Source organism: Myxocyprinus asiaticus, chromosome 43, assembly GCF_019703515.2.
Source record: "Myxocyprinus asiaticus isolate MX2 ecotype Aquarium Trade chromosome 43, UBuf_Myxa_2, whole genome shotgun sequence".
Lineage (NCBI taxonomy): Eukaryota > Metazoa > Chordata > Actinopteri > Cypriniformes > Catostomidae > Myxocyprinus > Myxocyprinus asiaticus.
Window position 1 is genome coordinate 25,978,636 of NC_059386.1, and position 72,089 is coordinate 26,050,724.

Here is a 72,089-nt window from a genome sequence, read left to right on the forward strand (position 1 = left end):
TCGGGACGACGATGCGTAACATGGGGGTGGACTGTAGCAGGGTGAGGTAGACCCACTTACTTATTGGCCAGTGTCATGTTAAAACTGTGAACCAATCAGTGCCCGGTTAGTGAATACAAAAAGGGAGGGGTTCAGTTGCTTGGGATGCATCATTGTTGGTACTGCCCCTTGCGGATAGCCTTCGTTGTGAATAAAGGTATGTGTAGTAGCTGGGTCAAATTCGTGCTTTGTGTATACGTGATAGTAATATCAGTGTATTTGTTGCCGCCAGGATAGCTTTAGTGCATGGTTTTGGTTTCACTAGAACCCGCAAAGAAAAGTGAGGCCTGGTCCCCTTCCCCTTTGTTTTCTTCCCTGTAATTGCCCCTACCTGACCGCCCGCCACGCAAGCAACATTTCAATTACAAATATTATTAAATACCTTTTTCCAGGTATTACAGATCTCCTTGGTAGATTCATATGAAAAAGCAAGATTTGTCAATGTCATTTCGGGAGATGTTAAAATAAGGCTTGCTTAAGCATTCAGTATCGTTTCAAGTTTTGGCTTTCGTGCATGGACATATTTTAAAAATGTCAATTGGTATTATTAGTTCTACTCAGCAGTCACTGAGTATGTCCTCTGCACTTCAATAACTGTCTGGTTTGGTTCAGCTACGAAATCGGATATCAGAAGGCTACAAAGGACAGTTTGGACTGCTGAGAGGATTATTGATTGCCCCCTGCCCTCCCTTCAAGAATTGTACACTTCCAGAGTGAGGAAAAAGGCTGGAAAAATCACTCTGGACCCCATTCACCCTGCACACTACCTTTTTGAACTGTTGCTTTCTGGACGGCTACAGAGCACTGAGCACCAGAACCGTCAGGCACAGGAATAGTTTTTTCCCTTAGGCTATCCAACTCATGAACAGTTAAAACTGCCCCATTGAGCAATAATTATGTGCAATTCAGTTTAGTCATTTTATATTTATCCAACACATCCAACCTCTTCTGCCATTACACCATTACACCACATACACTGTATATAACAGATTTGTATGTAAATTTGCACTACGTATGTGTATATATATGTATGTGTGTGTGTGTGTATGTGAATATATATTGTCTTATTGTGTATTCCATATATACTTTTTCTATTCTATTCTATTTTTTTATTTTATTTATTATTATCCCTGTCTTGTTGCTGTATTGTATTGTTGTGCACTGGAAGCTCCTGTCACCAAGACAAATTCCTTGTATGTGTAAGCATACCTGGCAATAAAGCTGATTCTGATTGTGCAATGTATGATGTCCATAGGCATAGGGTGTCTTATTCATTGTGAAACTGTGTTTCAGCATAAGCTGGTTTAAAGTAAGACCAGCCAAAGAGCTTAGGCTAGTTTTGCAGATTTGTTTCAGCAGGGATATATGTCATTTTATAATGTATGACCATTTCACGACATTGGCTGAACACCTACAAATGTTGAGCTGATGCACAAAGCTTTGTTTGAAGTAGAGAGGCAGGACTTCCTTGCTGCTCATTCTGGACAAGAAATCTACAGCCATCCTAACAGACAGGAAACAAGCAGATGTGTTTGTGGTTTTACTTGCATCACTTCATATATGTCATGGTATTTCTAAAGAACAGCCTGTTTGGGTTTCGCATGAAAGATTAAACTCTACTTAAAAGGCTCTTTCATGTATGCATCTGTTGGCAGGCTGATTGGACTTCTGAATTTTCTGTTCAACAATGTTAACCTAATAAATGTTTACATATTTTTATTTGATGATATACTTAATAACATCTAATAACAAGAGTTGAAAGTGTTAACACTACAATTTGTTTGTTACAAATGGCTCCTTTAAAAATAATAATAATATTATAATAATACATTAAAATACCAAAAAATATAAGTACAAATATTTAACCCATAAACGCATACTCTCATATCTTTAGTGACCCGGGACCTCATTTCACCCCCTGTACCTCAAAAACACACTCCAAGTACTGATAGTATTTCTCAATCTTTCTCTCATAAATAGTGTAACAATATATATATATATATATATATATATATGTGTGTGTGTGTGTGTATGTATATACATATATATATATATATATATATATTTATAAAAAAAAAATTTTTTGTACTCCCATAAATGATATTTTTATGATTATTTCATATCTATTTAGGTTTACTATCACATTATATCTATTTCTTTGTTTATTGCAAGAGAAATGAGTACTATATTCAAACAAATAAATACTATATCACGTTGAATTTCTGTGCAATAATGGTGAATTATCAGTATCCCATATGCATGTACTGTTCACATACATATTATACATGTTATTTGTTACTCAAGTTGGCGCAGTTGTTTCAGTGACTGACTTGATTTACATTTATTTGATGAGGAAACAACATGGAAGTAAACTATAGCAAGTACAACATATGAACAGTATTATATGATTATTGCCATTTTGGTGTACTTCTGAAATTATGTAAGTTGTGCATCTATTTAAACTCAATTAGTGCCTGAGATAATACATGCGTGTAGCTTATGTGTAATGTGTAGCTAAATATGTCAAGTCATTTTTATTTGTATAGCACTTTTCACAACACACATCGTTTCAAAGCAGCTTTACAGAAAACCATGCATTAACAGAAAATTAAACTGTATTATCTATAAAGTCATCAATGTATAGTCTGATTAAATAGGTGTTTTGACAACCAGCTTCAGTTTCCCATGACATTTCACTGTGAAAGTAATGAATCCTGTTCTGGATTTGTCCTGATTTGTTGCATTATCTCTATGATATATGAAAAATAAAACATCAAAATAAATCAAAATACTGCATATTTTATTCTATTATTTTCTAATAGTCTTGTTAATATTTTAAAAATGACACCAGGGGCAGATCTAGGGGAGGGGCCACAGGGGCAATGACCCCAGCTGAAATCTGATTGCATAATTTTTAGCATAATACGAGGTAAAGAATCACAATTTATGATACCAGTATTGTCAGATTTTACCGCTGATTTGAAATATATTCTTTGATCATAATCTTGACCTACCATTATTTGAGAATTTGGTCTTTCCCCATTCAAGTAGATAGGAGCTGCACTGTCATGACTGGAAATAGCCTCCCGAGAGCATTCCAAAGATGTCCGACAGTGGACTGACTTGCTAGAAAGACTTCGGTTATATTCTGCAAATTGTAGGTTGTGATCTGTTCTATGATATTTAGCCTTTTGAATGTAAATTCCTTGTCATGCAAAATAGACTTACTGATGGCTAAGTTTGTAATGCCTCACTCCATTTTATAATGTATGGCCGTTATCACAGGAAAAACTAAATTCCTTTTACTGTACAGAACCGCAGCTCTGTTATGCTGTCAGTCTGCATGAGGCAGTTCACTCCCCACAGACACAGAATGAAACAGACTTTACTGATGGAGTAGCCAATGTCTGTCAGCTGAAATTCCTGTTATTTTTACAATATAGATATCTGCGTTGGATATCTGATAGTTTAAAGGGATAGTTCACCCAAGAATGAATATTCTCTCATCATTTACTCACCTTCATGCCCATACCCAGATGTGTATGACTTTCTTTCTTCTGCTGAATACAAATAAAGATTTTTATAAGAATATCTCAGCTCTGTTGGTCCATACAATGCAAGTGAATGGTGATCAGAACTTTGTAGCTCCAAAAATCATATAAAGGCAGCATAAAAATAAACCATATGACTCCAGTGGTTAAATTAATATCTTTAGGAGCTATATAATAGGTGTGGGTGAGAAATAGATAAAAATAAGTCCTTTTTTTAATATAAATATCCACTTTCACTTTTACTTCTGAAATGCACATGTGGTGCCTGTTTAGTTTAACTTCCGCATCTGAAATTGAAAGTGGAGATTTAGAGTAAAAAAGGACTTAAATATTGTTCTCTCTGCATACTGTGGCCCCCTCCTTTAAAAATGTCTAGATCCCCCCTGAATGATACACTATCTGGACATTTTGTAGATCCATTCAGGGGCGGACTGGGACTAAAAAGTTGCCCTGGACTTTCTGGCAACAGAGCGGCCCACCAAACTCGGCCTGCAACACACCACACCATAACACACCAGCTCATTGATTAGATTTTCCAGATCAATTTAAAAATTTTGTGTTGAAAAAAAGACATCTCTATTGACTACTAGTCATGGCAATGGGCCCCACCAGTGCAACAATTGTCATAATTTTTTAAACATATAAACCACTGTAAATATGATGAGTGGATTTTTTAGAGAAAGCACTAAAAATAAGTACTTCATAGATCAGGCAAATAACATCTCTTTTTTTCCATCATACAGATGTTAGGTTAAAATGTACATGAATGTACAAGGGAAAGTGTGTATTTTAGTAGGGTGACCATATTCTGGTTTTCGAAAAAGAGGACACCTTTGTTTCTGGTGGGGGTAGGTTCAAAACAGTGTTACTATGAATGCAAACTTTAATACAGTGAAAAAGACACTATTAGTCTAACATAAATATATATAAATAAATAAAAAATTCCAACATTCTTTTGAATGTCCATGTACTAAAATAAAATATTTGATGCCATGAGTGTACCTTCATTTACTATTACTTTTATTTTGAATGGCCATGGAAAACGAAGTGATAATTTTACCTGGTCGCAAAAAGTAGTCCATTAATTTACCTGATGAACTTTCACCTTTTGCTGACCCTTTATGCTTCACAGAGATAATATGTGCTTCTAAATCACTTGCACCTTTATTAGCAACTGACACATAAGTGCCAGCTTTACATGTCATACATTCTGCTTCCCACGGATCTCGACCTGGATGAAAGCACGGGAATTTTTTTGTGCAAATCTTCTGTAAATTTGCACTTTCGTTTGGGCATTGTTTCCATTCAGCTGTCATTTGCTGCTACTGCAAGCAACTGTTTGATGCCGAACACAACAGCACTTCACGTGTTTTCGGAGAGATTGACAAGCAGGAATTTGGCCAATAGTTGCTGCAAGCCTCTTATAATTGACCAATTGGTGTGCGAGAAGGCAGGACTTACAAAGAGGGGTTAAAGCAATGCAAATATGCATGCACACACAATAAAGTATTAGACCAGATGCACATCATAATGCAACTAAAGCCGAATCCCGGACATTGGTGCACATTTTGAAATCCCGGCCGGACGCTTTTTTAAGGTCCTAAAAAGAGGACATGTCCAGGAAAAAGAGGACGTATGGTCACCCTAATTTTAGGTGCTGTGACAAGTCAGCATTTCTTCAAAGTTTTTAAAGATCTTAATCACCTTTCAACTTATTTCTAGAAGTGCAAATAAACTATCGTCTTAGTTAATATGAGGCTGTGGAAACAATATGTATTATAATAATAATATATTATATATGTATATAGAGCTATACAAGATCATAAAATGTGGTTTAACAGAACACTAATGACAATGCTTAAAATGTAATGTTAATTACTCGCATAACTATGTGTAAATGTTTATTTTAAAATATCAGGGAAAACAAATTTGGCCAGAATATATACATATATAAATATACAAATATAAATATATGTTAAAATAATAAATAAAAAAACATACAGTTGTGCTCAAAAGTTTGCATACCCTGGCAGAAATTGTGAAATTTAAAATCTAATATACACATAATTACACACAACACAATACACAAATAATAACATAAAATGTACATTATACAATACACACAATATAGAATACACATTATATAATAGAAAAAATAGCATACATAGTATATATAAAATTTACAGTAGGTTGTATTGTACTGTATTGACATTCAGGCTGTCGGTTGATAGTCAGTTGCCAGTGTGTTGTTAAGAGAGAATATAATAATTTATGACAGTCCAGTGTGAGATAATAAGATTAATAAAGTGCAGTGCTGATGTATATTGATCGTGAGAGATCAAGAGTTCAAAAGTCTGATTGCTTGGGGGAAGAAGCTGTCATGAAGTCGGCTGGTGCGGGTCCTGATGCTGCGATACCGCCTGCCTGATGGTAGCAGTGAGAACAGCCCATGGCTCGGGTGGCTGGAGTCTCTGATGATCCTCCGAGCTTTTTTCACACACCGCCTGGTATATATGTCCTGGAGTGAGGGAAGCTCACCTCCGATGATATGTCTTGCAGTTCGCACCACCCTTTGCAGGGCTTTGCGGTTGTGGGCGGTGCTATTGCCATACCAGGCGGAGATGCAGCCAGTCAGGATGCTCTCTAAAGTGCTGGTGAGGAACCGTGTGAGTATGTGGCAGTTCATTCCAAACTTCCTCAGCCGTCTCAGGAAGAAGAGGCGCTGATGAGCCTTCTTCACAACGGTCTCAGTGTGGATGGACCATGTGAGTGTGGACACCGAGGAACTTGAAGCTACTGACTCTCTCCACTGGTGCTCCATTGATGGTGATGGGACTGTGTTCTCTTTCTCTTCTCCTGAAGTCCACCACAAGCTCCTTTGTCTTACTGATGTTGAGGGAGATGTTGTGCTCCTGACACCAGCGTGTCAGATTGTGCACCTCCTCTCTGTAGGCTGTTTCATCATTGTCAGTGATCAGAAATACCACCGCCAGTTAAACATAATACATTATCATGTACACTTTTACATTCCAAATGTTGTAGTAAGTTTCAAGTAGATAGTCTGATTTACGACAGGTGAGATTATTACAGTAAATCCAATAATATGAGTACAGTATTGTTATTTTAGGATAAACATCATAAAAATTCCTGAAAATATTATTTTCACATTCCAAAGGTTATAGTAAGTTCCCAGTGGATAGACTGACAAACTGTAAAAATTTCACCTGTAGTAAGTCAGTCTGCCCAGTGGGAACTTACTACAACCTTTGGAATGTGAAAATAATGTTTTCGTTAATTTTAGTGATTTCTTTCCCCATAATATAAGTGAATACTGTATATTAATATGCACAGCTATCACTCTGGCGATCTACTAAAACCTGTGAAATATGTTTGTTGTTTTTTTTAAATAACATTGTTTTTTTTAGATAGAACATGCAAGTCAATGGTCAAATTAAAGACTGCTCTGACGCCAGTGACGTTTTAGTTGTGGGTGGAGATTTCAGACGGTCCCTAATGCACCATAGGCGAATATCTAACAAATATCGAACCTAAATCTAACTTTATCCCGCAGTTAAACGTAAGCCTATGTCTTTACACTGTAGGCATATGCTTCAATAATCTTATGAATGTATGGATATTTTAGTCATCTCATTTAAAACCATGCTTTTTCAAACCGAAGTAATGACAGCAGGTTTATGTGTAGGGCTGTCTGATAAATCTGACTGTTTGATGAGAGAGATAGCTCGGCTGCAATAAACGTGGTGAGTTTTGGAGATAAATGGTAAATAATTTAATATTAACTGAGACGAAGTCATCTGAACAATTAAACAGCAGGGAACTTTTATACTGTCTCACAGCACTGAGAAGACGACGGTGCAGGTAGACCAATCAGATGAAAGGGGTGTTTCATGTCCACCCATATGTGCAAATCAAATATTCAAGCCATATATTAGTTAAATCAAATAATCAAAACGCACAGTGTCCCGTGGCTATTTTTCGAATTTCCTATTTTTAACTTGAGCATTACATCGGAATTACGAAAAACAAGTCATTATTTGTTTTTTAATATTGGTTTTATAAACGAATAATGAAATAAGTCGTTTTTTGTTTTTCCGATTTTTAATTCCTAATTAAATATGAAATGAACGAATGATACACGGATTGTATTGGCTTGTCTTGCAGAGTTTATTAAAGTTTCGATTTGTTATGAGGTCCACATGGTCATGTTGGAGCCCAGGGCGGCTGCTTATATCGCCAGTAAAACGGGCCGGTAGTTGTGCAGCAGTGGGCTGGCCCAAATTACGCCCATTTCACACATGATCCGTATGCAGTACGTATTTTTTTCAGTGCTCATGTTAAAAGGTTAGCAGTCAGACTGCACATGGATACAGCATGGCAATGTGTTGCAGAAGCAGCAGTGCAGCGATTGTTTCCACACCGAGTCTATTTTTGCTGTGCTACATGCACTGAATTAAAGTGATAGCACATTGCTCGTGGTCAAAATGAACATGGATTGACATGAAAATAGAGTAATTTCACCATAAATGCATATAATTAAAGTCTACTGTGTTTCACAGTCACCATATGACTTTCAGCCCTGGGTAAAGCAAAGAAAACCAAAACACTATTACCAGGAGTTGCAAAAATAACAAATGCGATCAGAAGTATATCTAAAGATTTTTTTCATGTGAAATACACTACACAGCATGTTATATTGAGTGTGGGGGAGGGGGAGACACTCGAATCTCAGCAGAAAGCAGCAATCACGTGACCGGCTGGTGGTCGGAGAACTACAGCTTACCTTGCATTTGGAAAAACAAGACATAATGGATGACACTCGTCTCATCGTAGAGGTGGAAAAACATAAAGTTCTCTATGACCCAGAGGATTTCTTGTATAAAGATTTAAATGCAAAAGAAAAGGCATGGGAGGCAGTTTCCTCGGCTGTTTGTGTGGATTGTTCGTTTTAATTTAAAATGTTTGTGATACTACCTTTTCACGTAAGAGAAGTACCATGTTTATATGTTTGAAATCAAAATAATGGCGAACTACTTACCCATCGTTGCATTTGTGGTATACAGAAGCCGCGGATCAGTTGCACAGTGCAAACGCGTCTTATGTGAAAGCACAATCAAGCGCGTGCTGCTTCCGCACCGCATACGTACTGCAAAGGGATCATGGGTGCTCCCTGGATCCATTTGTTATAGATATGGGTCTCTAAAGGCCGGAATTTGTAACAGTGTTTGATGAAATTCTTAAATGTCTATTTAAAATTTATATAATGGAAGCAAGAAGAAATCACAGGAAGGGCTGTGTACTGTAAAAATTAGTTGAGGAGGATTTAACAAATTAAGATTAGTAGGCTACCATAGTACAGTAGGCTAAATAACAAGATGAAGCACTAAGCATCTTAAAGACACTTATTTATTTTACTAAGAGGTGTGCATTAAGACTCATGATTTTAATGGATGTTTGTTTATGATAAGCACGGTATTTTCGGAAATATCTTCTGTCTCATTCTGTCACATGACGCATAAGTTCAGGGCACGCTGTTCCATACTGAAGTTCAGCTGGTACGTTCTAATAATATCGTAAGCAGCGATTGGATGAACAGCGGACCAATAGCGAGCTGCCTCTACCTGCATGAGCACAGTACACGTGGATCTGTTTTGTAAACTGGGTGAGACAGCACTGGGGTATGCATTAAAAACTCGTATTAATTTATCAACTGAGGTCACCGTATTAAACGCCTTCTGAGCAGACAGACTGAGCAATATAATCTGAAATTCTGAAGAGAAAATCTTGCTTGCTGGCAACTTAGAAAAAGATTATTCCTGAACCATAACTGCTCAACCTGTCCCACAGAAAAGAGAACTCCAGTTACACACCTATATAGATAATACTGTATATAAATACTACATAATGCTACATAATTATTATCTCATACTACAGCAGTTAAAAAAAATCTGCAAATACTCACTCACTTGGCTCCAGCCAGGTCATTGGTTGAATGAGCTTCTACAGGTGTCCAAAGTTTGCTGACAAAAGCTGTGACAGTATGACTGTGTTTCATCTCTACCATTAAAAACATTTGGTCGGGGTGAGTAGAAGTCTTTCTAGTGATAGCAGAAAGGGATCTGTTTTCTCTGTGGATAAAGATGAAGCAATCTTTAAATATTCGTAACACTGCTCTAGTTTCGCCGGCTGTTATAGGAGGTAAATAGAGCTCCAGTCTGACCCACACGTGAATATTCCTGTTGCAACATGATCATGACTCCGTGTGGTGTACGTAAGTGTCACTTGATCTTTTCTTGCGTGCCACTCACTTTCTTTAAACCTTTATTCTAGAAAAATACAATTTTATATAGCGTGTGTAGTTTTATTTATATTTTACGTGGCATTTACATAGGATGTGAATTTGTTGTACTGGTCTAGATAGTGTGGACTGTAATTTAAATGACAATAATTAATTTCCCTTTTAATGAGATGCACATTTTTTTCTAAGTTGTATTAGCAAAATATGCTGTATAAAGTATGCTCTGAAATAAAAATACATATTTTGTGGAACAAATGTAAAGTGGCCACACAATTTTATTACATGTAAGAATATATTTTGCGATTTGTCATCCAGTTTAGTAACTTGATCATTGTATCTTGCACATCTTTTATGTAATCTGTCATGTAGGCAATTTTATATAAGTGTATGTGCATGCATGTGTGCATTGTTGTTACTGACCAGATGTGACATGCCATTCAACTTCGTGTTCAATTAATTACTTAATTACTTTGACTGAAACTAGAAACGGACAAAGTGTATATTTACACAATCTGAATTTCAGATAGCATTTAGAGTCAGAAGAGTCAGAAACCAGGTTAATGAGGTGTCTTTTAAACTTATACACAGATTCTGTGCCGCAAGTTATTATTTACAGAAATTCAAAAAATATGTAGATGTTAACTGTGTTTTCTGCAATGACTACAGTAAAACTGCTTTGCATTTATGTTGGTATTGCATATATTCAGTTACAATGTGGCGTAATGTAAAGAAATGTATTAATGAAAATATCCAGTGTTCAAGACCCTTTTCACTGTTGTGGGAAAATATATTCTTTGGCTTCACTGATTATCCAAAAAAAGAAGAGAAATATTTTTAAGTAATCTGATTATATTTCTGATTAACGTACATATTCATAAATGCAAATTACTTATAAAAGCCTCAGCTTTATGGTTTTACTAAGTGAAGCTGTACATTAATGATATTAGAGACTCTTTTAATTAAAAAAAAAAATCTATAAAGACCCTAAATATTTGTGAACTTTACAAAAGTATTATTTGAAATATACAGTATATGTACTTTTATATCTTTATTTTGCTTTATATATTTTAGCTATATAATTGTTTTCTTTTTTCTTTTTGTTTTAAAAGTAATGTTATAAATTCCATGCTGTATTATGTTTAATATTTGTAGTGACTATATATATATATATATATATATATATATATATATATATATATATATATATATATATATAAAATGAAATTTATTGAATAATAAAAAAAGATAGCGTTTGAAGAGCTTTTATTTTGAAAACACCACTTCCTGTTTAAACAGGGCTAGTGCTGCTGTCTTCTCTCTCTCTCTCTCTTTATTTACTTTTCTGCAGGTCCACTGAATCAGTAAGTATAATTTGTTTGACGAGTGATTTAAAATGCATTATGTATTTTTTAAAAATTGCTTGTAGTTATTAATTTCAATATGACGTTACAGCCTCGAATATCTTCGGCAACGTGCTAGCACTGCAAACTAGAATGTTCCAGGAGCGAGTCGTGGGTGCCATGGCAACACAAACACAGTGTGACGCTGAACAGAGTTTCATTCCTTTCTCTTCAGATCTCAGATCTCTTTTTCTTTTTTTTTTTCTTTTTTTTTTATCTCCACACAGGACCAATTTAGGGAGTGAGTCATGGTTCAGCTGCACGTCAAACGTGGAGATGAGAGTCAATTTCTCTTCAATACCACAGTGGATGTGACTATTGAGACACTGTCCCAGCAGGTCACTGCGGTCTATAACGGAAGATTAAAGGTGGACAGGATCTGCTCGGGTATAATTATGATCTCATATATGTTGTGCTGTAAAACAGTGGAAAATAATACATTACATTTTTGGCTTCTTTTTGAGTTTATGATCTTGTCAGACGAGTTCTTAGCAAAGAGATTTACCCAAAATGCATGTATAATGTAATTGTTAATTATAAAAGCAAGTCAAAGGGACAGTTTACACCCAAAAATAAGATGTTAGCTGTCATTGCATCTATTTTCTATACACAGTGAATGGTGATTGAGGCTTACATTGTCTAACATCAGAGTAAATGATGACAGAATTTTTTGGGGTGAACTTTCACCTTTGTTGCCAGTACCAGCTTAGAAAAGATAACTTATGTCAGAGGTCAAGCACCACGACTAGTCCTAAAGTGCCAAACAAATGCAGTGTCTTTTTCAATGCTATTTAGAGCTCAAGCGCAAGTTGCTAATCACTTACTGTTGCCATATTTGTGTCCCTGTAGAAATTCCCGAGTTGGCAGATCACGGAATCGCTCTTCCACCGAACATGCAAGGCCTGACTTGTGATCAGATAATTGAGCTGAAACTAAAGGATGAATGGGAGGACCGCTGCATTCCCAGTGGTGGTGCTGAGTTTAAGAAAGACGAGATTGGACGCCGAAATGGACATGGTAGCTTAATAACATTAAATAGCAAGTTTACATTTGATTCGTTCCATTAACTGAAAACGAAACGTTGCATTTTTATATGTAGCTCCAAACGAAAAGATGAAAGAAGTTTTAAGGAAAACAATGGAGGAGGCCAAAGCTTTGATCTCAACAGTATGTATTTAAAAAAGCTACATTTGCAAAGGATACATCTAAACCTCAGTTTATTGTTTCCGTTCTATATCATATGGTGCTAATTTACTTATTTTCTTCTCTCAAAAGAAACAAGTGCAAGCAAATGTCTGCATTACCATGGATACGGTCAAAGAGGCTTTGGACCAACTGCGAGGAGCTGTGATGATAGTGTACCCAATGGGACTGCCTCCACATGATCCAATAAGGATGGATTTTGAAAATCAAGAGGATCTTACTGGAACACAGGTTTCTGTGAACTTTTCTGCCTTCTGTGCATGCCCATAAACTCCATGCAAGTTACAAAGTTTAAAGGAATATTCTGGGTTCAAAACAAGTTAAGCTCAATCGACAGCATTTGTGACATAATATTGATTACCACAAAAATGAGTTTCGACTCATCCTATCTTTTCTTTAAAAAAAGCAAAAATCTGTGTTTCAGTGAGGCACTTACAATCGAAGTGAATGGGGCCAATTCGTAAACATTAAAATACTCACTGTTTTAAAAGTGTAGCCACAAGATGTAAACAATGTGTGTTATCATGATTTTATTGTGATAAAATTGCTTACTAACCTTTTCTATGTAAAGTTATAGCCAATTTTACAACTTCGTAATGTCAACAAACCCAAAAACGACTGTAAAAATGATTATTTAAACAACGTTACAGCTCAAATAATACTTGGGTTTTAACAGAAGAATTAATGTAAGTGCTTTTATAAAATTATAAGCTTCACATTTCTGCCTTTAAGCCCTCCAATAATTGTCCCCATTCACTTCCATTATAAGTGCCTCACTGTAACTTCGTTTTTTGCTTTTTTTAAAGAAAAGGAAGGATGACTCAAAATAAATTTTTGTGGTAATCAGTATTAAGCCACAAATGCTGTCGATTAAGCTTAACCTGTATCGAAGGCAGAATATTCCTTTAATATAATAATTCTATTAAACAAAACAATGTTGTTGTTTTTTTAATTATTCATATGGTGAGTGTGACAGCAGCATGTAATACAGATATAAAATCTGATGGTATCTAACATTGTCTTATCTCCACTACTCTGTCTTCTAGGCCTCATTACAGGTGATCCCTGAGGAAGAGGCTCAACTGTGGTGGGCGTCTAAAGAACTTCAGAGGGGCAAAAAGCTGCAAGATTATATTGGGAAAAATGAGAAAACAAAAATTGTTGTGAAAATTCAAAAAGTACGTTTTCAGCGGACATATCAATTTCAATAGTAATTAAAAACAACTTTCCTCTTATCACTGATTTTTCATAAAGATTTGTTCAGGTTTGATTTATAATGACAACAAACATACTCAATATTTAAAGACAGTTGTGCTCAGATGTGTAGGAACAGTTTGAAAAGCACGTTTGTGTGTATGCAGGTTGGAAAATTGAGCATTGTTATTTGCATGTTTATTTTAGAGAGGCCAGGGGGCACCAGCGCGAGAGCCACTGGTCAGCCAAGAGGAACAAAAACAGATGATGATGCACTATTACAGGAGACAGGAAGAACTCAAAGTGAGTGAAGCCTAAAGTTCAATCTTTTAAAAAGTCTTGTTCTTGCACAAAGGTTTTGTTTGATTACCCTGCTTCATCATTTTTTATATCGTCATTGTTGAAACTTTCACAGCATTCATCATCATGTGATCTGTTTTGCTATTGTTCATAGAAACTGGAAGAAGCAGATGACACGTACCTACAGTCTGATTGGTCAGACAGACAGGCTCTAAAGAGACAGTTTCAGGGACTCACAAATATCAAATGGGGCCCAAGATAGATGGACAGAGAAAATTAAAGCTGAATCTACAGTTATACTGCATTTGGCATATACTAAACTGTATAAAGTGTCTTGTAATGTCTTCTATGCCCATATTTTTTCCACTATGTCAAATTTGATGTGATTTTTAGATTCAGCAGCTTCCTCAAAACCAGCTTCTGCTGTGATTTAGTGCCTTGCTCTAATGAATAAAATTTTTCATCAATTATAAAAGGAATTTTTGTGACTATGTATATGTGTGTTTTGCAAATGTGTGTCAACTCTGATGCATTGGAAGAAGGATGCAACACCTTTCCGCTCTTTGTCTATGCCTCTGGCAGTAACTCCATTGAAACTTGATACTGTTTAAAGACAGGATGTTGCTGTACAGCTATGAGAATCACAGTGGCACCAAATAATTAATTTAAAGAGCATTAAGAAAGAGGAGTCACAGAACATTTTGCTCCCCTCAAGGCTGAGAGAGGTTACAGTATCGAGAGGTGTGGTTTTTAACGGGAAGAGTAAAACTGAGAGGTATTGTGTAATAAAAGAACATTCCATATGTTTATTTTTCAAATGGTTTAACATGTTAACTTATGATTGTACGTTTCAACTTATAGGTACACTGAGGACCCCTGGTTAACAATAAATGTAATCTTTAAAAAATTATTTTACTAGCCTTCTTTCTTTGCATTGACTTTCAATATCACATACAGTACATTTGTATTCAAATCAATCATTTATAAAATATATTTTTTACATTGTTTACTTTCTGTACAGTGTAACAGCTATTTTTAGCTGAACTGAATATATCCTTGTCTTTAAAATCAGGCACTAAACACATTTGGTATTACTGCCCCTGTGCTATGATGACATACTTGACATCTTTAGAAGGCAGATTGTTTTGGTAACAGAAAAACATTCAAAAAGATCCCCATTCACCGTACATTCTGCTTAATAGTTGGCATGTCTGAATGTAGGATGCATGTGTTGCCATTGAGGTATGCATTCATCCTGATCTCCTGAATCACAAGCTCTCGTCGCTCAATTCTCTCCATCAGCTCTGCTGCCTCTGTGGTATATGTAACATCCTCCCAGCAATACATCTTCTGGCCAACCTCTGACAGGTTAGAGCTATCCAGCAATGAATCTGATCCTTTGTCATCCTCCTCATCATCATTATCTTGATTCATTGGTTCCTTCTCTTCTAGCATAGTTAATTTACTCTTCTTACTGAGCATTCTTGGTGCACTAAAATGTCTCCTGCAGGTTATCTGTGTTGAAACAGCTACTAGAACAATGAGAAGTCCCACACAAACACTTGAAGTGAAAAGTAGGCCTGCCATCTCTGGATGCTCTGCAAAAGAAAAGCACTTGTCACTTATATAATATTCAATTTCTTGTAAGTTGTTCTTAAGACTGAATATGGCTTCAAAATCAATTTCCAAGCATTTCTTTTCACCTTCATTTTTAGTCATAATAAATGCACTTAAGCACTTTATTAGGAACACCTGTACACCTACTTATTCATGCAATTATCTAATCAGCCAATTGTGTGGCAGCAGTGCAATGCATAAAATCATGCAGATATGGGTCAGGAGCTTCAGTTAATGTTCACATCAACCATCAGAATGAGGAAAAAAATGTGATCTCAGTGATTTCAACCATGGCATGATTTTTGGTGCCAGACGGGCTGGTTTAAGTATTTCTGTAACTGCTGATCTACTGGGATTTTCACGCACAACAGTCTCTGGAGTTTACTCAAAATGGTGCCAAAATCAAAATATATCCAGTGAGCAGCAGTTCTGCGGACGGAAATGCCTTGTTGATGAAAGAGGTCAACGGAGAATGGCCAGGGCTGCTTTACCCAAAAGCATCGTAAGCCAAAGTAGATCGAAGAAACCATTGGTGCCAATGGTCTCTACGATCAACTTAAGCTTGCGATGCTTTTGAGAAATGCAGCCCAGACTGGTTCAAGCTGACATAAAGGCTACGGTAACTCAGATAACCACTCTGTACATTTGTAGTGAGCAGAACAACATCTCAGAATACATAACATGCAGAACCTTGAGGCAGATGGGCTACAACAGTAGAAGACTACATCTGGAACTTTATTTGAACCATAGTGTTCCTTATAATGTGCTCAGTGAGTGTAAGTATAGGCCATAATTTACCTGTGATGTAGCCATATGCCATTAATGAATTGCTGATAATAATCCTGTTGTCTGGAAACTTTGAACTTCTGACAATGGGATGTTCTCCTGTAACAATGCAGAGAGATTTAACCTCTTGGTAACTCCATTCTGTAGATGTTCAATATAAAATGAACTATATATGGCATATTGTCACCTGCTTTGGTTGTCTGGTTAGGAACTGAGGTAGTTTGGAAACTGTTGGGATCAGCTACCTTGAGTAAAGTTTGTGGAACTGTTAGAAAAAAAGCCAAATCAGTTATTTGTATACAGTTAACAACTTCCAACATGCCACCTCAAAGGCAAAGCTGGCTCCAAAACACAGTATCTCCTCGGATCTTTCAATACAAGGCTGATGAGTAATCTTTATATTTCCTGTGAACTGCCTGATTCTGCCTTCCAATCAGCAGCAAAGCCTGGCATTCAAAGCAATCACAGGAAGTCTTACAGGAAGCCCCTGCGGTTGAAAAATGCCAAGCTCATTCTCTATTTTTATTCCCGAAAATTGTCTTGATTTTAAATAGACAGGAAGAAAGTGGATGCGTAAATCAACAATCTGAGATGAGACAAAGGGCACATGTTAATCTTTTCCCACACTCTAAATCAATTTAAAACTGACTGCAGATCTGCTATACTGCAAGTTGGCATGCCATGTTGTCAGAGGATTACATTACGAACACATTCAGATATGTTTCACTCTAGGAATGTTTTGATGGTTGTGAGAGAGTTCATACCACAAGCATAGAGAACAGAGAGATACTTTTTTGTTCCAGGAGGGCAGGGGTCTTTAAAATGTTCCTCATCTATGGCTAACAAACACCTCTGCTTGCCATAACAGATGTTTCTGACCACATCCACGGCTCCATGAAAAAGACATTCTGCCATGATAAAAAAAAAAATATATTTAAAACTGTTCATAATCTAGTAACAAATTCAAATCAGACTGAGCCTAAATGTGCCTAAGTTTCCAATGCAATTCAGCCAATATTATTAAAAATTAATCTCACATAAACCCAACAACCTACCAAAAGGTGGATGTTCTCCCTTCTCTGATAAGCATGGGTCTTCCTCCTCCATTTGTCTACCATAAACAGCTGAGTAGATATTCAGCACTTTTGCATACTTACAGTGCAGCAAAAGTCGATCTCCCTCACATGTGACTCTCTTTTTGTGCTCCGCTGGAAAACAAAAACGTTGTGACGATGAGCAAATATTTGGAGAAGAAAAAATCAAGGCATAAAGGAGGAAATACTTACTAGGTTTACACCTGTATGATACATGGAGGTATTTGGGGGTTCCAGGGCAAGGATCAAGGCCAAAGACTTGATGACTAACCAGAAGCTGACAATCTCTATATCCTTGGCATTCAGAGAGCACTTTCTATTAGAAAGGGAAAATCAAAAGCCATGGACTGTGCATTGTTCAAAAAGCAGGGAAAATGTAACAGCTGTGCCCTGATTCTGGAGAACACATTATCTTTTCTGAGCCAAAAGGGAAAATGATCAGCTGCCACAGGAGTCTAATCTTACAACAATGCTCTCTCAAGTGTATTTTCTCTGTGGGACTCATTCACTACTTAAAGGCTACTACAATAGTTTTATAAAGTTAGTACATTTCATGCATAATAAAAGGTTATACAGAATGCAAAGCGCAGGCCTACTCGCCTGCAGCGCTGTGGTGGCAGAACAGCTGTGATTACGCCATTGGCATCTCATTCCTGGCACAATCCCGGGAAGGGCTTCACTCTGCCCATAAAATGCAGACTGAATAGTTATGGTTGAGTGTCTTGGGCACCTGAGGATCAGGAGATCTCCATCACAGGCTTGTGCTGAATGACTGTTGATGATCCTAAGCAAATAATCTGATTTGATTGTAGAGAGAATGCATACCTTTCGGTCAATTAGTTTATTTTTGCTTTCTTTGTTTTTAAAACATCAGTCAACAGCCAGATGTTCAACAAAATTAAATGATTATTTATTATATTATTTTGTAACTTGTTTTCATATTGTTTCTTTTTTATATTATATTATTTATTTTGTTTATTTATTAAATGCCTATTAATCAATTTAATTAATCACAATGAATCTCATATCAACACTTTCTGAGAAAGGCAACCCAATAAAGATAATTCAATATAAATACAATATTTTAAAAGATAATAACAGCAACAATAATAAAAGGGGGTAGAGAGAATGCATACCTTCATGCTTATGAGTTTATTTTTTAATTGCTTTACTTTTAAAACATAATCAACTGCCAGATGTTCAACAAAATGAAATTGTCATTTATTATATTATTTTGTAATTTGTTTAATATTATTTCTTTTTTATATTATATTATTTATATTATAAATCATATTTTGTCTAATTATTTTGTATAATAATAATTAGGACTGTCAGTCTATTAAAATTGTAATCAAATTAATTACATAAAATGCCTATTAATCATTACAAATAATCACAATTAATCGCATATCAATACTTGCTGAGAAAGGCAACCCAAAAATATAAATTTAAATATAAATAATACATAAGCTTAGAAATAAAAAGAAAAAACAAAACAAAAAAAAAACAAAAACAAAAAACAATGATAATAAAAGGGGATAGAAATAATGCATACCTTTATGTTTATATATATATATATATATATATATATATATATATATATATATATATATATATATATATATATTTTTTTTTTTTTTTTTTTTTTTTTAATGATTTTAAAGCATCAACTGCCAGATGTTCAACAAAATGAAATTACTATTTTTTATATTATTTTTAAAATTTGTATAATATATTTTTTGGTTTTTATATTATTACATTTTGTATCATATATTATTAGCATAATTCCTCTTTGTTCAAATATTTTGTGTAATAATAATAATAATAATAATAACACAAATAATAATAATAATAATAACATTGTTATAAACAATAGGCCTAATAATTATAATAACATTTATTATAATAATAATTATTATTAGATATAAAAAGAAAATATATATAGGGTAAGATGGGGGAAGACCCCCCCGGGGTAAGATGACTCCCCCACTTTAACTTTTTCTCTTGACCATAGATGCCACTAAATCTCGTCTCAGCACCTTTAATGAATGTCTGTGCTCCTCTCAATCTTGGTATTTCATTGGAATATCAACATTTGTGAAATTTATTCCATACAAACAGTTTTGATGTGAAATTATCTAATTTTTTGTAATTGGATAATAGTGATCTGTGACATTCTACTATGTTGGATATTAAAAGTTTTTATGTCTATTTGTGGACACAGTGAAGTATTTAGATTTTTGGAGTAAAAAATATTGTTTTTATTTTTAAGTGACAAGGTAAAGTTAGACCTTTGGGGTAAGATGCCCCACACCCCCCAGAAGGTTGATTCTGGTGTCATTATTATTCCATTTAATAATATTATCATTTTTATTTTTTTATTTTATCCCCTTTTCTCCCAATTTGGAATGCCCAATTCCCACTACTTAGTAGGTCCTAGTGGTGGCGTGGTTACTCCAGTCCGAGTGGCGGAGGACAAGTCTCAGTTGCCTCTGCTTCTGAGACAGTCAATCTGCGCATCTTATCACGTGGCTTGTTGTGCATGACACCGAGGTGACTCACAGCATGTGGAGGCTCATGCTATTCTCCGCGATCCACGCACAACTTACCACGCTCCCCAATGAGAGTGAGAACCACTAATCGCGACCACGAGGAGGTTACCCCATGTGACTCTACCCTCCCTAGCAACCGGCCCAATTTGCTTGCTTAGGAGACCTGGCTGGAATCACTCAGCATGCCCTGGATTCGAACTCGCGACTCCAGGGGTGGTATTTAATAATTATTAACTTATGGGGTTATTGTTAAATACTTCCATGCATTAGATATACATTTCAAACAACTTCTCTATTCTTTATAACCTAATAGGCTAATTGAGTGGAATTCAATCAATATTCATAGTATTGCTATTATGACATAACTTCATTTAAAAATATGGGTGTCTTTATATGTATATACAGTATTCATAGGCCTGCACTGTATATGATTTATAGAACAAGTTTACCTTTCAGATTAATCTCTTTAACTGGGATTCTGTTATTTGATTTGCCTGTCATTGTTTAGTTATTCAATTATCAAACTAAATTGTGAAAATAAAAAATTACATAAAATATTAGATTTTATATTTTACTTTAAATTTAAGAAATACATTACTAAGTAGCCTATGATATCAGATGTATTTTATACAATCTGTAAAAATCAGATGACCCCTGGGACAAGTTTACCCTGGGGGTTCTTCTTGCCCCAGGTGGGGGATCATCTTGCCCCAATAGTGGGGTAAGATGGCCCCTTTTCATAATTTTCAATTTTGTGCTATGACAACAAAATTAGCAAATGTTTCTGTTTATTTCCCTTGATAGTATGTTTGATGTTGCATCATCATCCTGTACATGCTAAAATGTTATATACAGTATACATATATATATATATATATATATATATATATATATATATATATATATATATATATATATATATATATGTTACAATTTAAAAGTAAATAAACATTGTTCTTAAGGGGGGCGTCTTACCCCGTCTTTCCCTATATAGCCTATGTAGTCTTAATAAACACCACTATCATCCTCATCCTCCTCCTCCTCCTCCTCCTCCTCATCAGTATATTAGTGACTTACTTGAGAAGTCCGAAAGTCCGTGCATTTCTTTGGTCCACAGTAAGAGAACACTATAAAGTATTTGAACACAGAGCCCAGGTGTGCGGCAGCTGATCAGCTGCTGCGCTGAGATCATGTTCAAATCCTTGAATTACTCCTGCATCAAAAGCCGCGTGCACTCAAGCGCGTGCTGGAGAAACGCTGTCAAGAAATTCCCGTTTCTCTTTCACCTGCCAGGGACTTTCACCTGGCTAAAGTATTCTCCGACCGCGTCTTTAATATCCCAGTCTTTTCAGAGCAAAAACTAGTAAAAAAATAACTTCTCGAAATGGCTTCTCCTTTGATTAAAAACAGGTCAGAAGACATAAGGCAAAAATGAAACATTTCAAAGCGACACGGTCAGGGGAATTACAAGTGCGCAACAAGTCGGAGGAGCCCGAGACGAGCGACAATCCCATCATTACTCCCGTGTTGATGATTGTAGGGTCCATAGTGAGAGGACAGATCGTGAGAGGTTTCTTGACAGTAAGAAAGTGATTATAGCGGATGACGTTTAGGAATAACTAATCTGAACGGGGCGTGGCGGTGAATGCCTCAAACAGGCAGTGCAGTGAGAGTTGAGAGGCACTGACAAGTATTTTAACCAGTCTGATTAAACCGCATCATACATATTTAATACAATTTCATATAGTAAAAGAACAGGCTGTCTATGAAAATATTTGGACCTTGGAGCCTTCATAAAGTATATTAAAAAATTAAAAATAAAAAAAAGACCAAAAACAAGGCCGTTTTCATCTTTTATTGCATAATTATGATGAATATTTACTTTTTATTTAATTTCTGGTCCGTTCATGATATGTGTTTTTAAGTTTGCCCCTCTGATGTTATTATAATGATGTGAGAATAACGAAGTGAAACAGATTGCAGAGGGGGCGCTGTGTGGTGGCCAAGTTATCCGCACTCAATTCAAATGAGTAGAAGAGAAACTGACCGCGTACATTTAAAAATATTGTGCCAGTCTCGTGCAAATGTACTGAAGTGAATTTTAGTTTATACGGCAGAAAATGACGAACAGAACCAATGCATGCTCAAACATAAAGAATTCATTAAGTTTTAATAACTTTTGTCTGTTAAATTGGGGTTTTAACTCAGAGACAAAAAGCATATAGATGACAACCCTAATGCCCACTGTAAATATAAACATGTTATGCAAAAAGTATGTGTAAAAAAACAAAACAAAAAAAAACCCACACGTGACTCCATGAAAGACATGTGACAATAATGTTCCTTTGCATGTTTTATCTTAACTTTTACCTCTCGATTTTCAGGAATCAGTGACAATGTTGTCCTAGGCAAAGAGCCTTTTGTTTCTGGTACTTGAAAGGAGCTTGGATAGTGAGACATTTCCTTTGTATAAATTATATAGTCATGAATGTGAATTTCCTCTCAACATGAAATCAAGTCTTTTTCTCACGCTTGTCTCTCACATGCAGCCTTGTTGTGAGCCTTACCCGCCGTGGCTGTTGTTCAGAACTAGGCATCATGTATACATCAACCCCCCAAAAAAACTTGATTACAAGAGATCCCTTTTCTGCTTTAATGTTGCAAGTATTGAAAGGTAAGCAGCCAATCATGCACATGCTTGTGTGATATGTCTTTTTTGGAACTTCGATGTTGTTTACCGATGCACAGTATGTTTACCACCTCATTTATCTCATTATTTCTCTCTGTAGCTATGTAGTGGGCAGTCCAGGACAGCAGATGCCAGAGTTAGAGAGAGAAGACCGACCAGTGACCCTGGAATACCAGGACATTGTTGAGCAGCAGATGACAGAGGTATAGCAGCTCATCTAACTTATAAGTTTTAATTACTTATCTATGAATGTAAAGAAGGACAATGGAAAACGTATGGTCTCTTTCTAATTATAATACTGTGCTCTTTTATTTGCAGAGCAAATGCAGAGATTGGTGGCAGTATTGACTATGTGGAAACTGATAAATAAGGGAAACCGGGGCTAGTTGTCACACTTTTTACTCAAGTGAATATTTCTCAGGGTAGGTTATCTGGAGCCACATACCGTGGCAAAAAAGCTGTTGTATGTTTTCACAGAAGTTAGTCAGCAGATGTAGAGTTCTTGTGACAACTTTCAAGTTTATGTTTATTTATTTATAAAGCACTTTAAAACTAAAGCGTAGACCAATGTGCTGTACATTAAGATCGAACAAACCATAAAACATAAAAAAAATAAAATAAAAAATAAAAATTTAAAAACATAAAACAAATAAAACAAGATTTGCATTTGTTCTACACAAAATGACCATTATGTTGTTTCAAAGGCCAAAGAAAACCAGTGAGTCTTGGGTGGTTGCATGATCTGAGAGACCTTTGGGTTTGATGGAAGCTGATGAGCTCAGAAATATAACCAGTTACCATACCATGCAGAGTTTTAAAAACATGTAACAACACTTTATATTGGATTCTGAATTTAACCTGGTAACCAGTGGAGAGGCCATTATAGGTGATATATGGTCCCTCTTCCTAGTAGTAGTGCCTTGGATGAATGGGAGAAACTGGAACGCCCAACAGCAGCCAATGGTCAACGGATGTAGAAAGGATGTCCCACCTTACAGGTAAAAGAGACAATCACCTTTTAGATACAGACATTGCCTGTCAATCAACTCGACAACACGCATGCGCATTAGCTATAAAAGCAGGGAAAATTTTGTTTTTTAGCATAATCTGAGGTAAAGAAGCACAGATTATGATACCGGTATTGTCAGATTTTACTGCTGATTTGAAATATGTTCTTTGATCGTAATCTTGACCAACCATTTAGGAGATTTTGGTCTTTCCCCATTCAAATAGATAGGAGCTGCACTGTCATGACTGGAAATAGCCTCCCGAGAGCGTTCCAAACATGGCCGACAGTGGACTGACTTGCTAGAAAGACTTTGCTTATACCCAAATATAAAGCATCGCAATAGTCAAGGCAAGAAGAAATAAATGCCTGTATTACTTTCTCTAGGTCAGTAAAAGAGAGGATGGATTTTTAGCTTTGCAATGGCTCGAAGATGGAAGAAGCTACTCTTCACAACAGCATTAGTCTGCTTATCAAATATATGTTCAGTCAAAAATCACACCCAGATTTTTAACATGGGTCTATTAACAGACAGAGAGCCCAGTCCGTTGGTAATATCCTGTGCACATCCATTTTGACCAAAATAATAATCTCCTTTTTATTCTCTTTTAATAGGAGAAAGTTTTTTGCCATCCAACTTTTAACATCACGCAGACAGTGAAAAATAGACTTAAAAGAGGAGCCATCACTGGACTTCAAATGTAGGTATATTTGAATATCATCAGCATAACAATGATAAGAAATACCATGTTTTTGAAATATTTAGCCGAGGAGAATCATATATATATATAAAGAAAATAAAACTGGTCCTGAAATTGAATCTTGTGGAACCCCACATGTAATTGATGCTGAAGAAGATGAGAAATTTTCAATTCTAACAGAGAGTGTTCTATCATGCAAGTAAGAAATAAACCACTTAAGGGCCATGCCAGGAACACCAACACACTGATTAAGCCAGTCAATGAGAACAGCATGATCAGTTGTGTCAAACGCTGCACTGAGATCCAATAAAATCAGGGCAACACAACTACCAGAATCTACTTTTACCAATAGGTGTTTGTTACCCTAAGAAGAGCTGACTCTGTGTTGTGACCTGGTCTAAAACCAGACTGAATTAAATAAGCTGAATAAAAACTACATTTTCAACAAAAACAAATGGACATAAACAGTAGTTTGGAAATGGGTCAAAAAAATTTCAGGTCCATAGGAAAACTAAAACTTGACTTTTTAAGAAGGAGCTGGAGAATCATTGCATGCTTAAAACTAGAACATTACCAGTAATCAGACTGCAATTTACAATGGACAAAATACTTGGAACTCGAAACATCTACCATCTCTTTAAGAAGGTGAGGAGGAACCACATCAAAGGGGAAAGAAGTAGTCTTCAAGTGTATAATAATATCTATAAGATGCCAAAGAGACACTGGCTCAGACTGACTGAAAATATTAGGATATGAAATAAAAGCAGAGAGGTCACACACTGTTGGTATGATGCAAGATCTTACGCCATTAATTTTATCAATAAAAAAGTTCAAAAACATTTCACAAGTATCTGGAGATGGATCAGTACCAGCTGGGTTAAGTATAGTATTTATGGGGTTGTATAAAACTCTACGTCTATGGGAGTTTTGGGAAATGTTATCAAAGAAATAATTTACTCTCGCCGTTTCAAACTGTTTTCTGATACTTGGACAAACACTCTGAAGATCTCATAAGATATCTGTAACTTATCTTTCTGCCATTTGCGTTCTGCCCTCCTACACTCCTGTCTGAGACCCTGAGTCATATTGTTGAACCATGTCTGTGTTCTAACTTTGTTTCCTAGACTTATAAGGAGCAACAGAATCCAGGATGTCATATTAGACAGAATTAAACAGAGTATTGAAGTGGAGGCTATAAAAGCACCTGAGAAATCCCCAGCTATAGATAATGTAATTGCACGGGTACAAAAAACAGGTGACAGACAATTTGGGAATTTGCAAAAAAAGTAACAGTAAAAACAATAGGCTTATGGTCTGAAAAAGAATTATCTGTAATACACATACTGGAGACCGGGAGACCCATAGATAAAACTATATCAAGTGTATGCCCATGCTCATGTGTGGAGTCTGAAACACATTGAAAAATTAAATGAATCAGTAATATTAAAAAACTGTCTGACCAACTCTCTGACTTTTCCTTGCCTAAATTTATGCCAGCCAGTGCTGATTAAAGGAACAGTTCACCCAAAAATGAAAATTCTCTCATCTTTTACTCACCCTCATGTCATCTAAGATGCGTATGATTTTCTTTCTTCTGCTGAACACAAATGAAGATTTTAGAAGAATATCTCATCTCTGTAGGTCCATCAATGGAAGTTTATGGCAATCAGGCCTTTGAAGTTCCAAAAACCACAAAAGTCAGCATAAAAGTAATCCATTCGATTCCAGTGGTTTAATCAATGTCTGCTGAAGAGATCTTATCGATTTTGGGTGAGAATAGACCAAAATGTAACTCCCTTTTCACATTTTGCCATGTCACGATCATGATTTAAAGCTTGATTGCACTTCCTAATGCTTGATGCATGTACAGAGCAGTCAAGATGTACAGTGAAAAAGAAGTAACAGTTTGGTCTGTTCTCACCCAAAATAAACTGGATTGCTTCAGAAGACATTGATTAAACCACTGGAGTCATATGGATTACTTTTATGATGACTTTATCTCCTTTTTGGAGCTTCAAAGGTCTAGTCACCATTCACTTGCATTATATGGAGCTACAGAGCAGAGATATTCTTCTAAAAATCTTCGTTTGTGTTCAGCAGAAGTAAGAAAATCATACGCATCTCAGATGGCACTAGGGTGAGTAAATGATGAGAGAATTTCCATTTTTGGGTGAACTATCCCTTTAATTATGTAATCTCGTTTACCCAAGAGCTAACAAAAATGTGATGATAGTGAAAATTTACAGCCTTTGTGACAACTTCCCCTTCTGACAACTATGCCTGGTGTCCCCACTCTCTCTCTCTCTCTCTCTCTCTCTCTCTCTCTCTCTCTCTCTCTCTCTCTCTCTCTCTATATATATATATATATATATATATATATATATATATAATTTTGAAATGTAAGAAATACAGGTGTGTTTCTGTAACCATTATGACAGGGATACAAATAAAATATGTAAATGCAACTTTAAAAACCTAACATTACAAAGGTGGACAAAACATTATTGAAAAAAGGCGTTTCATGACAAAAGTAAACAGCAGAGGGCGCCCTTGTGACGGTGCGAGTGTTCTTTGTTTGGTCAGCCAGTCCAGCAAACAATAGATATTAGGCGCTGCAAAAGAATTTCATGAAGGTGTTGCCAGTTTATGCTTTTTTTTTTTTTTTTTTTAATAGAGGTTTGATATGTAAGGTGTAATTTTAATTAAATATTTAATGTCATCATTTTTATGATGCTTTTTTTTTTTTTTTTTTTTTTTTTTTTTAAGAGGTTTGATATGTAATGTGTAATTATAATTAAATATTTAATGTCATCATTTTTATGTCAAATGTTATTACTAAACAGCAACATCAGGTAAGACTGATCAGAATAGTAGGCTTTCTTGTGGGAGATGGTGAAATATGACTTCAGCTTTATGTCATTAAATTTTTTAGTAGTTTAAAAAAAATGTGCTCTTAACTCTGTGTTCTGGTGCTAGTACATTTTAATAATGAATAAAAATATATTTTTTAATTTTTAATTTTACAAAATTTTACAGACACCTACTTTGCTTTCTTACTGATGTCCTATTCTCTAATGTGCCTTTCAGATAAAATCTCTAGCTGTGATAATAGGACAAAGACTCTATGAAATAACATCCAGTGCAGTTCAGCATGATGTGAGCGGATATCAAAGCTGTTGTAAAGACTGTCTCTTTCCATACTGAAACCTCTGACAGAGAAGAAAAATCTGCAACTATTTTGTATTGATACCACATAGAGGTGTTTGTCTGTCACAACTGATGTTTTTGGCAATTTTACTCTTTAATATTAGGTGGATCTGTCTGAAAAGTTGTGTATTTATATGCATTGACTGTTTAGATGCATGCAGGTGACACACATCTGTAACGTCCCACTTTATTTTCATGCCTACATGGTATCCAGACATCCTTATTTTATTCTGAGATAAATTTGATTGGTTTTTGGCACAACAGTTAGTTTTTGTACAGGATATCTGATGCCGTAACAGTGTTGTGCATGTTAAACAATACAAGAGATCAGATATATTAGCAGTGCAGTAAATGCATAATAACATGCATAATAAATAAAAGGGTCAAGCAGCACACATGTTGTTGTGTATGTTTTTCTTTCACTTGTTTGTTTTTGATGTTTCATCTTTTGAATCAAAACATCCCCGCCCCAGCCCTCTCAGAACTGGTTCAATAACAAGTGGATGCTGCATGTGGAGGAGAGGAGGGCTTACAGGGTTACGCTTTCTTTGTTTACAGTTCTGTCTAATGTGCCTAGCAACACTCTCCGCCAGGAGGCGGGAAAAAGACTCCTTCAAAGGCCCCTGAAGCTGACAGCGTGCACCCCCAATCCTGAATGCTGGGGTGGCATAACAACAGCTCGCCGCGGACCAACCAGAAAGCTGTATCTGGGCCATGCTGCCATGGAAACAAAAAGCACATGCTACCGCCAGCTCCTGTTGCCATCGCATTCGTCGTTTCCTTATTTGCCGGCCTGCCAGTCTGATGACGTTGGCGCTCTTGACGCGTCTGAAGGGCGGGCTCTCCATCTTTCAGTCCCCGCATCCGTTGAGGCTTTTTCATTCTTCTATCTTTGAACTCCTTCACGCTTCTCCTAAGAGTTACAAATAATAAAAAGCGGTAAAAGCACGCTTGTAGCACATGGTATTCTTGCATCGTGTTTGTCTAGTAGAGAGACATATCTGCGTGTGCCAAGACTTGTCACAATTAGGGGCCGTTCACACCGAACCTGTTCCGTGCTATTTTTCAGTTGTTTTCCTGTGTAAAGACGTATTAATACGCAAGACGGACGTATCTGACCGTCGCGCTGTTTTAAGTGACGCCGTGTCAGGTTGAAACTTTGCCACCAGTCCCGTAAAATACGGGATCGTCCCGTATTTAAAGATAAAATTATCTTTAAAATAAGTCGGGGGTCAGGAAAATTCTAATTTCAGTATATAAGAAAGGGTATACAATTTTTATTGATAACGCATATTAACTCAACGCATTTACTGCTAAAACTGTGGAGGATGTGGTTGGCTGTTAAATTTTTACTTTTGCTACTTTATAATGAACTTATAATGAGTATATTAACTGACCGTTTACTATGTTGAGTACATTGTTATGGTTTGTAATATTTTTACGATTTTAATAATATTCTAAAATATATCTTCAAATTTGAGGTTAACCTGGTCAAGAAAATTACATGTGGTTGGCCAGGCAAGGCCTACCATTGAAATTATGAGTCAAAATGCTAAATGTGAACTAAGTTACCATATGGTCAACTCTTGGTTAACATAGTTGATGTGACCCTACTGTGTTCACTGATGTCCACTGATGATAATGAATTATTTTCCATAGTTCAGTTCAGTTTTTTTTTTTTTTTTTTAATAATTTAAGCCTGTATGTAACAGAGCACACTGAGGGTGTATGTCCCCTCGTGCATGTGTGTGTGCATGCATGTAAATCATGATGATTAGGGATTAAGGCACATTTAATTGTTTTTGCAAAATTAACTATATTGTTCCTTTGCAAGTTAAAACAGATCTTCTTATGTAAATGGTGTCATTTTATTTTGTAAAAAAAAAAAAATAAAATAAAAAGCTGGATATTGATTTTTCCAACTATGTTACTTTCACTGTCAACTGTTACAGCTGATTTTTTTTTTTTTTTTTACAATTCAAATAACAAGAATGCTGCTTTTGATATCCTTCAAGGTATATTTTACATCCACAAAGGTTAAGGTTTTGCATAACATCTCTTAAAACTACCAAAATTGTATTTAAGGCAAATTTGCGATAACATTTTTTTTTACTGTCACTAGTGACGGTGCTGAAAATATCACATAATATCTGCAAAAACATACAATTCTTAAAATTATTTTAAAATAATTACTGCACTGGCAGAATAGACAAAAGAACCCTTAATTATGTGTGTTACTTTAAGTGTCATTTAAATCAGTGTCTGTAGTTGCAGTTTTTCCTTAACATTGTTGACAAACTCACTAGGGGGAAATCCTTTCCCTTATAATATCAAAACGGTGTTTAATGCTTAATCTTAGCAACTAGTAGGTTACATTGAAAATATATGACCTTAAACCAATAGTTGATTTATTAAGAAAGCACTTTGTTTTTGTACTTTTTTGTTGACTTGAAATGCACCCCCAATTATAGAATAAGCCATTATATAATTATTTGAATGTCCGATTGTATAAATTTTGGCTTCATCCTTGCATAGTTCCATTTTTTTCTCCTGTTCCATACAAGCCGCTGTCATTTTGATAAATGCGCGCTGGCTGCAATCACAGAGTGCATCTCGCTTGAACTGAACTGCTGATGTGCTGAACTTCAGTCCCACCTCCATCTTCATGTCCAGACAATCACACACACACTTTGTCCTGAAGGACTGGTCGGGTGGCAGTCAATATTGTAGATAGTGTAATAAAGCAAAAGTAACCTCTTTCCAAATAATCCCTAGAGACAATCACAGAAAACTGAAACAAAGACCATGGAGTCAAAACAGGACTTTCCAGTTATACGGTTCTCGCTAATATGCAAATTCATGTAGGACTGCACAGGTGCTGGTGATTCATATTACCTTACAACTAGAGGTGGAAAATGGTAGGCCTGTGATATTTCCATAACCTCCTGACACAATAGAGTGAATAAGCTAATTAAAAGTTACAGTTGCTAAATTACATTAGTAAATGCTAGGCAACAAGAGCTAACAATGAATAATATTTTTCTGATAATGACCTGAGGGAATATTCCAAGTTCTAGTTAAATTCAACTGACAGCATATGTGGCATAATTTTAAAAACCACCTAAAAAGGGGGTTACGTGACGCCATGCAAGGAGCAGACGTGTGAGTGACGAGCTCTGCGCACTTTGCTGAATTTTCGATTATTCTCATGTTATAATCTGGTGAATTTTGATACACCCAGTTACACATTTGCCCTTTGTTGCAAAACATGGCAAAGAAGTCAAAATCCTCATGCTCTGGAGACATTAAAAGACACTTACATGTTCAGGATGAAGGCCCCAACAGGCCTACAGACCAGGGACTCAATTTGGATGGCGCGGCAGGAGAAGGAATCCAGCGTCAACTGTACAATATGTCAGTGATGTTGATGAAGATTCTTGCTGACTTGGAGGATCTCGCTGTAATACATCGATTGATTATGGTGATGGAAATAAAATTCTCTGAGTTAGTTACAAGAGTGACTGATGTTAAAAAATGAATCGATTTTTTGGAATCTTCGGAGAGGGAATTAACCGCTAATCCGCCCGCGACCAAAGTTTGTTTGGAACATCTTCTTGAAAAGCTTGAAGATCTTGAGAATAGAAGCTGCAGGAATAACGTTCGAATTGTTGGAATTCCTGAGCATGAGGAGGGCAGAGATATGATGAAATTCCTAGACGAGCTTTTCCCGAGTCTGCTTGACATAACAGGCCACAAGCTGGAAATCGATCGAGCTCACAGAGTCCCGTCTCACAGATCTGCTGAGGGAGAAAGGCCCCGACCGATTCTGGCCAGATTTCTGAGATCATCCGATAAAGATCTTGTGTTGCGCCAGGCGAGGAGCAAAGGGAAGCTTTCTTGGAAGAACCATAATATTTTCTTGTTCCCGGACTTTGCGAGTTCGACAAGAGAGAAACGCGATCGGTTCAAGGAATGTAAGAAACTCTTACATCAGAAAAAGATCTCGTTTGCTCTGATGTTTCCGGCCAAACTGAGAATAGAAACGAAGGTCGGTCGCAAAGTATTCACATGTCCAAATCAGGCAATGTCTTTTATGGAATCAATGTCTGAGTAAACCATTGGATGTTTCTCATGTGAGTGGTTCTGACTCGCTGTACTTACTCTTGAGGAAGCTGGGTGACATTTTGGGTTTTTTGCGTTGGCTCCGCCGAGCGGCTGGAGCTTGTTTTGTGAATAACACTTTTCCTTAAAGAAACTTTTGCATTGATGAAAGATTACTTTTGCATTGAAGTTCCCGGACAGATTGATAGTGGACACTACGGATGACCGCAAAATATCTACATGCTCACACAAAGGATGTCTTTTATATAGTTGACAGATTGTGTAAGTCATGGTATATACTTTTATGCGGCCTCTGAGTGAATTAACTCGACCATCCGGGGAACTGGGATGTCAGTTTTGTTTCTTTTTGTGTTGGTTCCGTCTAGCGGCAGGAGCTTGTTCTGTTGAATAACACACCTTTGGAACAGCTGTGGATTAATCTGTTCATTCTTCGTGCTTATTCCTCCAGCTGGCTGTAGTTTGTTTTGTTGAGTATTTTTATGGGACATTGGAATGATTACGTCATCCGCTGAACTCATAACAGCCGGCTCACTGAACATTCGTTTGTCTGTCCGAGGAATCTGAACGGTTTTATATCAGCTGGAATTTGTTTTGTGGAAGATAACATCCTTAAGACAGTTCTGTGGATGAATCTACACGTTCTTTGAGTTCATTCTTCCTATTTGCTGGGTTTATTTTACAAAGTATTTTCTGTTATGTAATTTTGCCTCACAAATTTGTGAGGCAAAATTGAGCAATCCGATGGCAAAGTTGTCGTGGGGGCTCATGGGAGTTCATGGACCTTTTGGGTTTAGAGGGATTGTCGCCGGTTGGCGCTTTCGTGCGCAGGGTTAATGCGCACGTTTTTCTTTTTTCTGTTTGTTTTGTTCGGGGGTTGATTGTTTCACTAATGGGGAATGTGGTCTGTATAATTTTGTTTTTCACACACAATTTTTATTTTTTATTATATCTGAATCATTAAAGAATGGAAAGCTTCCTCCAACCATGACACAAGCCCGGATCAGTCTGATTCTTAAAAAGGACAAAGATCCAAGTGAATGTAAAAGTTACCATTCAATTTCCCTGATCCAACTAGATGTAAAAATATTGTCAAAAATTTTGGCTAACCGATTAAGTAAAGTTATGACATCTCTTATACATATAGATCAGGTGGGGTTTATTCGGGGCCGCAGCTCTTCTGACAACATTAGGCGTTTCATTAATATCATGTGGTCAGTGGCGAATGATCAGTCTCCGGTCGCTGCCATCTCACTTGACGCCGAAAAGGTGTTTGATATGGTAGAATGGGATTATCTTTTTAAGATTTTGGAAATGTATGGGTTTGGGAGTACATTTATTGGTTGGATTAAGTTACTTTATAAACACCCTGTAGCAGCGGTACAAACAAAGGATTAATTTCAGATTATTTTACTCTGGATAGGGGAACTCGGCAGGGCTGCCCTCTTTCCCCATTATTGTTCTGTCTTGCCCTGGAACCATTAGCAGCCGTGATAAGAAAGGAGGATGATTTTCCAGGGGTGATTGCAGAAGGTGTGGCGCATAAACTTCTGCTTATGCAGATGATATTTATTATTTGTCTCTGAACCTACTAGATCTATGCCTTGCCTCCACAAAATTATTAATTCCTTTTCCAAGTTCTCAGGATACAAAGTTAATTGGTCTAAATCCAAAGCTTTGGCTCTGACAGCGTACGGTTCAGTAACGGCTTTCCAGTCGGGCGCCTTCCAATAGCCCAAACAGGGCATTAAGTATTTGGGGATTTTATTCCCAACAAATTTGTCTGATTTAGTTAGTGTCAATTTTGACCCTTTAATAAAAAGGTTTTTGAGTGATGTGGGCAGGTGGGCTTCATTACATTTATCGATGATTGGGAAGGTTAATGTTATTAAAATGAATTGTATTCCAAAATTTAACTACCTACTACAATCCCTACCTGTAGATGTCCCCCTCTCTTATTTCAAGCAATTCGATAGCATAGTGAAGTCCTTCATTTGGAATGGTAAACGTCCCAGATTGCATTTTAATAAGTTACATAGGCCGATTGACAAAGGTGGGCTAGGCCTACACAAGATTTTGTTTTATTACTATGCGTTCAGTCTCAGACATTTGGCTCATTGGTCACTTCCACCTGAGAGAGCCCCTCCCTGGTTTGTTATTGAACAGGCAGTTCTTGCCCCTATTTTGCCATTACAAAGCATATCTATCAAACTAACTGGAAAAGTTAAGTTACAGCCCGTTATTTCGCATTTACACTCGGTATAGACTAAAGTGTCCAGATTGTTTAAATTGGACACTTATTTAAATGTTGCCTCGAGCATATGGCAGAACCCAAGACTATGTATTGGCAAGTCCCCTTTCTGCTGACCAGAGTGGATTGTGAGGGGGGTTGCTACACTTGGTGACCTATATGAAAGTGGAGTGTTGAGACCGTTTGAAAACTTGGTCCAACATTTTGGGATCCCCAGACCTCAGTTTTATAGGTATTTACAATTGTGCCACCTGCTTTGTACTATTTTTGGGAGTAGCACACACCCCCCTGAGGAGGCAGATGCTTTGGGAGAGGTGATTGTGGCTTTTGGAAAAGGTCATGAGGCATCAGTGTACTACTCCCTGTTAATTCAGAGTATGGGGGATGGAGCTTTAACTTCTATTAAGAAATTATGGGAGAAAGATTTGAATTTGGTATTGGAGGATGGAGTGTGGACTAAGATTCTGAAAAATGTCAAGTCTGCATCTAGAGATGCAAGGGTTCGCCTTATGCAATTTAAGATTTTACAAAGATTTTATTGGACCCCCTCTAGATTATATAGGCTTGGTCTTAAAGACACACCCACATGCTGGGGATGCCAATCAGAAGTTGGAGACACAACCCATGTTTTTTGGGGATGTGTTAAGATCCAAGATTTTTGGTTAAAGATTCAGAATTATTTGCATGACATTCTGGGCACTCAAATTTTACTTTGCCCCAGACTTTGCATTTTGGGCAGTGGGGAAGTTATACATTCGGGCGACAATGAAGTTATGCATTCTGACTGGTGTGATGATCGGTAGACAAATTATTTTAAGGGGATGGAAGTCAGATGGAGCGCCACCATTTCCGGAGTGGTGTGCGGAGATGGGGAGGGTGGCGGCTAATGAGAAGATGATAGATAGAAGGCTGGGGTGGGAGGACTTATTTTTCAGGAAGTGGGGTAGGTATTTAGCAGTTTTGGAGGACTCTAGGGGAAGGGATGAGGAGGGAGATGTTTAGTTTAATTATGTATATCTATTATATATTTTATTTTTTATTTAGTTTATTGTTTGTGTGTGTGTATTATTTTATGTGACCACAGGGGTGTTCTTTGGGGTAGGGTGGGGTTGGTGTTTGGGGAGGGATGTTAACGAGTGTTAAAAGTTAAATGTTGATTCGGTGTGTATATGTTGTATTTTTCTCTGTTGTGCTTTCTATTTGAATCAATAAAAAATGTTAATTACAAAAAAAAAAAAAAAAAAAAAAAAACAAACACCCCAAAATGTTTTCGACTCATCCCTCCTTTTCTTAAAAAAAAAAAAGAAGCAAAAATCGAAGTTACAGTGAGACACTTAAAATCGAAGTGAATGGGGCCAATTTTTGAGGGTTTAAAGGTTGAAATGTAAAGCTTATAATCTTATAAAAGCACTTACATTAATTCTTCTGTTGAAACTTATATTATTTGAGCTGTAAAGTTGTTTAAATCATAATTTTTTATGGCTGTTTTAGGGTTTGGTTGTCATGGTAGCTGTAAAATTGGCTATAACTTTACACAGAAAAGGTTTGTAAGTGATTTTATCACTAAAATCATGTTAACATGCATATTGTTAACATTTTAAGCTATACTTTTGAAACAGTATTTTAAAGTTTACGGATTGACCCATTAACTTCCATTGTAAGTGCCTCACTGTAACCTCGACTTTTGCTTTTTCGGAAGAAAAGGAAGGACGAGTCGAAATTATTTTTGTGGTAATCAACATTTATCGTGTATTTTGTTGATTCATGTCTTTATTTTGAAAAGTTTAGTTCCTGTTCCCTTGTCATGTGATTTCATGTTTTCCCTCCATGTTCATGTGTCATGTTTTCATTGGTTTATTGTTTAATTAGCTTGTTATGAGTTCTGTTTGTTCATTGGTTTATGTTCTCCCATGTCTTGCTTTTAAGCCCTCATGTTTGCATTGTCTAGTTGTCTAGTATTGAATGTGAGTGTAAATGTTTATGTCAGGCCATGTTTATATCAAGCCATGTTTTTGTCAAGTCAAGTTTTTAGTCAAGTCATGTTCATGTTTATATTTAGTTAGGGTTTTTGGATTACTGTACTTTGTAAATAAACTGCACTTGGGTTCTCATCTTCACATCATCGTCTTCATCTTCATCATTGCCATTGCCAGCAGTGCCAGCATCGTTACAACATTATAACACAAATACTGTCAATTGAGCTTAACTTGTACTGAACCTAGAATATTTCTTTAACATGTACAACTTTTAATGTTAACCAAGGCTAATAGGTGATTAAAAAGTATTATTCATTGTTAATTCATGTTAACAAATGCAATCTTACTGTAAATTGTTACCAATCAATTGTCTGTTTTTTCCAGACATAAAGAAATAGTTTCTCTTTTTTCCTCATCTGGACAAACCCTTTGAAAACAGGATTAGTCTCAATCAGTGTCTAAACCCGAACAGATTGATAGATTGAAAGGTCTAAGCACAGCAAGAGGGCCTTTATTTGACTTTGACTCTTATGACATGTCTTAGCCATGTTATAAACAGTAAATAGAGTGATTTGAACCCTCTGGCAGTGAGGTTGGAGATTTTAAATCAAGGCAGCCTGCCATAAATTGGCCTACTAACATAACCTGGTGGGCATTTGTGTTGCTTTCAGAGTTTACGACCCTACTGGTTATCTGCGTTTTTCTTTCTTCCTCTCTTTTGCTGAGTTTATGTCAAGCAGGTTAACTCCACACTTGTGGAAGCCTTTTTTATTCTTTTGTGAAGCTTGAACAGCTGCAGTGAATAGTGAACCCCCCTCCACACACATCCTATACACAAACTTCATCTTCTTAATGGAAGTGGCATTTGGAGATCTGCTGACATTGAGTGTTTCCTGACTGATCCTCCAGTTTTAAGTATGTTATGCTGGGTGGGGAAGCAACCAATAAACAGTGCAAAGCTTTACAGTCAGCTGAATATTAACTAGATAGTACCATGGTATTCTTTAAAGTACTTTGGAATGTAGCCAGATTTCCATGGTAAAACAATTCGACACCATCACTGTACCATGGAACTGCCATTGTACTTCTTTGGGAAGGGCTGGTTTGATGCTCTTCTCTGAAGCAGAGTCAGTTACATATCCTAAACACTTGGTATATAAGTGAATGATTGTTTAAAATCAGAAATCTGGTTCAACTTTTTCCTACATTTTTTTGGAATATCTAACAGACTGAATAAGCCAATATTTCTTCACCGCATTTTGTTGTTGTGTATTTTTCCGCACTAGATGTTTGATAAGACATGGGGCTTTTGTCGTGGCTTGTTTTCGCTGTTTGAGTGCCAAAGGATTTTCGTTGAGTGTTGTCTTTTGCAAACAAAGAATTTTGCTTTAATATACTTTATAGTCTCTTTTGTCCTTAAGCTTTTATCAGCTTAGCCGCACATATTTATCTGGACTAGAGTGTATGTGTCTGGGGGTCACCCCTCCTTCTTTGTCTCCTGTATGGGGGCACAAGGGGGTGTATAATATGAGTGCATGTGAGGGTGTAGCTGACCAGATTATCTGACACAGGATCTTTCAGCTGTCACTCATTTAATGGTTATTGCTGGTTTCTCATGGGAAAAGTGTACACTTGCTCTAAGTCACCTGTTTCTCCTTAAACTACTGTTAAATTTCAATTCTGTGACAAACTGATTTAATTACCATCTAAAAATGGTTTTATGTTAAAGGAATATTCTGAGTTCTATACAAGTTAAGCTCAGTCGACAGCATTTATGTAAGTGCTTTCATAAAATTATAACCTTCACATTTCTGCCTTTAAACCCTCCGAAAATTGGCCCCATTCACTTCCATTGTAAGTGCCTCACTCATTTTTGCTTTTTTTTAAAGAAAAAGGAGGGACGAGTCGAAATACATTTTTGTGGTAATAAACATGCCACAAACGCTGATGATGAAGCTTAACTTGTGTTGAAACTGGAATATTCCTTTAATTCCCAGCTATTTTATGTATAGAAAATATCCTCAAAGAAACTCAGAAAATCTGTATTTACTTATTGTGCATTTATTTGGTTGTGCTAAAAAGTAATACATGCTGTCAAGATAGAAAATTCAGAACACAAATAATCTTTGAATATAAATATTTAAAATCTTTTTTACAGGATAAAAATCTCCTTAAATCAATACAAAACCCTACAAAATACCTTAAAATTAATCAACTGTAATAAATGTACAAAAACTGACATCACGTTTTTTTTTTTATTGTGGAGTGCATGCAAAAGTGTTTAAAACCAGAAAAAGTTTTTCATTTTTTCACAGCTTATAATCTTCTGTGCATGTGAAGACTATGAAAGAGGTCAGACTGCTTGGTCAATGTGTAATGTGAAATGACAGTAGGAATCACGGTTGAATACAAATGGAATGAAAGACATTTATGTACAGCCTATAGTCAAAACTCTTTCGCTCAATGGAGAAAAACCCCACCCTGGTCATAACCAGCTCAGCCATCAAATGTATATCCATACTATTGCACAAACTATTATTTCACTCAACATGATGCTTTGCAGGTAAAATTAATCTTAAACAGTAAACATTATCAACTCATAATACTGAAAAATCTTCCATTTCAGCCTAAAGGCTGAATGTAAGACATTTAAGGCTATACAAAATGCCAGCAATCCCCTATAGGGGAAGAAAAAGAGGAATGTTGTTTTCCAATGAAATATTGACAGTTTCACTGCAGGTTCAAAGTGAGGCTTTAGGAAAAACACATTTATTTAGAGTTCAGTGTCATTGACCTGAGTGTCATTACAATTTGAGGTTGAAAGAAGTAACAAATAATTTATATTATTTGCTAAAATAAGCACATTATCAAAAAAACCTCCAACCTTTCCTTAACAGTCTTTGTTATATTGCTGTACATGAACTAGAGATTCTAAACACAAGTACACACATTATTGTGGTTATTGTGGGCAGTGACCGCTTTGTTTCATTGAAAAATGAAAAGTTGGCTCAGCTGCTACATGGCACTTAACTAGAAGCGTGTTGAATGTGTTGCTTCATGTGAACTTGACTTGCAATGTCTACTCGCCTTTGGCTATGTTACCCAAAGGCCTAATTTTACACAGTGTTCAGAGTGTATATGTTCTCTACAAGCTTTCACTCAAGCTAGGTATGTGTGCACATTTACGACACATGCCAGATTGCTGGCTGGGGGGTTAGCAATAAATCTGGTCTCCCTGTCACGCTGGAAGCCCAACTGTCCAAACTGAGAGCATTGTTGGTGAGATAATATTACTGCATTCATCTGACATTAAATTATCTAAAAGTTTGGCAGATATAACAAGGCCATAAAGTTACATAATCAGCACAGGGTTTTGAGAGCCCCTGAGGTGCAGAGCAGAGTTTGCATATGGTACGGAGTTGGAGACTCCACCGCAGGTTCTGGCCTAAAGGGGGGTAATGGGAAGCTGAAGGGTGGCACCTTCTTCTTTAAAATCTGCCCGATGCCCATGGAAGGGTACTTGCCCCAGTGCTGAGGGCTGTCGGGGTCCTCGCTACCCGCACTGCTGGGTGGACTGCCGCTGGAATCTGAGGAGCTTGGCCAGTCTGTACTGGAAGGACTTTTCTTGGGCTGGGGTTTGACGATAAGAACAGGAGGACTGGGAATCGTGGCCTTCTTCAAGTATGAGCTATCAGGCTGGAAGGCTGACACATGCCGAGGTGGAGAGAGTGCTCCATTGGTCAGTTTGTACCATGGGGATGGAGGAGCTTCTTTGCTTTGTTCCTTGCTTGCAGGAGTCCAAGAATGGGCACAAAGGGAAGAAGGAGGGCGAGCGGGTAAGTTGACAGATTTTGGGGAATCTTTGGAGCCATCTTTCTGGGGTGGCTGGGTCTCAGGCTGATGTTGGGCTCGCTGTGGAGTGTTTGGAAACAGGGTGTGGATCTCCAGGTATTCCAGAGACGAGGAGGTGATACAACCATCGCGTCCTAAGTAAACATCTTTCAGACCCCCGGTCATAGCTTTTAGAAGGCCTGAAAGCGACAAAGAAAGTGTTTAATTAAAAAATATCTCTTTATTTGTAACCACAATGACTCATCCGATATAAGACAACAATATGAACTAGATAAGTGTTTTCATATTTACTTGACAAAGCCTTGAAGGCCAAAGTTTGAAGGTTATACATACAATTAAATTAAGACAGTTAACTAACAGCAAGCTAACTAGATAGACCTACCCAGATAGACTGTCACATAGATACACGGATAGATCAAGCCAACATAAAAAAAATAGGACCTGTTTGCCCTTTGTCCTCAGGAACCTCCATTTAAAGAGAGGCACTCCTTGTATGGCTATCGATACAATCTTTTGTTATTTGTTTAATAAAGATATGCCAGCAGGTTTAAAGGTTTAATCATATGTACCTTCCATTACACAGGCAAACAGATGAGGACATGCATGAGATAATTTTGACCTTCTAAAGAAAACTTTTCCATGTGAGTTCCAAGCCATTTATCTGCGGATCTAAATACATTTATTGTGGAATGCCTTGGTAAACAGAAAGCAAGAGAGACCAGGAGTGGAATGAGTACATTTTTCATTTATCTTTAACTTGTGTGATCTTCTTATGTGATAACAACCCGAACAGCCCTGCAGGGTTTTCATTTGTCACTTTTTGAATTTTTGTGGGCATGACAATTTTTTAATGATCCCTCAGGTGACAGCAATTTTCTCAAAGCTGCCTTTAATACAGAGCAATAATAATAATTAAAAAAACAAAAAACAAAAAACAAAAACAGTTTAATTCCCTCAATGTATTTGTACTTTGTTCTTTCTATGACAGGTAACAGACTTCATGTTTTGAACCCCGTTACCATTTACAGTCCTTTATCCTTTACAATCCTGGCCCAGATCACGTCTTAACTTCCCAGGCAGTTTGGCTAAATACATGCCAGTGTTGTTTTAGTACAAATCTCACATGCTCACCTGTTTTGTTTTTCTTCTCTTTGGTGGGACCTTTGCTCACAGCGAGATAGACAGGTGTCTGCTTGGGTGGAATCGTGATCTTCTCGATGTGCTTCCTCCACTGGGTCTGAAAGAGCTCACTCTTTTTCTCCTTCTCCATGCTGAACTGTTTCTCCTGTGAGAGTTTGAAAGTGAGGGGTTAATCTTCATACACTAATCCACTACAGAAAACACATATAAGTGAACAGAACTGGAGCACTTCTATGTAGGATATCCATGGTTCCACAAATTTTGACCAATGAATTTCCACAACTGTTCCATTTCCTTTCCAATTGTTAATGATTACTGGATAAGGACTTTTTAGAAATCATTTTACAAAGATTGCTGGCCAGATTTCCATTTGTATGGCAGGTTCCAATCAGTTATATACTGTATACCCATGACCCCTCAAACGTACCCTATATTCCTTCGAGAGTCTCTTCATCTTGTTGTTGATGAGGAAGTAAACAGCCAGTGTGTGACAAGCTTTGTTTGTGAGCACTGCACTCAGCACCTCACTATGCTTGTAGCCCATTCGCTCAGTCATGTGTAGCAGAACTGTGTGGTTGATCTCTTCAATGTGGATCCTGAGAGTTAACAATACATTTTAAGCTTGTTTAATAGCCAACACTTTTATACCTTTAAAAGCCAAAAGAGGAAACAAAATTAGAGCTTGGCTTTGGTCTACATAAATATTAGACTCACCTATTCAAATATGGGACTCCAGTGTGAGGGTTGCCCAACTGCAGCCATGAATCAGCCATCACTTGGTGGATGTTAGGTCTCTTATCAGGGTCAGGCTCTAGAAGTCTCTTCAGAAGACTGATGGCGGCTGTGAACAAAGACAGGAAGTGCTACAGTAAGTACTTTGTGCTATGTTACTATAAGAAAACCAAAAATGGCAAGCAAATATTTGGTCACTCTTTGTGCTTTACTGATTTAGACCAGAGTTTCCCCACAACTGCCCCTTAATCAAGCTCCAGAACCCCTTTATGGACACTAAACCACAAATGTGTTCTTTTAAACATGTATTATATGTATATGATTTAGCATTATCATTAATAAAGTTAAAGTCATTTAAATAATGTTTTTCTTAAAGGGATAATTCACGTTCAATTTTTCACGTTCATAATTCAATTCAAGTTCTGCCATTATTTACTAACCCTTACGTTGTTCCAAACCCCTATGACTCTCTTCCGTGGAACACAAAAGATGTTAGGCAGAATTTTAGCCACTGTCCTCATTCACTTTTATTGCATGGAAAAAAATGTATGTAAAAAAAAATGTGTTTCATGGAAGAAAGTAAGTCCTACCGGTTTGGAACAACATGAGGGTGTTTTTTTAATCAATCATAGAAAGCAAATAGAAATCAAAAGTACCGCAGATTTAGACCACTTCACTGCAGTAAAATAAGACTGCAAAATAATTTTTTTTGACATGTTTAGATGAGTCCAGTTGACCATCCATCAGCCTCTCTCCTACCTCTTGCATAGGTCAAGGTATGAGCAAATAGCTTTACGTCCTTAAGATGATAAATACTTACATTATATAATGGGGCTAATCTCATTTCAATGTTGTATCATCCTGTAATGATCTGTCTTGACTCAGATTTTGTTGAGGATGTGAATCATCCATTATTGAGATTGACCACATGCATGTAATGGAAAAAGTCTCAGAGATTGGGACTAATCTGAATGTTGTTCATAAGCAGGGCTGCCAACTTTTGAGTTCAGCTTTGTGTGACAGTTGTTGAAGGGGGTGCGAGCAAGAGTTTCCTTGCCTGCTCTGTCTTGTCTCTCCGTGCACTGTCAGTGTCCTCTATGTTCTGCAATGTTATCACAGCGTGAGAAAAGGTACGTGTGGCGCGAGAGTGTGAGATCAGTGTCAATTGCGTGACTCTCATGCTCAATGCGTGGGTTCCTCTACATTTATCAGGAATTTATCTTCAAAAGTATACAATAGTGTAAGATGACTGATAGAGTAAATTCTGTTGAAAGGACTTGCTTCACTGGAAGGCTTACAAAAATGGTGATAAAATCAGAATAGAGCAGATCCTAGCTTAAGACACTACCTTTTCCTTGCCAAAAGTTTTTTTTCTGTGTTTAAAAAAATAAGCCACCACTTTGAAGTAAAAATAGTGTTTATGAGGAATTTTTAGTATGTGTTTTTGCAGTCTCCTTATTGTTTGTTGTAATTAAAAATACATAAAGATTCTAAGTCAAATTTGAATGTTAAAGCAACATCACACAATGGTCACATGAATGTGTAACAACCATCGTAAATCATGATGAGTTGTGTTATACTGCGTCATAACAAACTAATATTAAGAATCTGATTCATAATGGTAAAACCTAACATTTATATCCAACAAACATCTTTCCATTTGATGACAGAAACAATCATGGATACATATTGGCACCTGGACATGATCTTCCACAGAATACTGGTTTCATTTTACTAAAAAAAACACTGCCGCTACAGAAATAGCATGACAGAAGTTATACAACTGGATCATAATACCATTAGTCTTCTGAGGACTGCTTTATTAGATTTTGCTTTAATCTCCAGAGATTTCAAACACCAGTGGGCACAAGACCCTCCCATTGTTTTCAATATAGCGTCAGAGCCCATTTGAAAGCATCAAACTGGACTAAAAAAGATGGCATTCACGCTCAATTGATGGAGCATGCTGCCTACTAGAACGTAACTGGCAGGAGGATAGAGGCTTAATTTTGGCATGTACAAATTGCTTGTGCTTGACGCTTGTGATCATGAACATCTTTACAAATCTCAGATGTAAAAGTGATTTAGTTCTGTAAATACCTGATGAGATAGATGGAGGTAGTGGGTTCATATCTTTGTCCACCATTCTCTGATGCAGGGCTTTCAGATTAAATGGCTCCACGGTGAACGGTAGGGTACCAGTGAGCATGGCGTACATGTTGACTCCTCTACAATGAAAATACAAAGCTGATGAATGAAAAGCTCATATTTTTGAAACAATTTCGTAATAATATAACAAACGCTTAGCAGGTACTTCAAGTTATGCAAACTTACATTGACCAGACATCCACTTTGGAACCATACTTCTTCCTTGAGAGAAGCTCAGGAGCAGCATATGCCGGGCTGCCACACTGTGTGCTGAAGGGATCGGAGTATCCTAGAATTCCTGCACAGTTACTAAGCCCAAAATCTGGAAAGGGTAATGGAGAGAGGTCAAGAGAAGTAAAGATAATAGTCGTGTGCACTAGTTAATGGAGGGTTTTACTTTCCCACTGAGAGGGGTGCAAAAGGGTTTATGGTTGTCTAACACTAACCCCGTCTGTCACACACAGCTGCTAAAAAAAAAGCCATGTGTTTGCTGGCCGCCTCACAAAGAGGTGTGAGGTCATTCGGTTTAAATGAGAAACTTCTATGTAACTTTACTATAGGCTATGTTGCTTTGAATATGCCTGTGGGAGCATTTCAATTTAAAAACCTTGCATACTGTAGACCAATAACAATGCTTACCGATCAGCTTAATGTTGTCCTGTTCGTCCAAGAGAAGATTTTCAATCTTCAAGTCTCTGCGTAAGACAGAGAGGGAAATATGTAAATAAACTATGCAACAATAGTCCTTGCATCTCGATTCATATACACAGATAATTGCTTGCTTAACATGGGCCACATGGGAACATTTTATTGCTCATTGTGCCATACAATAGATAATCTAATCTTATATAAATGGGGTATTTTCATAAAGCATCTTAGTTCTCACGGAACACTGAATGAATTCAGTATTGTTTGTTCCGTTGGGAACTAGCATTTATACAAAAATCTCAGTGAGTTAAGATAAAGCTTTCTATTGATGACATCACATCCAACTTCGTTTCTGACCTGTGAACAACTCCTGCTCTGTGCAGGTGCTCCACTGCCATGACTAGCTGGCGTACGTATTTCTGCGCCTCTCTTTCGTCCAGTTTTTTCTTCTCATAAATATGGTTCATAAGGTTTCCACCAGGACAGAGCTCCATGACGAGGTAGTAGCTGTTTTCAGTTTCAAGAATGTCTAGCAGTTGGGTAATATTTGGGTGACGGATCATCTGCTGGATCTGTCCTTCACGACGCAAGTTCTTTGTGACATAAGAGTCCTTTTTAGCCTTTCTCTTATCGATCACTTTCACCGCCACCTAGGGTAAAACAAGGAGAGGTAGATTTAAGGGGATTAAGGGCATTGGTACAAAGTCAAGCTATCAAACATGACAGTAGTGCTTAGTGGTCTCCTTGTAAAGGAGAATAAGATGTGAGGTTGTATATCTGAAATGTAGACAGTGTGGAAAACAAATTATTCTAACATCCTTGAACAGGTGAGGTGGGACCACATTAAGTCAGATGGAACTTGCACATTTGCTTTCCCTATGTCACCCCACGAGATCCAGTGAAGGAGTTTGTGGGGGAGGGGTACGGACAAATGACTGAGGTTTAACCATCTCCAGTTGAAGAAAGAGCCTCCAAATGGATTGTTAATGCCACCCATTTGTCACCAAGATGCTGTAAACCACTAATGCTGTATAAACACTCAGTCCAACAGAGCTCTATCCCCTCCAAACAACATATGTTCACAGACACAATGTATAAACTTTTTATATTCCATATAAACACACTGAGCACTTTATTAGGAACACTATTGTCCTAATAAAGTGCCCAACGTGGACATCTGCTGTAGCCCATCCGCCTCATGGTTCCACGTTTTGTGTATTCTGAGATGCTATTCTACTCACTACAATTGTTTTGCTTTTACTATTTTAAAATGAACTTTTGCCGATATCTTCTACACAGTGTTAATATGGCAACAAATAAACAAATTAAGTTTTGTCTTACCAGCGCCACGTGTTACAACTAGTCCCACGTTAGTTTGAGGTCCATTTAAGGTGCACTTTTTGAGGTCGATCAATACACTTTATTATTAGCACTATGGTCCAAATAAATTGCCATTCGTATTCTTCTGCTGTTGTAGCCCATGCACCTCAAGGCTCAGTGTGTTGTGCATTCTGAGATGCTATTCTGCTCACTACAATTGTACAGAGATGTTATCTGAGATACCATAGTCTTTCTGTCAACCAGTCTGGCCATTCTCCATTGACCTCTCTCATCAACAAGGTGTTTCTATCTCACTGGATGTTTTTTGTTTTTGGCAACATTCTGAGTAAACTCTAGAGACCGTTGTATGTGAAAATCCCAGGAGATCAGCAGTTACAGAAATACTCAAACCAGCCCGTCTGGCACCAACAATCATGCCATGTTCGAAATCACTGAGATCACATTTGTTCCCCATTCTGATGAATGATGTGAATATTAACTGAAGCTACTGACACATATCTGCATGATTTTATGCACTGCACTGCTGCCACATGATTGGCTGATTAGATAATGACATGAATATGCAGATGTACAGGTGTTAATAAAGTGCTCAGTGAGGGTAGATGGTAATAAGCTGATTTGTGGTTGATTAATGAATAATTTCACTGTACTATTTAAATCAAACAAGATTTCTTTGTGTGAATGTAGAGTCTGTCTGTATACTGTAACAATAGCCTGGTGCACATTGTGACCTGAGGAGGGTTCAAGGGGTGACCTGCAATGCCACCACAAATCATCGGGCACAAAAAGAGACTGTCGAGTGAACCTGTCAAACATGGCCAATTGAGCAGATAATTAGATCAATTACTCCAACAGGGACACACGTTGAAGGAGGTACCGCAGAAAAGGGGGGCCAAATCGCCTCCCGTGGTGAATCCCAAACAATCCCCTAAAATGCTAATCCAACATTACTGGTTCTTAACCGTCGTGTTTTGCCAGCATTGTTGAAGAGGGCAATTGGTGGTCATTGGTTTAAGGGGGGATGGGGACCCCCAGAGCTTCAGACTAACGTGTTGTTTTTCTCTCACAGGCAGACAAAGGGTGAAAGTGGGTTAGATATGCCACAACATACATGGGGGAAGCATGTGCTATCACCCACCAACCACGAGCCCCGCCCCACCCTGTCTGTTTTTCTAGGTGATGTCAGAGAACCAGAGCGAAGCAGGAGATGAGAGGAGCACGAGGCAGCCTCGCTTCTCTTTGTGATTGCTAGCATTTGCATCATCGCCCGGAAAAGACCTCTTCTCCTTCCCACAGCACCAGTGAAAGGGGGCAAAGGGGCCGAACAAATCCCTAATATGCTAAGTAGGAATTTTAGGTCACCCATTTAAAATCCAAGCAACTTGTATTTCTAAATATGCAAATACATTGTGTCCAATAGGATGTTAGACAAAGGAAGACAGTGGCCAGTAATAGAAAAAAATCATGCCCCAATAGCAGACAGAGGAAAAGTCAAAGCTAATTATCATTTTAGTGTATGATATTATATTATCTTATTCTTACATTTTAAACTCATCCAAGAAGACAAACTACACCGCTTTAAACTAAGGAAAGCACATATCAAGAATATGCTTTAGTTCCTCATTTTAAGTCACTTTGGATAAACCCGTCTGTTAAATGACTACATGTAAATGTAGGTATAGATGAACAATTAATGAAGAAATATTTAATTGTTAAAGGTGCAAGTGCTTTCTCTGGGGTAATCTGTGATTAATGCAGACACCTGAATGTAAACAGGCTCAAGGATTGACTCTGTTACCTAATTTAATCAATGCGTGATTTACAGGGAAATATAATACTTTTGAGAAACACTTCAGCTCAACCTTAGAGGATGATGGCATTTGTCTCTTAGCAGAAACCAAAACAAACAAACTTCTATGTATTTCTATATTGTAATATTAAATTTCATCCAACTTTTCTCTGTTCTTTTGAACATTATAATAACAGTGATAATAAATATTTAACAGCCTGTTGATGTAAATATTATATCTTACGTACAGTAAATAAAATTATTATTATTTGTATTTATTTTTTGTTACTTGTATAGAAGTCTATAGTCTCAGGCTGGATTTAGTCAAATAAATAAAGATTGCAATTATGTCAATAATTAAACTAAACATTTTTAAAACAAACCTGACAATTGTCATATTTAGACAGTAATATATGAAACAGGCTGTTAAATATAGCTAAGTCGGATTTTCTTTGGTCTTTTCAACTTAAAATAAACTTGTTACTGTACAGCCTATTACTGTATGAGAAAAGATTAGTTAATAACAAATAAAATAAAGCATTCAAGTCTATGGCTTTGGCTGAAAAATCAATTCAGACTTAAATTAAGCCAACTGTATAATTACCTCACAATGTTCCTACTCAGACAGTGATATATAAAATATGTTGTTAAATACAAGCCAGAAATGTTACCAAACAGACATTTATTACATTGTTATTACAATAGGTTTCAAAGGAAGTCACTTCTCACCTTCTCGCCAGTGGTCGCGTGAAGCCCCTCGCGCACTTTGGCGAACGATCCCTCTCCCAGTTTCCTTCCAATCAGGTAATTTCCAACTCTCTTCGTATGATAAAAGTTTCGTAGGATATCTGCAGGAGGACCGCTGCCTAGAGATGAGGGAGGGATGTTTTCCGTGCCCGCAGAAATCGGGGCTTTCATCCCAAAAACTCTGCCGTTGTCCATCACCATGTCTGTGCCAGCGTCGGGCATTCTTGCGCCTGTTGAATTAAACCTGTTGTCCTTGTCTGACTCTAGAGTTACTACGGATCTCTCCTGCGTACTAAACTAAGACGAGATCTGTGAGAATGGGACATCTGAATCCTTGTCCCTTCTGTTGTTTAATACAAAACGCGTAACGGAACTTGACACACGCACGCGCCACCTGTTCGGCTCAACTGGCAGTGACTACGCAAACGACTAATACGATTTTAATAGTTTTACGTCACTGTTGCATTAATCGAAGGGCAATTAATAGAGCCACTCTATTATTGTAAACAAATAGTCAAAACGTCTTATTATTAAGGGTTCTCTTTTCCAGGACCTCTCTAGCACACAGCTTCTCTCAGTACTTCTGTGAGTAAATGACTCACTCTGCAGAGTCTCTCTCTTATGTTGTTTGAAGTTAGTTTCCCGGCACGGGGTGGGGGCGTTTCTTATTTGCTAGAAAATCCCTTCTCAGTCACCGGGTTAAAATCTAATCCAATCAACGGCTGCGTCTGGAGCAGAGGCTCCGCCCTCGTTCGAGTTGTAGAACCAGCCACGCCCCTCTCTCATGCTTTCCTCCTAGACAACAAAGAGCATGTTGCTGAGGGGTCAGATTCGTCGTGATTCTTGATATATCTATCTGCTTTCCCCGGTGATGGTTTACGTAGACCGCTTTTGGCTGACCTATTGGACGCGACATAATTATCTATTGATTATTCATTCAGATGAGGCGACACTGAAAATAGCAACAACACTGTAATGCGCAAACATGTTTTAAGTCGTGATGTCATGCATTATGTAGAGCCTTAATTTTATTTTCTTAAAACGATTATCTAATTAATCAGATCAGATTAACCGTATTAGATATAAATAATACTATAGCAACAGTTGTATCACAGTACAATTATTTTGTATACTGTTAGTGTAATTTATTGTCAGTTTAAATATAATTAATAAATGAAAACATATTACATATCCTTCAAAATAATACTATAATTACCAGTGTTCTTTTAATTATTTTACATTTTGACAAAATAAATAAAACCCATAAATTGCCTTCAACATAACTGAATTGTGAGAATTAATGCATAGGTTTTCATTCGTTCATCAAAGCACAATCTCTCAGCCACAGCTAGTCTGACATGATTAATGCACCTTCACAACAATGGAAGGTTGGATTTTTATTTTTTATAAGACACAACAGGCTATCTATTGCGTCACCACACCCCCGACTAGCCGGCAAATTGTTTACATTACCATGCGGTCGGGAGACAGTTTACGTAGGTCTATGGTGCCCTCTAGTGATAATATTACAGAAGATTCATTTATAGCCATTACTTCTATTTAGCAGTATATGATGTGACTTGCGCAGTGGCACAAAGGTGAGAGAGCAGAATTCTCTACTCAGTTTGTCCAACCTGTTTTGCATGCATGAGGTATAAAACGTTTAAAGGGATAGTTCACCCCAAAATAAAAATTCTCTCATCATTTACACACCCTCATACCATCCTAGATGTGTATGACTTTCTTTCTTATGCAGAACACAAATGAAGATTTTTAGATGAATATTTCAGCTCTGTAGGTCCATACAATGTAAGTGAATGGTGACAAAAATTTCGAAGCTCCAAAAAGCACATAAAGGCAGTATAAAAGTAATCCATATGACTCCAGTGGTTTAATCCATGTCTTCTTAAGCGATCCATTCGTGTTTGCATGAGAACAGACCTGTAACTCCTTTTTTACTATACATCCTGTCATTTCAGTCTCTTGGCAAGATCGTGATTTCAAGCTCGAGTACAGTTCCTAGTTCTTGACGCATGCGCAGAGCGCTGGCAGAGCCGGTTTGAACGGGGAGCCTACAAGCTTAGCCTAAAATAGCATAATGCATCAGCCCCATAGACATTCTATGGGCAGTACACTGGTGAGGACACGAGAGGCCGTTCTTTTTGAATGGATGTCTATGGAAGAGATGCTTCATTACGCTGAATAAACAGCTTTTGTGAGGAAACAGCTCATCACTTAATGAACTGACAACATGTTTTACACTAAATAATCCTTTTGGAATGAACTATGTGTGAAGTTAATACGATAAAATGTTTGTTTTATAAGGGAAGTCACTGACGATTTTGCAACAGGTAGGTGTCAGTTTACGGCCCTCCCCATTCATTTGTATTGTATCCGCAAAAGGTGACTTACTGTCGTAACACACTTGTTAACCATTACGCTTTTACCTGTGGTTTAAGCGCAGAGGTTGTTATCTCAGTATAGAAGATCTCTGGTGCTAGATGGCGTTATAGGAAGAAATTGAATAATTGTGCTTGAAATCATGATCGCCAAGGAGACTGCTGATGTCAAGGTTTATAGTGAAAAAGGAGTTATATTTTGGTCTGTTCTCACCCAAAACCAACTGGATCACTTCAGAAGACGTGGACTAAAACACTGGAGTCTTTCTGGTTACTTTTATGCAGACTTTTATGCAGACTTTTTGGAACTTCAAAATTTTGGTCACCATTCACTTCCTTTGTATGGACCTACAGAGCTGAAATATTCACCTAAAAATCTTTGTTTGTGTTCTGCAGAAGAACAAAAGTCATACTCATCTGGGATGGCATGAGGGTGAGTAAATGATTAAAGAATTTTCATTTTGGGTGAACTATTCCTTTATACAAAAATGTCAAAAAGTTGTACATTCCTTAGTATTTTATGGGCTAACCTGAATGTTTGCACAGAACAAACTGTCAATGCCACAAACGTACATATAATTGTGTCATGCCGCAACCGACAAGCAGAGGGCATGCACATCTGCTTTACTGAAACATATCTGCTTTATTGTCGTATTCACTCATTTTAGTCCCATCTATACCGTAACAGGGATAATATATATATATATATATTTGCATAAAAAAATAAGTAACAAAATTTCTATCTCCAGAGCACCAAGACATTGTCTATTAAACACATAAAACATTTTTAAATGTTCCTATGCTTCATAAAACTGGCAATCTGGACTAAACTTCACCATCTTTGTTAAGTGTACCCATGGATGGAGAGTGCATGCATATGTTAATGAATAACGTGGATTTATTAGAATCCATGTTATTCTGCTAATAATGTCCTGTAGGCCTATCACGTTTGTAACAGCTGGAATAATCCATTTGAAGGTGAAGATGAACACAAAGTTAGGTCTAAATAAAAATAAACTGTACAGAAATTTGTACTATTGGGGTAGTGCTGCAAAACGCATGAATATTGTGTTATGCACAGTAAAATATTATTTTAAATGACCTGATTTGATCAACAGTCATACCTAATGACTGATTCAAGCACCCAAATAAATATTTCACATAATATGGTAACTTCATTTCTACATCTGCAACTATCAGTCTTTTATTTGATTCATCTTTTATTTTGTTAATCAGTAGATGAATACATAGAACACCACTTTGATTAAAAACATGATTGATTGATCTAGTGGTAACTTTTTGCCTTTAGTTTTTAGATGTTTTGGATTCTAATTCGCCCAAATATAACTTTTTATTTTAATAAAACAAGATAGCATCTGTACATCAGTGGGTGTTTAAAAATAAAATGCAATAAAAGATGCGAGAGGGGAGACAAGAGTAGCGGAAAACACAGACACATTCATTGACAGTTCTGTATATGAAAAACAGTGGACTCCGAAATTCAGACAGCGACAACCACAAACTCTCTGCTCCAGTAGCGGGAACCCGGAATGGTGAGCACCTATGAATGAGATGACAGTTCATGAACGACCGTCTCCCATCACACAACCCAGCCATAAAACACTCAGTTTATATAGGGAGGAAACACAATGCGAACCGATTTGCCCCATCAGCAATCAGCTCACCTAGTTACCCCACACCTGAAAGCGATTAATTAGAGAGAGGGAGAGAAAGAGTAAAAGACAACACACACAAACAATACGTTTGAGAAGGCAATCACAAAGGGGGACAGGGAAAAGAGCTCGAGCTGCGGCAAAACTGCCGACAGTAAACGACACTGATAACAGCCACAACAAACACTTATCATAACATTCAAAATAACACATCGTCGTGCTGGAAAGTCCAAGAGCATCCCATGCGCAGCTTTTGTGCACAAGAATGCAAATTGTCTGCCAGTATTTTCTGATAACATGCTGCATTCATCTTGCCATCAATTTTCACAAGATTCCCTGTGCCTTTAGAGCTCACACAGACCCCAAAACATCAGTGAGCCACCACCATGCTTCACAGTGGGGATGGTATTCTTTTCACTATAGGCCTTGTTGACCCCTCTCCAAACATAGCACTTATGGTTGTGACCATAAAGCTCTATTTTGGTCTCGTCACTCCAAATTACAATGTGCCAGAAGCTGTGAGGTGTGTCAAGGTGTTGTTGGGCATATTGTAACCAGGCTTTTTTGTGGCATTGGCGCAGTAAAGGCTTCTTTCTGGCAACTTGACCATGCAGCTCATTTTTGTTCAAGTATCGTCGTATTGTGCTCCTTGAAACAACCACACCGTCTTTCTCCAGAGCAGCCTGTATTTCTCCTGAGGTTACCTGTGGGTTTTTCTTTGTATCCCGAACAATTCTTCTGGCAGTCTTTCTTGGTCTACCTGACCTTGGCTTGGTATCAAGAGATCCCCGAATTTTCCACTTCTTAATAAGTGATTGAACAGTACTGACTGGCATTTTCAAGGCTTTGGATATCTTTTTATATCCTTTTCCATCTTTATAAAGTTCCATTACCTTGTTACACAGGTCTTTTGACAGTTCTTTTCTGCTCCCGATGGCTCAGTATCTAGCCTGCTCAGTGCATCCACGTGAGAGCTAACAAACTCATTGACTATTTATACACACACTAATTGCAATTTAAAAAGCCACAGGTGTGGGAAATTAACCTTTAATTGCCATTTAAACCTGTGTGTGTCACCTTGTGTGTCTGTAACAAGGCCAAATATTCAAGGGTATGTAAACTTTTGATCAGGGCCATTTGGGTGATTTCTGTTATCATTATGATTTAAAAAGGAGCCAAATAACTATGTGATAATAAATGGCTTCATATAATCACTATCTTTAAATAAAAGACAGTTTTTTTTGCATGATCAGTCATATTTTCAAAATCAATGCCAAAATTTCACAATTTCTGCCAGGGTATTCAAACTTTTGAGCACAACTCTATATTAATATATTAAATATTGATCTGTTTCTGACACACACCTATCATATCACTTATGAAGATATAGATTTAACCACTGGAGTCATATGGATTACTTTAATGCTGCCTTTATGTACATTTACATTTATTCATTTGGCAGACACTTTTATCCAAAGTGACATACAAAAGAGGAATAATACATCATAAGCGATTCATCTTAAAAAAAAAAGTGCTGCATTACAAAGTTTCACTAGCATCAGAATAGTAGTATCCAAGACAGATTAGAGTGCAACAAAAATATATATAATAACATTTTTATTTTTTATTTTTTATGAGTGCATGGCTCATGGAAAACATGTGTTTTTAGCTGTTTTTTGAAGAGTGTGAGTCTGCTTCACGAATGGAGTTGAGAAGGTCATTCCACCAATGTTGTACAGTGAAACCGAATGTCCGGGAAAGTGTTTTGGTGCCTCTTTGTGTTGATAAAGTGTGTTGGTTATGTGCTTTTAGGAATTCAAAGTTCTGGCCACCATTCACTTGCATTGTATGGACCTACAGAGCTGAAATATTCTTCTAAAAATATTTGTTTGTGTTCAGCAGAGATAGAACGTCATAACATCTGGAATGGCATGAGGATGAGTAAATGAAGAGAGAATTTTCATTTTTGGGTGAACTATCCCTTTAAAATTGTCACTGTACGTAGTGCGGAGGTGTGTCTTTTCAGCAGCATTAGCATCACAAAACGGAATTGCATAAACAAACCACTGTTTTCAAACATCTTTACCTGAAAACACCCCAATCTTCCATTGGTCAAAAAACAGATAGTCCCGCCCAAACTCACGGCATTGGTTCAGTCAGGGTTGCAGTGTTGCAGTTGCTCAAACAAACAGAGAAAAATTTTTTTTTATAGTGCCACAGAGATGCAGTGTTTACCGTTTTCGAGGAAATCAACCTATGAATGGCTTGCTTATTAAGCTTTGATAGGGGAGCATATTTTAACATAGAAAAAAATTACACACTTCCACTTTAATCTCTGACTTTTCTGATCAACTGGCAGAGGCCTGTCTGATCACAAAAAATAAAGAAAAAATAATAAAAAAAAAATGATGGGAGGAAAGAAACAGTGTGTGTCTATTGTGGTTTATATGCCATTTGTCTGATCACAAAAAATAAAGAAAAAATAATAAAAAAAAAATGATGGGAGGAAAGAAACAGTGTGTGTCTATTGTGGTTTATATGCCATTTGTTTGTATGTCTGCCAGCACTAAGAGAGATTGCGTATGTATGCATCTGTGCATGTCGAAATGTCCTTAAAACTGGTCGCATAATTGCATTTGTTAATACAGCTATATAACATTAAGAGATAGATAGACAGACAGACAGACAGACAGACAGACAGATAGATAGATACACTATATTGCCAAAAGTATTCGCTCATCTGCCTTTAGACGCATATGAACTTAAGTGACATCCCATTCTTAATCCATAGGGTTTAATATGACGTCGGCCCACCCTTTGCAGCTATAACAGCTTCAACTCTTCTGGGAAGGCTTTCCACAAGGTTTAGGAGTGTGTTTATGGGAATTTTTGACCATTCTTCCAGAAGCACATTTGTGAGGTCAGACACTGATGTTGGACGAGAAGGCCTGGCTTACAGTCTTCGCTCTAATTCATCCCAAAGGTGCTCTATCGGGTTGAGGTCAGGACTCTGTGCAGGCCAGTCAAGTTCTTCCACACCAAACTCACTCATCCATGTCTTTATGGACCTTGCTTTGTGCACTGGTGCGCAGTCATGTTGGAACAGGAAGGGGCCATCCCCAAACTGTTCCCACAAAGTTGGGAGCATGGAATTGTCCAAAATCTCTTGGTATGCTGAAGCATTCAGAGTTCCTTTCACTGGAACTAAGGGGCCAAGCCCAGCTCCTGAAAAACAACCCCACACCATAATCCCCCCTCCACCAAACTTCACAGTTGGCACAATGCAGTCAGACAAGTACCGTTCTCCTGGCAACCGCCAAACCCAGACTCGTCCATCAGATTGCCAGATAGAGAAGCGTGATTCATCACTCCAGAGAACGCGTCTCCACTGCTCTAGAGTCCAGTGGCGGCATGCTTTACACCACTGCATCCGCCGCTTTGCATTGCACTTGGTGATGTATGGCTTGGATGCAGCTGCTCGGCCATGGAAACCCATTCCATGAAGCTCTCTACGCACTGTTCTTGAGCTAATCTGAAGGCCACATGAACTTTGGAGGTCTGTAGCGATTGACTCTGCAGAAAGTTGGCGACCTCTGCGCACTATGCGCCTCAGCATCCGCTGACCCCGCTCTGTCATTTTACGTGGCCTACCACTTCGTGGCTGAGTTGCTGTCATTCCCAATCGCTTCCACTTTGTTATAATACCACTGACAGTTGACTGTGGAATATTTAGTAGCGAGGAAATTTCACGACTGGACTTGTTGCACAGGTGGCATCCTATCACAGTACCACGCTGGAATTCACTGAGCTCCTGAGAGCGGCCCATTCTTTTACAAATGTTTGTAGAAGCAGTCTGCATGCCTAGGTGCTTCATTTTATACACCTGTGGCCATGGAAGTGATTGGAACACCTGAATTCAATTATTTGGATGGGTGAGCGAATACTTTTGGCAATATAGTGTATATATGCATGGTTAATCCAAATGTAAAGTAAAATATTAGGGTAAAAAGTTCATTTCTCAGTTGTTTCCAAGTCTTCACTCAATAATGTTTAGATATGATGTATTAATAAAGATTTACTGCTGATGGGTTTTGACTGAGAAGCAGATCTGTAATTAAAACAAACAAATAAAATAATTAAACAATTATTAAATGATTAATATAAAATAAAGTATTTAAAATAAAATAATTCAGATGTATATTTGAAATATTAAAAATATTTTTGGCAATATATATATAATATAAAGAATACATTTATTGAAAAGATGTTATTTTATATAGGCTACTGTATGCATTGCTTGTTATGATTTCTAAACTGATAATTCCCCCACATGGGGGAATACATTTTATTAATTATTTTTGCTAACTTTGGGTGAGGAAAGTCCCTTATTTTAAGCTTGTTTTTCTAGATCAGATCGACTGTTTCTCTTGCAAGTTCTGGCAATACTGTAAGTGGTATATCACCCATCCTTAGCACAGAGTACAGTCATTTTAAAAAAGAATGTTATTAACCGTTCTTTTATTTTGTTCTAACCGGTTACCAGTTGGAAAGGAGGGTGCGTAACAGCAGAACCGGAACGAAAAAAAAAAATAGTTTCTACTCAGAAAACTTTTTGTTTTTAATCCCTGCCTGTGAGTGCATGATGAGTCATGAATATGTTTGGTCTATTTTCCAAGAAAAGGAAAACTACACTGTATACAGTATCTGCTAAAAGTTTATTTTGTCAACTTTTACTAACATATCCACGTGCGACACCACGTCCACCTGTGTGGATGTTGTATTTTGGCTTTGCTATATGCAACGTATAATTTAAATGAATAAAACCTGACAGAATACTGTTCACAAGACTCTAGACTGTCATTTAAAGGGTTAACTTCTACCGCACCGAGTCACGTGACACAACAGCATGCCATCGATTTTCTTGAAGCACTCCTACGGACTCAGCGCCAACAAAAGTGCCTCTGGTAAGAAATATCTTTAACATTTTTCGTTGAAACCTGTTTGGTTGTAAGAGTCTTTAGTTTCATTTTATAAGCCGCTTTAATAAATCCGTTCATTTTCCGTGATTCAACACGCTGATAAACATAATGTCTACATATGTGGACGCTGGCACGGCATTTCCTCAAAAGTAGAAAAAACATGTTAGTTATTTTGAATAACTTTGAACTCTAACACATCTGTGTGTCATTCGGCTTCATTTTAAAATAAATGTTGTTATGTTTAATGTTGTTATCTCTGTGCAATACGATTTTATTCATAAACATTAGGAAATGCATATAATTAATATGCATTTTCATACTGAGAATAAATGGGTTCATCCAAAAGCTGAAAATGTTGCTTTCAGAGGATTTATATGGCGTTAAGATGAAAATAAGATGCATTTTAAACTGTTCTGAGATCAGTGCAGACAGAAAGCACACTGGAGGTTAAGTCATTCACTAAATAGTGAGCAAGGGAACATCCTATAGTATTCACTCCTAAAATCCGACCAAAAGTTCCATTTCAGGGTGCAGATGATATTTAGACCACTCAACATGTTTGACATGGGACAATGATAATCAATACATAAATTCAGAATTTTTAATGCTACATTTTATTTTAACATGGTCATGATTAAATAATTCTGGACATTACTTTGAATAAGACTTATTTATTCAGCTTTACAGAAAATCAGCTGTAATGTCTGTAATGTCTCAAAAACATGAATAACCAACACTCCTGGAAACATTTTGATTAAAAAAAAATCGGACTTTCTATAGCTTAGTGTTATTTAAAGTTTCACAACGTAGTCTCGCTGTCCACATATGTGGACATTAAGTTTTAGATTTTTATATATATATATATATATATATATATATATATATATATATATATATATATATATATATATATATATATGTATGTATATTTTGCTTGTTTATTAGGTGCTACTAGTTACAAATCAAAAAGGGAAATGGAAAATACACACAGCAGTCACACTCAGGTCTCAGGAGGATATAGAGAGACTAAAAGTTCTGAGTCTGTATGTGCTACAGAGAACAGATCATTCCCTTCTGCCTGTTTTGTAAACATCTGAATTGATCATTTTTAAACAATGTTTTCACCACAAAGAAAAAAAATATTTTCTCAAATGAGGTTGTTCCACACTGGTTTGTCTTGACATTTCAAAGCCAATGCAAGATTTTTCATCATGCCATCTGTATCCCTGCCTTTGCTCTCTCTTTCTTTTTCCCTTATTCTCTTTTGCTGTCATTTTTTTTTACACTTTATATTTAAAATATCCTCATCACTAATTAGCTCTCTGAGCTCTGAACCTTCCCAATCTCTTTTTATGCATCCAAAACCTTCTTTTGTTCATCATACTAGGTAATGAGGCCCTAGATGACCCATTTAAGCTACAGTATTATTGTTAAATAAAAAATGTCCGTTAACTGAAATAATAATAAAAAATAAATAATAATAATAATAATAATAATAAAAATAACACTATACAGAAACTAAACTAAAATAAATTTTCATGACTCTAAAACTAACTGAAATGTAATTAAAATGACCACAAATTAAATGTAGTTTAGTTTTTGATACACAGTACATTAAAAAATGGAAAACTGTACAACTCACATTCAGTAAACATGAAAATGGCACTAGACAGAAATAGGTAGACAGCCCTCAGAAACAATGATAAAAATATTTAAATTATAGCAACGCATCAGCTTTAATTATTTTAAAATACTAAAACTAAAATAAAAACAAATATAATGAAAAACTAAAATGAAACTAGAATACAAATCTAAAACACAATCACAGAGTGAGAAAATGAAACTAAATTAAAAAAGTACAAATTTAAAATAAAATAGAAATAAAAAATACAAATTATAATAACCCAGATATGCTGCACTTTTTGTTAACTCATATGCCAGTACCTTAGCTTTCCAATGTCTTTTCCCGCAGCTGATTTTTGAGTTGAGACACTTATTTTGGGGGGTCAAGCTCATTAGAAGACTCGCAGTGGGGGTGGGGTTGGAGGATTGAGGTTGTTGAACATGAAGGTGAGAATGCACAAACTGGCATCTTGACCTACTATTGATCGGCAAGACTCCCCAGGGATTTGGCATACGCAGAAGGTTTTCCAAGCATTGGTCTGCCAGACACATCAGCCCTGCTAATTAGCCACTTTGAGCTGTGGTGTGACCCTCTGGTGGTGATTAGGCTGCTGAATGGCCATGAACTGTCATTTGGAGCACCTTGCTGGGAACTGTTTTTCATCGCATGAATTCAGAAGGCAAGTTTCCTTTCCAACTCATTGTTTTAATTCTCTCCAGATTCTGCCGATTGGCAATGTATCTGACAGTAGAGCTGGGAGCCTCACTGTACTTTTACCACCACTTAAACATTCACAAGTCCTGCTGTCTAGAGTCCTTCAAATATCAGTCAGAGCTTTAACCATCAGGACAGGGTTGCATCAGATGTGCGTAAGGTCTCACTTAAGTTGGGCTGTTAAGTTCAAACTAAGGGCATAGTAACTACTAGTTAGTTTGTAACTAAGTCAGTGCTTAATTTAGTTGCACCACCAGTTCTTAAAGGGATAGTTCATCCAAAAAGGAAACCATTTACTCAACCTCAACCCATCCTAGATGTGTTTGACTTTCTTTCTTCTGCTGAACACAAATTAATATTTTTAGACAAATATTTCAGCTCTGTAGGTCCATACAATGCAAGCGAATGGTGACCAAAATTTTTAAGCTCAAAAAGCACATAAAGGCAGCATATAAGTAATCCATATGACTCCACCGTTTAAATCAATATCTTCAAAAATGATATGATAGGTGTGGGTGAGAAAAAGACCAATATTTAAGTCCTTTTTACTATAAATTATCCTCCCTGCCCAGTAGGTGGTGATATGAACGAAGAATACGAATCGCCAAAAACAAAAGAAGAAGAATGTGAAAGTATTTAAAAGGCAATTTTTCAACATTTAAGTATGATGTTACATCTTAAACTACCACTGACGATTACTTTTTACCCTCTCCCATATTCCTATATTACTGTCCTCTTCATATGTCTTGTGATTTTTATTGGTGACATCATTAATTTAACATGGTAATGAAGGTGGTGATGTAAATTTGGAAAATTGACCATTCCATTGTAATGGACAGATGTTTAACCAGACACTAAAAACGGTTCATGGAACCGAAGGAAGTATGCCCCATGGAGTCCTTGCCACTGGCTGAAGTCCTCACCACTGGCTGAAGTAAGTCCCTCGCCGGCCTGCACCACTCCCACCAAAAGCATTGGCTGCGTGCTCAGTGAGCGGCCCAGCTTATCCGTTTGTTGTCTGGGGAGGCCCAGCTCGCAGCTCAACAACTGCCAGTGGCTAGTCTCCTGGCCTACGACATCTTGAAGAAAGCCATCCTGCAGCAGGTTGGCCAGAGCCCAGAAAAACACCGCCACTTCCGGTCGATGAAGTTGGAGAGGACCGGCTGCCCGTTTGCCTTCTCCCAACGTCTCCGTGACGCTTGCCGGAAATGGCTACTGGTGGGTGACGTCAAGGGAATTATCGACCAGGTGGTGCTGGAACAGCTGATCTGCTGGCTTCCAGAAGAGGCAGCGGAATGGGTCCATTGCCATCGCCCGGCATTGGTGGAGGAATCGGTCCAGCTAGCGGAGGACCATATGACGGTGTGCCCAAGGGCGGAAGAGCCCTCTCTCCCTCTCTCCTCCCCCTGTGCTTCCTCCCATCTCTTCCCACTCCCCCCTCCCCTCTCACTCTGTCCTCTCTCCAGGCCCTGTTCCTGCACCCCGGGGCGTGGAAACCCGCCACCAAAGCCGGTTCCTCGCTTGCTCCGGTTTATCCCTTTCCTGGCAACTTCAGTGCCTTCCCACTCTCCCCCTCAAGCTGATGCACCCGCCCTCTCAAGTGCGGGTGTATCGCCTGGGCTGGCCTGCTGGCGTTGCAGGGATCCACCAATGCTTGGTTCAACACGAAGCTTTGGGCACAACCAAAAGGGTGAGGGTGAAGTGTGTGAACGGGGATATTCACAATTACCCCGTGGCGACCCTTGTGATCAAATTGTGGGGAACAAAACATAGAGTGGAGGCCACGGTTAGTTCCAACCTCACCCATCCACTGATTTTGGGGACTAATTGGCCTGAATTCAGAAATGTATTAAAGGGAATATGCATAAAAGCGACGAGATGTGTAACGTGTGATGTTCTGACAGGGGAGGCGGAGCCGGGGCCATCTTCGTCAGCTTCATGTCAGGATGACGTGAGGAGGAGAGAGGTTGCAGCCCCTCCCATCCTCAGGGAATTTCCCGAAGGGGATTTCCCTTTGGAGCAGTCACGAGACGAAACCCTCAAGCATGCCTTCGACCAAGTGAGAGTGATTGATGGTCAACAACTCCGGTCGAATGTCACACTTTCATATCCCTATTTCGCAATTATAAACGAGCGGTTGTATAGAGTGACGCAAAATACTCAAACAAAGGAAGATACAACCCAGCGAGCTTTACGAATTATTGGGCATTAAGTCAATTCGCACCAGCGTTTACCATCCACAAACAGATGACCTGGTGGAGGGTTTTAATAAAACCCTTAAAAACATGATTCGTAAGTTCACGCACGAGGATGCTAGAAATTGGGACAAATGGCTCGATCCCCTGTTATTCGCAGTACGAGAGGTCCACAAGCCTCCACTGGGTTTTCCCCATTTGAGCTGCTGTATGGGTGGCGCCTGCACGCCGTGCTTGATGTCATACGCAAAGTTTGGGAGGAGGGAGTGCTCGGTGCTGTACATTAGTCACAAGCTCTCGCTGAGGGAGACTAAGTACAGCACCGTTGAAAAGGAGTGTCTTGCCATCAAATGGGCAGTCCTCACTCTCCGGTACTACCTGCTGGGGCGGGCCTTCACTCTCTGTTCAGACCACGCCCTGCTCCAATAGCTCCACCGCATGGATCACCCGTTGGTATCTGGCTCTTCATCCGTTTAAGTTCAAGGTGGTCCACAGACTGGGAGCGCAGATGGCTGTCGCTGACTTCCTTTCCAGAAATGGGGGGGAGTGGTAGACAGGCCGGATGTCTCCCCGGCCTGAGTCGGGCGGTGGGGATATGTGGCAGTGGGGGCGTGGTCGAGCGTCCGCCTGGAGAGAGAAAAAGCAGTAAGAGTGCATACACCTTAGCCAGATTATGATTAACACCTGTTTCTAGTTGCAGTGAGCTTGGGGAGAGTTGCAATTCATTCATCACAAGGTTAATTAATATGCTGACAGTGTGCTGTGCTAAAGCTTTTGACAGTTTCATGATAAAACCATCTCAGAGAAGATTCGTCTTTAAATTTATCTCTATACACATACAGATGTCGTTGGCCACTGCGTCATGACTCTGTTTTTGAATGTTTTGCATCGTGAGTGTTGTGTTTTTAAGTGCGTCACAAACTGTGTGTCATAATCTCCATTAATCACAACAACTGCAGGGAAGAGAATTTTAGCTGGGACAAATCTGCACTTTTTTGTGTGTTCTCCAATATATATTTCAAAACAGACTTGTTCATATCTGCTAAATCTTTATATGTATATGTGAACAGAAATTGTAATTGGACAGATAAAATCAATGCTACACTGTCCTTTTGTGTGGATACAGTGGAATAAGTGATTGCTAGTTAGCCAATCTTTAGGAGTTAACCACAGCATATTTTATGCAAAGTAGTTTAAATGTCTAAAACTTTCAAAAGTAAAAAGTTTTCATTCCTTCTATAGAACAAAATTGCTTTTTAAACAGTTGGTCAGGTGGGGCGATTTCATTTCATTCTGTCAACCAATCTATCTAAACAGCCTCATCCACACTCTCACAAATGCTGTCTGCTTTATCTCCCATCTGCTCAATTTTCCAGCGCATTTTGAATAATCTTTTCATCTAAATAAGCTACTGTTTCAGTCTCATCTAAGATCGTTTGGTGCATACAAATACTTTCTAGCACGCCATTCCTCCTTTCTTTCTTCTTCAATAAATGCATTCCTTAACCTTTCTCTGTAGATGTCAATGTGATATTCATATAAGTTTGGAAGGGTTTTTAGTCATGCTCCACAGCAAAGATCAAGTAATAATTTTGTGCTAACAAAATATAAATCAACATGCATGAGATAATTCTATGATAACACACAAATACCAACTCCTGAATTAAAACGAACTTCCTTTTGATGGCATTTGCAGGTACACTGGGATCCAAAAGTCCAGAAACCACTGGTTAAAATGTGTCAGATTTGGTATGTCTCTCCTTTGCTCTAATGACAGCACTCCACAAATCCATGTTATACAGCATGACTTAAGAATGTTCCAAAGAGCATCTTATGTGCTTCAATGGTGTGCTTCAACTGAAAGCAAGAAAATCTGACTTTTTGTACAGAGTTAACACAGCCAATGTCACACATTTGCTTACATCTGATTCTGTAAGTGACCTAGAAACAGAGGTGGAAAGTAACGAATTACAACTACCCTCATTACAGTACATGAGTACATTTTTCAAATTGTTCTACTTTAAGTATAAATAAATAATAGTAAATTTACTTGAGTTGATTCAAAATGAAGTATTCAACTTTGCTACAGTTATTTTTCACCACAATTACAAAGCACAAAAAATACATACGTAGAAGAAGGTAATAAGCGCTAAATCTGTTTATAAACTAAAACGAGCTGTGCATTGCATGACGGAAGCCCACAGGCCACAGCATCATGAGCACAGCGGCTTGCATAAACTGCCACCGATGTCCTCTCTTCTCTAGCTTATCTAAGACTTTCTGCCCTGTCACTATACAAGAACTGTAATTCTGTGATATTCTGCGTATTTCATTTTATTATGAAAAGGAGCCATTCATTCAGGTACATGGGGAACCATCTGAACATGTTTAACCACTGATCAAACTTCACTTCTGTTTAAGGTTGGCAATGTTTTAACCGTGTCAAACATTAAAACAATGTAGTTTGACATATATATGGGGATATCTTGTTTACTTGCTACTATATGTCTAAAACAAACTTTTAAATACCTTATAAAGATACAATGCCAATCGTGTCGGAAATTCAGACTCGGGGCAAAAATGCAACAGAAATTAACAAATATATCCCCAAAATTCAAAATATGCACCACGCAACGAGTTCCTGTGTTTTATTAATAATATCTGAAATAGTTACAATTATATACAGTACATTGCCATCTTCTTTTGACTTTTCACTGAACACTTTCACTTGACTTCCCGCCGTCTGGGTTCCTCGCACCATCGTGTGCACAGACAGGCTCTCCGCTTCTAACAATCTGAATCAGTTTGGTATTGTTCTCCCACATAAAATAAACTGTCCTAGCGGGTAACACTCTCGCTCACGGTGCTGTACTGTACTTTCCTGCCCTGTGCTGCTGTTTATCTGTTTGAAAAGCCTCACCCTCTAGAGTGTGCAAGGGATGGATGTTATATAAGAAGGTATGAGAAATCACAAAACATTATATATCCAAATGCTACAATTTACTTAATAATAATATCTCAATATGATAAATAACCATAATGATAATTATGACTTTATTATTACAACAGTAATACAATAATACTGTGGCAGCGGGGGCATGGTCGAGCATCCATCCGGAGAGAGAGAAAGCGGTAAGGGCGCTTACACCTGAGCTAGATTATGTCTAACGCCTGTCTCTAATTCCAGTGAGCATGGGGAGAGTGGCATATAAACGCCCACACCACCAGCAGAGAGTCTGGCACAAGGGCGCCTACAGTGCTCGTGGCTCGTAATGTTTAATGTCATGTGTTCCTGGTCATGTGATGTCCTGTTTACCCTCCATGTTCATGTGTCTTGTTTTCATTGGTTCATTGTTTGATTATCTTGTTTAGAGTTCTTAGTGTTTTTGGTTATCTTTGTCATGTGCTCCCCCATGTCCAAGTATTTAAGCCCTCATGTTTTCCATTGTCCTTTGTTAGGTATTATATGTTTGGTAATGTTGTTCATGTCAAGTCAAATTTATGTCAAGTTTATGTTATGTCAAGTTTATATTCAAGTTCATGTTTATGTTTATGTTTCACGTTTATAGTTAGGGTTTTTTGGATTTCACATTTGTTAATAAATTGCACTTGGGTTCTTCACTCCTTCGTCATCGTCTTCATCAGCAGCAGCATCGTTACAGAAATACCTAACCTACAATGAACCCAGCAATCCAACTCCTATGCCTACGTCAGGGGAATCGTCCCCTGGAGGATTATGTGGAAGACTTCTGCGCTCTGGCCTGCCGGGTGGACTTTAATGAGGTTGCCCTCAAAGACTGTTTCCATTTTGGATTGAGTGAGCCAGTCTCCTCGTTGATGCCTGGCAGTCGCAGTTCCCTCAGTCTGGTTCAGTATATCGACCTTGCCCTGCAGATTACTGGTTCTACGTTCACTGTGGGGGAGGCAGACGTCCCACGTCATGGTCGACAAACCGGAGTCCCACGTCATGGCCACGAAGCCAGAGTTCCACGCCATGGCCGCCAAGCCAGAGTTCCTCGTTATGGTCACTGAGCTGGCGCCATCTTTTGCTCCGGATCCTGAGTCTGCTCCATGCCATGTCACAGCAATGCCTCAGCTTGCTCCATGCTATGTCACAGCAACGCCTCAGCCTGCTCCATGCCATGTCACAGCAACACCTGAGCCTGCTCCATTCCATGTCACAGCCACGCCTGAGCCTGCTCCATGCCATGTCACAGCCACAACTGAGCCTGCTCCATGCCATGTCACAGCCACGCCTGAGCCTGCTCCATGCCATGTCACAGCCACGCCTGAGCCTGCTCCATGCCATGTCACAGCCAGGCCTGAGTCTGTTCCATGCCATGACATGGCCACATCTGAGCATTTGGACCTGGAGGTGGTTCCCGCCCTTGTACCCACCCTTAGTTCTCCTGATCAGGCAAGGGGAACTTTCGACCCTCTGAACCCGCCTAGACCCTCCGAGCCCTGGACTCCGTCTTGGCCTGTCGATCCCTTGACATCGCCTTGGCTCTGCGTTCCCTCGGCTCCACTGCGGTCCTTCAGCCTGTCGGCTTTGCCGGGGTCCCTTGTCCCTCCGGCTCCTCCTTCGTCTGTCGGTCACCTGGCTCCGCCTTGGCTCTCCGATCCTCTGGCTGCGCCTCGTCCCTCCGATCCATCAGCTTCACCCTGGCCCTTCAAGTTCCCTGGTGTCACCCTTCAAGTCTCTCACGGCTCCGCCTTCCATGGCTCCGCCCCTCGAGCATCTCAAGGCCCCACCTTCCATTGACTCTGCCCTGGTCCCATGCCCCACGCCCTGTCTCACCAGATCATGCCCCATGCCTCAAGAACCCCCCCAGCTCCCTACAGAACTTTGGAACTATGTCATGTTTTAGTTCATGTTTCTTGTTTTCATTGGTTCATTGTTTGATTATCTTGTATAGAGTTCTTAGTGTTTATTGGTTATCTTTGTCATGTGTTCCCCCATGTCCAAGTATTTAAGCCCTCATGTTTTCCATGTATTATATTTTTGGTAACGTTGTTCATGTCAAGTCAAGTTTATGTCAAGTAAAGTTTATGTTAAGTCAAGTTTATATTCAAGTTCATGTTCATGTTTATTTTTCACGTTTATAGTTAGGGTTTTTCGGATTTCACATTTGTTAATAAATTGCACTTAGGTTCTTCACTCCATCGCCATCGTCTTCAACATCAGCAGCATCGTTACAATGTTTGTGAAGCTAATGTGTTTACGTTCGTGAAGCTAATGAGTTTGAGTGCCTATGTGCCTCTGAGACTGTTGAGTTTGTGAAGCTGTAAAGTACTGAAGTGCGGGCAGAGACTTGGGAATGACCTCCGTGGTCGTAAGTACAGGCAGAGACTGGGGAACGACCTCCATGGTCGTGATTACAGGCAGAGACTGGGGAACAACCTCCGTGGTCGTGATTACAGGCAGAGACTGGGGAAAAGGTGTCCTTTTCTCCTCCTTTTCTGGACATCTGGGAGCATGGTTACGGGGACGGTCGAGGCTACAGGCATGGGCGCTGGCTCGTTAACCGTGGCAGGTGTGGGCGCTGGCTTGTTAACCGTGGCAGGCATGGGTGCTGGCTCGTTAACCGTGGCAGGCGTGGGACCTGGCTCGTGGAACATGGCAGGCTTTGTCAGAGTGCTGAGTCCCTCATCAGCCACTCCCACAGTGAAAGGTGAAATGCTCAGTACCAGGGCATAGTCCATGAACTGAGCCAGGCTGAGGGTAATCCGACTGCCAGTCATCATAGAGGAGACTGGCTCACTTAAGCCTGCCCAGAAAATGTCCTTGAGGGCGATTTCATTAAAACCAAGCTTGCTGGCCAGATCGCAGAAGTCCTCCACATATTCCTCCAGGGGACCGATTCCCCTGGTAGAGATGCAAGAGCTGAACTGCTGGGTTCATCTTATGAGGTCAGGTATTCTGTAACGTTGGGGTAGGCTGAAGAGGATGAAGACAAGACGATGAGGACGTGAAGAACCCAAGTGCAGTTTATTTACATAAGTGAAATCCAAAAGCTGTAAATCCAAATGTGAACTAAACATAAACATGAACTTAACTTAACTAAAAAACAAAACATTAACATGAACTAGACTAGACTATACTTGACTTGACTTGATGGAACAATAACACGACGTACACCAACAATGTTACATTAACAATACCTGACAAGAGACAATGGCAAACATGAGGGCTTAAATACACAGACAGGGGTAACAAGTAAACAAGACAACCAATCACAAGACTGAACTAATAAAACAAGACACATGAACATGGAGGAGAACAGGATATCACATGACCAGGAACACATAAGGAAACAGGAAATCACATGACCTGAACAGGAACTACATTTTAAAATACAAGACATGAAAATAAGAATAAAACACATAAACGTGACAGAGATGCTGAATTACACAAGTCAAAACATAATATTCTTAAATCATATTCTCTAAATCATATTCTTATTTTTCTAACAAAAGGGACTCTTCTGTATGGAATAGACTAAAGAAATAGTGTTGAAATGCACAAAGCATCAGTCCAAAACAGTCAAACAGCAAACAGAATTGTATTATTAAAATTATGTTTTCTGCTTGGATTTGCCTGTCTAGAGCCATGTTTACACTGCAAGGGCCTTTACACTAAGCGACACTCATTTGGCCTGTTGTCACACTTTTGCATTTGGCAACAGGAATGATAATTAATAATTTAAAGGGCACCTACACACTAAAGGGGATTATGGGTTCCATTTCAATGTTTCATTTGTCCATTATAATTATAAACTAGACTGGTTGTTCTATCCTGCTGATGTGGTCTTGAACTGAAAACGAAGTATGGTGTGTTGTAAATTTATCCACACCTCATGGATAAAGTTAATTATGCAATGTGAAGTTAAACTTAGAATAAAAGTGCCAGGGGACTTTAGTCAGCTTTCAAAGCACGACTATTCTATATCTATATTTTTTTTTTAGTATTTCCTGGAAAAATCCCTTAAACAGGATACATTTATTTGAGAAGCAAGATTGTAAAACATAATAAACGTAAGTTTATTTTTCCTAGCCCAGTGACAGTTTTTTTAAATCTTGTTTTAAGCATAAATATAACAACATTTAGTGAGGTCTAAATGACAATTTGCCACGGGGTAAGAAAAATAAAACAAAATAGAATTCAGAAATAAGAAATTCAATATATGTTCTCTTAAATGTCTTAATATCTTATGCATTTTTGCTTCTCAAGTAAATGTATCTTGTTTTAATGACATTTACATATTTTTACTGGAAATTGCAGTTCATTGCAATATACTTCATGAACTAAATTTCCCAGTAGAAACAGTAGATAGGACAACACATTACAAAAAACATCTCCTGCAGACTTGAGGTAATGAAGGAGAGGCTGCAAACAGTGCAGATTGGTAGATTCCTCCAAAGGCTTTTGTTCTCACTAGTCTGTATACCTCTAATGGAGTGGTTTCGGGGCAGAACCCTCCATGATGAAGATTCGACAATTACCTTCCCCTACAACTTCTCAGACCCCGTTTCCACCTGATATTAAGATGTGTTTTGGGTGATCCGATCAGATGTGATCAGCCCTAAATACAGGTCTAAACGGAGTCTAAAACATCAGAGGACCCCTGTAGCTTCAGATATTTTGATTTCAAGGTCGGCTGGGCCCTCAGCTTCCCTCTGGTTTAGAGGTCAGATTTAATCTCTTTTCCTTTCTTGTGTATCTCCACCATAAGCTGCTTGTTACACTTCCTTGTAATTCAGATATTATTTGATGTGGCATATGTGTGTAAATGGAGTTCTTCAACATATGCCAGAAGTGCTTTGCTTTTCTTCTTCTTCTTTCTTTTTTTTTTTTTTAGCTTATTTGCTTGTTTGTTAAATATTCATTATTTCAGAAAGGAAGTGTTTGCTTTTATCTTTGTAATAAATATTCATAAATTTGGAATGGAAGTTTCTCTGATGCATCTCCTAGAAAACGTTTGTAAGCATTTTAACAAAAGAGTGAGCTTTAAATCTTTGACATTATTTAAAAAAAAAAAAAAGAAAAAAAACGAAAAAGAAAAAAGACCCAAACACAGATAATAATCTTATTTTCCTCTAGATCTTTCATCTCAGCTCTTAGCGACTTATATAATGCACTATACTCCCTTGGTGTCATGTCTCAGTTCAATATATCTGGTGTCTCCTGTTGAAATCATTTGCCATCTGCCTACATACAGGAATATCTGTGTATATGATAATCCTCACTGAGATTCCTATGGTGGAGCTGTCAGCATGGAAGAGTTTTGAATTGTGTGACATTGAAAGGCACACTCTTTTTCATTTTCCCTCCCTGTCTCTTCTCTCTCTCACTGATAAAAATGAGACGGCATGTTCCAGAGAGAACTCAAAGTACTGCTTTTTTTGTGTGGCCTTTATTGATGCGGGAGTCTTAAGAGGCCATTTAAAACTCTCTGGTCTCACTAGTGAGCTGCCTCAATGCACAGTGCACGTAACACATTTTGTGATTAGCACAGTATGTGCGAACAGTCTGTAATGGCACAAAGCGGCACTTGGTATACTTTGTTTTCCTGCATGGCATTCCATCTCACGCACGGTCAAGCACTCAGCCTTTCAAAGTATACTTTTTTGACTGACATTCCATATTCGTGCATGCACACTACGACAATCTTTGTGATAATCTTTTAGCACAGTCAACGGCAGCCACATGAGCCAAAAATTTGGTTTCTAGTAGACAGTGTGCGTGTACTGTACTGATAATGAAAATTGAATCATGGGCACTGTGTGTGAGATGTACTAGCATGCGGAAAACCGAAGTATACTTTGGCCTTAAAGGAATATCATGCTTTCAATACAAGTTAGGCTCAATCTACAGCATTTGTGGCATAATGTTGATTACCACAAAAAATAATTTAGACTCGTCCCTCCTTTTCTTAAAAAAAAAAAAAAAAAAGCAAAAATCGAGGTTATAGTGAGGCACTTACAATGGTGGTGAATGGGGCCAATTTTTGGAGGGTTTAAATGCAAAAATGTGAAGCTTATAATTTTATAAAAGCACTTACATTAATTATTCTGTTAAACCCCATGTATTATTTGAGTTGTAAAGTTCTTTAAATAGTAATTTCTACAGTCATTTTAGAGTTTTAGGGTTTGTTGACATTACATCCTCATTGCAATGAATTTGTAAAATTGGCTATAACTTTACACAGAAAAGGTTAGTTAGTGATTTTGTTACAATAAAATCATGTTAATTCCCATATTGTTTACATCTTGTAGCTATACGTTTGAAATGGTGAGTATATTAACATTTACCAATTGGCACCCATTCACTTCCATTGTGTGTGCCTCACTGGAACCCAGATTTTTGCTTTTTTCAAAGAAAATGAGAGGCAAGTCAAAATACATTTTTGTAGTAATCATTATTATGCCACAAATGTTGTCGATTGAGCATAACTTGTATTGAACCCAGAATAATCCTTTAAGGCAGCATCCTAACCGCAAGTTACATGGAACCTCATATGTGACTGATTTGGAACGATCTGTGTATGATGCAGCTCTGCGTCAGACAAATATTGCTCTGGATGAGAGACTCAGCATCACAATAGATTAAAATGGAGTTTGACATTAGCATATTGCTAAACTAACGGCGCAATACTCTATTAGGAATAAAACACATAAGCCCAGGGCCGGATTGGGATTCATATTCAGCCCGAGATGTCATGTCCAAGTCAGCCCACACCCAAAAGGGGGGTTGGATGTGAAGATGATAACAATAAAACAAGATCACGAGCAAAAATATGAAATATATGCAATTACTTGAAAATGTATTTAAGCTCTCCATGTCATTATACCACAAATGGCATTCACTAAGATTTTCACTTTGTCATAAGACTTCATTGTATGTGTTGTAAAAATAAGTGAATGTTAAAGGGATATTTGATCATTTACTCACCCTCATGCCATCCCAGATGTGTATGACTTTCTTGTGCAGAACATGAATAAAGATGTTTAGAAGAATATCTCAGCTCTGTTGGTCCATTCAATGCAAGTAAATGACAAGCGGTGAGAAACAGATCAATAATTAAGCCATTTTTTTACTATAAA

The 72,089-nt window shown here is 37.9% G+C and overlaps 3 protein-coding genes across 4 annotated transcripts; 1 reads left to right on the top strand and 2 right to left on the bottom strand.

Moving 5' to 3' along the window:
* The first annotated feature begins 9,740 nt into the window (after positions 1 to 9,740).
* LOC127433614 (cilia- and flagella-associated protein 298) lies at positions 9,741 to 14,284 on the top strand. Of its 2 annotated transcripts, none has more exons than XM_051685657.1 (8): positions 9,741 to 9,879; positions 11,534 to 11,693; positions 12,156 to 12,323; positions 12,406 to 12,473; positions 12,582 to 12,740; positions 13,556 to 13,687; positions 13,911 to 14,006; positions 14,158 to 14,284. In XM_051685657.1, exons 2-8 carry the CDS (start codon positions 11,555 to 11,557, stop codon positions 14,263 to 14,265), a joined length of 870 nt encoding a protein of 289 aa, XP_051541617.1. In that variant the 5' UTR covers positions 9,741 to 9,879; positions 11,534 to 11,554; the 3' UTR covers positions 14,266 to 14,284. The 2 variants fall into 2 exon arrangements, with proteins under 2 accessions (XP_051541617.1, XP_051541618.1); XM_051685658.1 differs by lacking the exon at positions 9,741 to 9,879 and adding an exon at positions 11,184 to 11,267.
* Positions 14,285 to 14,781: 497 nt separating this feature from the next.
* On the bottom strand, positions 14,782 to 21,673 carry LOC127433613 (protein eva-1 homolog C-like). Its single transcript, XM_051685656.1, has 8 exons — positions 21,130 to 21,673; positions 18,101 to 18,297; positions 17,693 to 17,816; positions 17,462 to 17,614; positions 17,171 to 17,314; positions 16,594 to 16,671; positions 16,419 to 16,505; positions 14,782 to 15,601 (listed from the first exon to the last, which is right to left on the bottom strand). The coding sequence occupies exons 1-8, from the start codon at positions 21,242 to 21,244 to the stop codon at positions 15,183 to 15,185; spliced, it is 1,317 nt and encodes a 438-aa protein (XP_051541616.1). The 5' UTR covers positions 21,245 to 21,673; the 3' UTR covers positions 14,782 to 15,182.
* Positions 21,674 to 38,054: 16,381 nt separating this feature from the next.
* LOC127433565 (hormonally up-regulated neu tumor-associated kinase homolog A-like) lies at positions 38,055 to 48,968 on the bottom strand. Its single transcript, XM_051685606.1, has 9 exons — positions 48,381 to 48,968; positions 44,879 to 45,171; positions 44,513 to 44,568; positions 44,060 to 44,195; positions 43,826 to 43,953; positions 41,708 to 41,834; positions 41,421 to 41,589; positions 40,985 to 41,138; positions 38,055 to 40,032 (listed from the first exon to the last, which is right to left on the bottom strand). Exons 1-9 carry the CDS (start codon positions 48,618 to 48,620, stop codon positions 39,362 to 39,364), a joined length of 1,974 nt encoding a protein of 657 aa, XP_051541566.1. The 5' UTR covers positions 48,621 to 48,968; the 3' UTR covers positions 38,055 to 39,361.
* Positions 48,969 to 72,089: the final 23,121 nt, after the last annotated feature.

Coding starts and splice junctions, on each gene's coding strand:
- LOC127433614 (XM_051685657.1), top strand. CDS start 11,555: ATGGTTCAGCTGCACGTCAAACGTGGAGATGAGAGTCAATTTCTCTTC. Junction 11,694..12,155: donor GGTGGACAGGATCTGCTCGG/GTATAATTATGA, acceptor GTGTCCCTGTAG/AAATTCCCGAGTTGGCAGAT. Junction 12,324..12,405: donor TGGACGCCGAAATGGACATG/GTAGCTTAATAA, acceptor TTTTATATGTAG/CTCCAAACGAAAAGATGAAA.
- LOC127433613 (XM_051685656.1), bottom strand. CDS start 21,244: ATGATCTCAGCGCAGCAGCTGATCAGCTGCCGCACACCTGGGCTCTGT. Junction 16,506..16,593: donor TAACCAGACAACCAAAGCAG/GTGACAATATGC, acceptor GCATTGTTACAG/GAGAACATCCCATTGTCAGA. Junction 15,602..16,418: donor GGCATATGGCTACATCACAG/GTAAATTATGGC, acceptor TTTCTTTTGCAG/AGCATCCAGAGATGGCAGGC.
- LOC127433565 (XM_051685606.1), bottom strand. CDS start 48,620: ATGCCCGACGCTGGCACAGACATGGTGATGGACAACGGCAGAGTTTTT. Junction 45,172..48,380: donor ACGCGACCACTGGCGAGAAG/GTGAGAAGTGAC, acceptor GTTTTACCCTAG/GTGGCGGTGAAAGTGATCGA. Junction 40,033..40,984: donor AGAGAAGAAAAACAAAACAG/GTGAGCATGTGA, acceptor TGTCGCTTTCAG/GCCTTCTAAAAGCTATGACC.